The 72,089-nt window shown below is 35.5% G+C and overlaps 3 protein-coding genes across 5 annotated transcripts; 2 read left to right on the top strand and 1 right to left on the bottom strand.

Moving 5' to 3' along the window:
* Positions 1 to 23,288: 23,288 nt before the first annotated feature.
* On the top strand, positions 23,289 to 25,146 carry LOC145791633 (uncharacterized). The gene is made up of 4 exons (XM_082872014.1): positions 23,289 to 23,654; positions 23,728 to 23,920; positions 24,317 to 24,532; positions 24,617 to 25,146. The coding sequence occupies exons 1-4, from the start codon at positions 23,289 to 23,291 to the stop codon at positions 25,144 to 25,146; spliced, it is 1,305 nt and encodes a 434-aa protein (XP_082728140.1).
* Positions 25,147 to 26,623: 1,477 nt separating this feature from the next.
* Positions 26,624 to 27,818, bottom strand: LOC145791632 (uncharacterized). The gene is made up of 2 exons (XM_082872013.1): positions 26,801 to 27,818; positions 26,624 to 26,682 (listed from the first exon to the last, which is right to left on the bottom strand). Exons 1-2 carry the CDS (start codon positions 27,816 to 27,818, stop codon positions 26,624 to 26,626), a joined length of 1,077 nt encoding a protein of 358 aa, XP_082728139.1.
* A 2,830-nt stretch (positions 27,819 to 30,648) lies between these two features.
* Positions 30,649 to 69,566, top strand: LOC114284376 (MADS-box protein SOC1). Of its 3 annotated transcripts, none has more exons than XR_014330048.1 (9): positions 30,826 to 31,191; positions 31,345 to 31,548; positions 66,117 to 66,198; positions 66,999 to 67,060; positions 67,172 to 67,271; positions 67,366 to 67,407; positions 67,781 to 67,822; positions 68,972 to 69,160; positions 69,250 to 69,566. XR_014330048.1 is itself a non-coding variant. In XM_082869639.1 (9 exons), the coding sequence occupies exons 2-9, from the start codon at positions 31,367 to 31,369 to the stop codon at positions 69,326 to 69,328; spliced, it is 750 nt and encodes a 249-aa protein (XP_082725765.1). In that variant the 5' UTR covers positions 30,826 to 31,191; positions 31,345 to 31,366; the 3' UTR covers positions 69,329 to 69,566. The 3 variants fall into 3 exon arrangements, 2 of the variants coding, with proteins under 2 accessions (XP_082725766.1, XP_082725765.1); XM_082869639.1 differs by having other exon boundaries at positions 69,000 to 69,160; XM_082869640.1 differs by lacking the exons at positions 68,972 to 69,160; positions 69,250 to 69,566 and adding an exon at positions 68,258 to 68,703 and having other exon boundaries at positions 30,649 to 31,191.
* Positions 69,567 to 72,089: the final 2,523 nt, after the last annotated feature.

The following is a 72,089-nucleotide window of genomic DNA, read 5'->3' as shown; positions in this document are numbered from 1 at the left end:
TTACCAGCCGACCACTCCTTAGCCGATGTATTTACTTCGGCTGAGGAGTCTACAGAGTTTGTTTAATCCAGCCAACTATTTTTCAGCCCTACCCTTACTTCGGCTGAAGAGTAACAAGAGTTGGTTTATTCCAGCCAACCACTCTTCAGCCATACCCTTGCTTCGGCTGAAGAGTAACAAGAGTTGGTTTATTCCAGCCAACCACTCTTCAGCCCTACCCTTACTTCGGCTGAAGAGTAACAAGAGTTGGTTTATTCCAGCCAACCACTCTTCAGCCATACCCTTGTTTCGGCTGAAGAGTAACAAGAGTTGGTTTATTCCAGCCAACCACTCTTCAGCCATACCCTTGCTTCGGCTGAAGAGTAACAAGAGTTGGTTTGTTCCAGCCAACCACTCTTCAGCCATACCCTAACTTCGGCTGAAGAGTAACAAGAGTTGATTTATTCCAGCCAACCACTCTTCAGCCATGCCCTTACTTCGGCTGAAGAGTAACAAGAGTTGGTTTGTTCCAGCCAACCCTCTAAGTTAGTTTTTCCAGCTAACTTAGAATAATGTTTGGTTATTCCGACCAAACGTCCTGCAGCCTGGATCCTTACCCTGGGCTTAGGAAGGGTGTTGATTTATTCCAGCCAACCTCTAAGTTAGTTTTTCCAGCTAACTTAGAATAAAGTGCTTGCAATGTGCCTAATCTTCACTAAAGCTAACTTTTACAAAAAATAACTTGTGCTGAAAAGAATTGCTTGTTTTATTGAAGAAAGAAAAATTTACATATGTTTGAAAAAGAAAAGCTAAAAATAAAACAACTTGAGATTGGCCGTGTTCCATGGTCTAGGGATTGCTTTGTCGTCCTTGTCTTCTAGGTGGTATGCTCCCTTTGCCTGCTAACCCAACCACTTTGTAAGGACCTTCCCAGTTTGGCCCCAACTTGCCATCTCCTGGTACCAAGGTGTTTCCCATTACTTTGTGCAGTACCCAATCGCCAATCTTGAATTGTCTTGGATGCACCTTTTTGTTGTATTTTCTAATTAACTCTTGTTGGTATGAAGTAATGTGAACCAATGCCCTTTCTCTTCTTTCTTCCGCAAGGTCGAGTTCCAACGCTATGGCTTCTTCATTTAAGTCTGGATCAAAATTTTCGCTTCGGATTGTGGGGAGGCCAACTTCCAGTGGGATTACTGCTTCTATTCCATAGGCTAAGGAGAATGGTGTCTCTCCTGTTGATCGTCGAGGTGTGGTGTGGTAAGCCCATAAAACATGAGGAAGTTCGTCTGCCCACTTGCCTTTTGCCTTCTCTAGTCTTTTCTTAAGTCCATCCAAGACGACTTTATTTGATGCTTCTGGTTGGCCATTTGCTTGAGGATATGCCGGTGTAAAATTGTAGAACTCTATCTTGTATTTTTCACAAAAGCTTCTGAAGATTCTGCCGTCGAACTGAGTGCCATTGTCTGAGATTAGGGCTTTTGGTATGCCAAACCGAGTGATGATATTCTGCCAAACGAACTTCTTCACATCTTTTTCTTTGATGGATGCCAATGCCTCTGCTTCCACCCACTTTGTGAAGTAGTCTGTTGCTGCGATAAAGAACTTCCTATTGCCGAGCGCAGTTGGAAGCGGTCCTACTATGTCCAAGCCCCACATTGCGAAAGGCCATGGGCTGGTCAATGGTAGGAGTTCTCTCGCTGGTTGATGAATTTGGTGTGTGAATTTTTGGCATTTCTCACACTTCTTTACATATTTCTCTGAGTCTGCCTGCATGTATGGCCACCAATAACCTTGTGAAATGGCCCTGTAGGCTAGCGATCTTCCACCTTGATGGCTTCCGCACACCCCTTCATGTATCTCGTACAAGAAAGCTTCTACTTTGCTGGGATGTACGCACTTTAGGTAGGGTCCTGAGAATGACTTCTTGTATAATGCTAAGGATGGGGAGAGCCAAAATCGCTGTGATTTCGCTCTTATTCTGTTGGCTTCTTTTTTCTCTTCTGGTAGGATGTCGTCTTTTAAGAACAGGATGATGGGATCCATCCAAGAGGGGCCGAATTCTGCGCAACATACCTCTTCTGTTTCGGGGTCTTCTATGCTTGGTCTTGGTAAGTAGTCGATGAGCAATGGATGAGGGGTGAATGCATCTGCCATTGAGGCAAAGCCTGCTAGTTCGTCTTCTCTGCTGTTTTCCTCCCTGCCAATTTGTTCTATCCTTACTACATCAAACTTCTTGATCTCTGTTCTGACCAGCTCTTGGTATTTGGCCATTCTGTCATCCTTTGCTTCGTAGTCGCCAGAAATTTGATTTACCACCAGCTGTGAGTCGCTGTAGACCATTAGTTCGGTGGCCTTCATGTAATGTGCTGACTTGAGTCCTGCGAGAAGCGCCTCATACTCCGCTTCATTGTTGGATGCTGGGAAGCCAAGGTTGATTGCTTGCTCTACAACCAGGCCGTCTGGAGAGGTGAGGACTATGCCAAGTCCTGCACCATGCCGGTTGGATGCTCCATCCACAAAGAGCTTCCACATCTCTCCAATGAATAACTTCCAGCAAGTGGAGGGGTCAGATGATGTCGTGGGGTCAAGAATGGTGTTTTCTTCAAGGTCCATGCCTGTTGTCTGCCCCTCGCCATCTGGTTGTACTGTTGGTGAGCCTTTGTTTGTTTCTTCCTTGTTGTCCTTAGTCTGGTCTGCCTTGGAGTTTGACTGAGTACCTTCTACTAGGGGTTGCGCTATTCCGGCGTCAACTTTCGTCCCTAGTTCGGTTGTGTCAGTTAGGTCGACTGGGCAGATATGATGACTTCCAGGAGTAAACTCTACGACGAAGTCTGCCAAAGATTGGGCTTTTATTGCGGTCCTGGGTTGGAACTTGATGTCGAATTGTCCCAACTCTACTGCCCACTTCAAAATTCGCCCAGAAAAGTTCACCCTCTCAAACAAAGCTTTTAGTGGGAAAGCTGTGAGGACGACTATGGTGTGGGCGTGAAAGTAGTGTGTCAATTTTCTGGAGGCCATCATCAAGGCTAGTGCCAGTTTTTCCAGTGGCAAATACCTTGTTTCGGCTCCCAGCAATGTCTTGCTGACATAATAGATGGGCAAGTGTTGAATTCCTTCTGCACGAACCAATACTACGCTAACTGCGTGCTGAGAGACTGCCAGGTACAAGAAGAGTTCTTCACCAGGTACTGGGGTAACAAGCAGTGGTGGGGAAGACATATACTCCTTCAAGCTTTCCAGAGCTTGGTCGCATTCTTCGTCCCACTCAAACTTGGCCTTTAAGGCATGGAAAAATGGTCGTAGTCTATCTGACGACCTGCTTATGAACCGGTTGAGTGCAGCTGCCATGCCGGTGAGATGCTGCACTTCTTTTACTGAGTTCGGTCTCTCTAGATCTTGGATTGCCTTGATCTGGGAGGGGTCTGCTTCTATACCTCGGTTGGTCACGAGGAAGCCCAGGAATTTGCCAGATCCTATTCCGAATGCACACTTGGACGCATTGAGGCGCAACTTGTGCTTCTTCAGGATCTGGAACATCTCGCCTGGGTCCTTAAGATGGTCATTCTCATCCTTGCTTTTGACCACCATGTTGTCGATGTAAGCTTCCATTGTTCTGCCTAACAATGGTTCAAACATTTTTGTGACCATCCGTTGGAATGTTGCTCCTGCGTTCTTTAGGCCAAAGGGCATGACCTTGTAACAGTATAATCCTCTTGGAGTTGTAAAAGATGTGACCTCCTGGTCTGGTTCATGCATGGCGATTTGGTGATAGCCTCTGTATGCATCCAGAAAGCTAAGTCGGTTGTGCCCCGCCGTTAGGTCCACTAGTTGATCTATCCGCGGTAGAGGAAAGCTGTCTTTTGGGCACGCCTTGTTGACTGTTTTGTAGTCGACGCAGACTCGCCATTTGCCATTTTTCTTTGGCACTACGACTGTGTTGGAGATCCATCTTGGGTAGTGCACTTCTCTAATTGCTCCTGCCTCCAGCAGGTTGCCTACTTCTTCTGCCACTATTTCGGCGTGGTGGAGTGCCGATCTGCGTGTGCGTTGAATGACTGGTCTGGCGGATGGGTGGACATTGAGTTGGTGACTGATGAAGTTTGGATCAATGCCTGGCATGTCGTAGGGCGTCCAGGCAAACACTTCGATGTTAGAGGTCAAGAATTCCAAGACCTCTAATCTCTCAGGGCTGGACAACGATGAGCCAAGCAAGAAGAACTTATCCGGGTTCTTCTCATCTATTTTTACCTCCACCAAGTCCTCCACCGCTTTCTAATCAGCTTCTTTACCGACGTCCGCGAATAGTTCATTACTTTCAGGTTCCTCCACCGAATGAACGTATCCTTTGGCAGCGCGGCTGCCATTTACCGTGGCGAAACATTGTTTTGACATGATTTGATCTCCATATACTTCTTCAATTATACCGGTGTCGTTGGGGAACCGCATTACCTGATGGTAGGATGACGCTACCGAACGCATGGCGTGCAGCCATGTTCTGCCCAAGATGATGTTGTAAGTGGAGGGGACCTTTAATACCCAGAACTCCACTTGTTTTGTTACGCTTCCTGCTCTGACTGGAAGAATTATTTTGCCGACGGGCCACTCTGGCATGGAGTTGAATCCAATTAGGGGAGAGACTGCAGGCGCCAAGTCTTTGTCTTGTAGCTTCAGTTGTTTAAATGTGTCGTAGTACATGATTTCACATGAACTACCCTGGTCAATCAGAATCCGCTTGACGTCAAAATCCTTGACTCGGAGAGTGACGACTAGGGCATCATTGTGAGGACAGTATATTCGATCCAAGTCTTTATCCGAAAAAGACATAACATTTGTTGCCTCTGTCTTCCCCTTCTTGGTGGCAGGTTGTGCACTTAACACTTCTCTAAAGTGCTCAGCCTTCTTGATTGATCCCCTGAGCTCGCATACACGCTCAGGTTCAAAGACTCCATGTATTACATTGATAATGCCTTGAGGTGGGGCGTCGATAGGCATTCCGTTGGGGTTATTGTGATCTTGGGGGGCTGGTTGCGTCCCTCCTTCAATATATTTGTCCAAGTGGCCTGCTGCTACCAACTCTTCCAAGTGTTGTCTCAATGGTGTGCAATTCTCCGTGTGGTGTCCCTTTTCTTTGTGGAAAGTGCACCGCGATCTCTCGTCATAGTCCTTCTAAGTTTCTCCTAGCTTGGCTGGCCACTTGACGAAAGGCTCATCTCTTATCTCGCTTAGAATCCGATATATCGGTTTCTTGAACACCGTGGTTATGGCAGTGCGGATTCTCAACCATCTCTTATCGGGGTCTTCTCCGTTATCTCGTCTGCCACGTCCGTTTCTGTTTTGACGATCTACTGTATTGACCTTCGCTGAGGTCTTCTTTTCCGGTACTACGGTCGCATTAGATTTTGCTTTGGCACGTGCGCCATCCTCTTCTACCCTGATGTGCTGATGCACTCTTTCCATCAGGGCTTCCATAGTGAGGGGTGGCGTCATAGTAATCGAGTCCCTCAGTCTATTCCCAACTAGAAGGCCTCTTTTATATTGTGCAATGGCGAAATTGGTAGGGCAGTCCCCTATCTGATTGAATGTCTCCCAGTAGCGACTGTTGTAAGATCTGAGGGTCTCTTTTTCACCCATGTCGATAGAGAGAAGCTGGTCGATCTCCACCGAGGTTTTAGTGTTCGTTCGGAATCTTGTTACGAAAGCTTCGGCCAACTGTGCCCAAGTGGCTATGCAGCCCTCAGGAAGTTTCTCAAACCAAGTCAAGCCTAGGTCGCCAAGGCTAGACGGGAAGAGTATGCACATTAAGGCCTCGTTTCGTCTGTAAACGGCCATGACTTGACGAAAGTGGCTCAAGTGTGATTAGGGATCCGTCTTCCCTTCATATGTAGTGAATTTCGGCTGAAGGAAGCCTGATGGTAGGGGCGCGTTTTCGATTGCTGGAACAAACGGTGAAGTCTGCAGCCTTGCTAATGCCTTGTCCGTCGGTTCATAGGCAGGGCGCGGTATTGGCATTCCAACCTCGACGCTTCCATGCGTCCGAGGAGCCAACCGCTACAAGGCTGAAACTCTATGTGGATCCCTTGCCCTGGCATCCTCCTTGCATCGTGCTTTCTCTTCGAGCACGGTTCGTAAGTCTGATGATCTGGGTAATTCTGTCTGTCTAGATCTGGTTTGGTGCGAATGTGAAGGCCAATATGTGCTTCCTTCAGTGTATGACCTTTCAGATCTCGTCCTCTCAGACCTGGAGTGACGAGTTCTGGAAGACCAGGATTGAGTGTCGCCTGTCCTGAGGCTTCTGCTCTCTCCTTGCGAGGGTGTAGTATTCCTACTACGATTTTCTGAGTGGCGAGGGGGCGTCTTGTTTTTGCGCCCCTCTCCTGTCGCCACTTCTTTTTTCTTCATCTCGCGCTTCAAGGCCTCCATGTCCGCCGCCATCTTCTTTATCAATTCATCTTGCTCTTTCACGTGATCTTCTAGAGCTTGAGGGTCAATCCTCCGTCTTTGCCTGTCGGGACTTTGAGAATGGGATTGACGGGGGCTGTGAGTCCGTCTCCCCCTAGCATCCCTCCTGGAGGTATGTCTTTGGGGCTCCAAGTCCGCCATAGGAGGGACAGAAGGTAATCCTTCACGTCTTGCGCCCCCTTCTGGAGTTAGTCCGTCGACGGCGGACTGCGGCAAGTCTTCAATGTGTGCCATTGATTGTAAAGGGGAGAAGCTTTAATCAAGAGGTTTTGTTCTGTCTGGCTTTCCCACAGACGGCGCCAATTGTACGGGGAAGAAATAATTCTCCTCGTATAATCCTGTTGACTAAGTCCACGCTCCTCCGTACGACGTCGCTTTGTCACCTGAAAACACAAACGTGAGCTAGCCGGCGGGTGTGTGCCGGAAACCTCTCCGATGCCTAAGTCAGAAAACTTGACAAATAGACAAAGCTCAATGTGTTCAGGAAGAAAAATTGTATGTTGTGTTATGTTACCTCCTCCAAGGTGATGCTTGTGAGCTTTTATAGGTTTCGAGTGGCACAGTCCTAGTAGGACTTTTATTTCTCCATGCAGAATCCTCCTAGGATTCATACTCCTAAAGGATAATGCTTATCCTTTTACACCCCCCCCACTGCTTGAACCAAGTGGGATGGTTTTCACCACGGCCGAACTGCCATACGACCGAGATAAACCTGGCTATACTGAGCCACAGAGTAGGCCGTACTAACAGTAGTTCGGTTCTTCCTCTTGCTGCGCCATATCTCGGTTCTCTTATACACGAACCATGGTGTGTTTGGACCGATCTACTGAATAGCAACATTCCAACCGACCTACCCAGAATACATCATAACCGGACTATTTCTGAGACCGGCCTAACTCCAAGTTGCACGAACTGAAGTAACTCAACATCTCTTCTGGGCCGGAGTAACTTTATCACTCTTGAACCGGAGTAACTTTATCTCTCCTGGGCCGGAGTAACTTTTCGGCCTTTTTTACACAATCCTTCGTACTTTGGGCCACAAAGTACTTTGGTGGATTCCGTTGCATATGCTTATCGCAAGAGGTGCTGATAAGGCTTATGCTTGGAATCTAGAATTGCGCAAACTGTGGTCGTGTTTTTAAAAAATCGATCACTTATTTGTTATGAGATGATGAGATGTTGACACTATTATGGTTTGTGTCATAATGATTAGGAGATGATGATGTCAGCAGGCAAGATTGGCTCACTCACACGAGCAATCGCCCTTGGCGCTTGGGAGCGAGCAACGATGAGACTAGTGGTTTATTTTTTATTTAGAGCCAAGAGAGGCTTAAATTATCCACTATGTATGTCGCCTTGGTTACAACCAAGATGAGGTCGTGTTAAGAACCAAACATGGATGTTAGTACCTACTTTCCATGTTGTGCCTGTTATGATTAGCCAGATGCGAGATCTCATTTGGCGCCTAGAAGGCGAGCAAATAGAGAATTCAGGTTAGGCGCTAGAAAGCGACTAGACTAATATCTGTACGGTGTATCGAGGATGAAGTCACTCTTTTGGAAGAGTTACTCCACCGTAACATGTATTCATACTATATGTGCTTGGCGACTGAGTAATGAGGTGAGAGAATGGATCCTTGTTTCCTCACCGTGTGAGTCTTACGTGTCATTATTGATATGGCTTTCATTTATGTACCCTTTTGTGACTTTTGACTATGTCATAAGGTAAGAGGTTGACGTTTTGCTACTTTGGTATGTTGCCTGCGGTCATATATGATTCGGCCTTAAGGGGCATCACTAGGAAAGCGGTCAATCCTAAACTAAATGGCATGAGAGCAAAGGGAAGATCATTTAGTATTACACCACTGTTGTATATTCATTGTCGGCAACTCACATCGCTCTACATGAGAGGCGAATTGAGTGTGAATATATTGCAAGAATTGAGAGGGTCAAACATGCTCTTTTTGAGGGATTAGAGATGTTTTTTAGACCGGCGTAATTAAATGGGTCTGGGGTATATGAGATACTATTTCTATTTTTTGGTTTGATGTCTCTATGCTGGCTTATTTTAAGTTTCTAATATAGAGCTCCCACATGCAGGTGTTTCTCAGCGGTCGCACGGTTCATTGGCTAGTATGTGATTGTTTAATTTTTGGGGAGATTAAGATAGAGATGTGGCAGTGTCATGCCAACTCATGTGCGAGTGAGAAATGTTAGAAATTGGGCGCCCATGTGGCATGACCCTTTGAACCTGAACTTTTTGAACCTTATCCATGTTAGTTTGAATTTGAATTCAAAATTTATTTGGATAACCATTCAGGATATCTATATCTATCATATCAATAGATATGGATAGATGGATAGATAGATTATATGGTTATATATCTGATTATATATTTTAGATAATATATTGATATATCAAATACGTATATCAGATACCTTATGTGGTTTTTACCCATAACCTTTTTTCCCAGACTCTCTCTCTAACTCTCTCTCATATGAGAACGATCCAGCCTCTGCACTGTGACTTGTGTGGGTGATACTCATATTGTTATATCACTCCACTGCTGGGAGTTCGTTGTTCGCATTCTTGAAACACGTGATTTACCCACTAGATTTTTCGCTTCAGGTTCTGTCATAAAGGTATGATCTGATATTTTTTACCCGCTGCGTTATACTTTAATTTATATTTACTTTGATCACTTATCCTCTAATAATAACAATTAAATTCTCAAACATCAAAATACATTTTAATGTAATCATCCGGTCATTCCACCATCAAAAATTTGAGTGACTAATATGAAATTTAAATAAAAATTAAGAGGTAAAAAACGCATTTTTTTCTCTAATACCCTTGAAATATACTCAATTGAGCACTTTTTAATTTTTTACCAATAAATGATAGAAGAATCACATTAAAATACAAATTAAAGTATGATGAAACATAGAGAAATTCTAGTGAAAGTTTGAAGTAAAGGTATAGTTTATAAGTACTACTTTTTTATTTGTATAACCTTACTCCAATCTAAGTAAAATCTACAACTGAAACAAAAAAAAAAAAAAAAAGAAGGTAGATAAATTTAGAAACATAAAAATCAATTACAATTTAGGTTTCATTTAGGAACATGCTTTTGTAGTAATCTTTTAACTTTTTTCCTAAATATGATGTAAAAATAAATTAGTATGTGTAAAAAATAGAAAGAAAATGAAATATTTAATTTTTTTATATAAATTTTTAGTTTTTTAATTTTTTTTAATAGCTTATTAACTTTTAAATTAAAAGATAATGTTGTCCAACGAAACTTAAAACATATATGTGAAGGGATACGATTTTTAAAAAATTAAGTCCGCTAACCAACTCTATAAAGTTATGCGGAATTGGGGTGGCTGCTGTGCGGGGGTGCACAGCAGCCACTGCTGTGCAGCCATTTGGGCCCTTTTCGAGGCCCATTTTAATAATCCGAACCGTTCACATTTTAGAATATATCAAGTAGAATATACCTGTAAAAAATCAAGTTAATCGGATATCGTTTACCCATTCATTCACTCACATTTGTATCTACAAAAATAAATAACAATTGTAATTTAAAGTATTAAAATGAATACAAATGTGAGTGGATGAATGGGTAAACACTATCCGATTAACTTGATTTTTTACAGATATGTTCTACTTGATGTATTCTAAAATGTGAACGGTTCGGATTATCAAAACGTGTCCCGAAAAGGGCCTGCTGTGCACCCCCGCACAGCAGCCACACCAGTTCCAAGTTATGCACATTGTATTTCTTCTTATATTCGTTGCAAAATTGATTAATATATTGAGGGAGCATCGCACGCCAAGTGGTCCCCTACACACCAAAACAAACCTTCCCCAGTCGGGTTCGGCCTCGGAGTGAACAAATCTAATTCCCAAATCTCTCAAAAAAAACCCCAAATGGTCGGAAAATAAAAACTAAGCCCAATGCACATAAAAGGCACCACCACGTGCTGACAAGTGTCGGCACCACAACTGTAAAATTTTATACTCTTATTTATTGTATGCCAAATAAAAAAAATGGATAAATTACTTACAAATAGTTTTTGTTTGCTTAAAATATGAAATCTCTTTTATAACTTTAAAAATTACAGTCCATTCTTTTGAATTTTTAATTGCATTACAAATAATTCATTTTATTAATAAATTATTAAGTTAATTAATAATTTTTAATAATATAAAAAATATATTACAATTAATAATTATGATAATTTATTGTTGAATAGGAGAGTAGTTAGAAATTTTATTTTTTCTATTCATTATATTAAGTAAAAAAAAATTGATAATGAAATATTTATAATTTTTAAAATTATAAGAGACAATTCGTATTTTAAGAAAATTTCAAAGATATAGCTATACTTACTCATAAAAAAAAATAATTAAAAAGACATATATAAAGGGTAAATTGTACAAAAAGTCCCTAAATAAAAGCAACTAGCTCATTTTGATAGGTTTCAATTGAGATGGGGGGTTGCGGCTGTGAGGTCCCGTAGAGGCATTTTTTGATTATATTTTGATAATCTGAACCGTCATATTATAAAGTTTGTCGAATATATTATTCATATGAAAAATCAAATTAATCGGGCATCTGTAACCCCATGATCAAGTCCCAATTGTTTTAAAAAAATTATTAAAATTATGTTAACCGTTTATTTTTTGAAAAACAAATGTACTCTTATTATGAGGTTACAAATGTCCAATTTACTTGATTTTTTGCATAAATGATCTATTCGACGAACCTTACAATATGAACAGTTCGGGTCATCGAAAAAGACTCAGGACACGCCCCCATTGAGCCTCACTACAACCTGTTGTGCCTTAAGGCACGGCAGAAACCCCAATTCCTCTTAATTGCCTTGGTTGTTCACGCTATTTAACCTAGGCACAAGTCCCGTTTCCATTTATTTTGTATGATCTTTCATATATATCATTCATAAATAAAAACTAAAACAATCTAATAATTATAATATGTTAAATTTATCATGCTTGTTATAAAAAATATAGTTGGTCTATTTAAAGAAATATACATGTTATTTATTTTTTTTAAAGATAAATATACTAAATTAAATATATTACGCTTATCAAATCGATTTAATTTTATGTATAAATAATATATGTAATAAGTCATACATAATAAATAATTTAAATCATTAAAATGAGAATTATAGTCTTCTCTTCCTAGTTGTCTCATGGAAGAATTCTACGCGCTATTCACTTGCCTGCAAGCCCTATGAAGGTACGTGCTTTTTCTTTCCTTAGTTGTTTTCTTTGCTTTCTAAATTATCATTTTGTCTTTCAAAGGTGATGCTTGGGAAGTTAAATTTGGATTCTTTTGACTAAAATTTATAAAAAGGTAAAATAAATTAAAATAATTAATAAAAAAAATATCATATCAAATTCATAATTATTTTATTTTTTCTCTCACAAATATCACGTTTAATTACAAAAAATCTAACGTTCTTTTCAAACATAAAAATTTTGGACTATTAAAATAATTTATTAAAATAGACAACTTCTCAAACGAGGCCAAAATAATACTAAAGAGTTAATCCAACCCTTAATTCTTTTAATAATATTAATTTTATATCTAAATTATTTAATTTTGCATCAATTTTATGTGAGATTTCAATAGAAATCTAAACACTAAGATCTTAAGTCAAATCAATAGAATAAAATATAACAATTACTTACCTGACACCATTGATGGTGATAATTCAAATAGTAAATTTCTTGGTGATTATTGTCTTCCACTCTAGAACTCTATTCTCGTTATCTCTCACACACCGATGGAAAAAATACGAGATGGAGGTTAGGGTTGAAGTGAAAACCTCAACCACATATTTATAAAGTTCCAATTCCATATTAGCCCATGATAAATAATGAAATTACAAGTGAGCCTAAACTGATTCAACCCATACTCTTTTAGTGCACATAGCATGACTAAAGTATGTGATATCAGAGATGTGTCGATGACCCAACCATATTTCTATATGTATCATAATTTAATGGGTCTAACTAACATCATTCATACTTTATTTAACAATATACAATATATAAGTATTTTATCTATGTAGGCCCACTTACAAAAAATTCCTTATCAATTGTGGTCTATGATTAAACAGAAGTTGCCGATTTGGCAACCAAATTTCATTTGACCTTCCCAAACTATTCCCAAAATATCAATTAGATCCTAAACTCTAAACTCTAAATAAAGATTGAGGATTTAATTGATATTTTAGATATAATTTGTGGAATAAAATGAAATTTTAGTGCCACGTCAGAAACTTCCTTTTAATTATAAATGGCAGGTAATGAAGAGATAAAATTGATCAAAAATCAATTAAAATTGATATTCTTAAAAGAGTAGAAGTTGAATTAATTTTTAAATGATAATTTATGAGGGAAATGATATTTTCTCCACCTGATTTGAGACTGACGTTAACATTTTTTTGTGTGTATATTTTTTACAAGACAATAAGGGTAAGGGGCTACATTGAAGTAATGTGCAAAATTTAGGGATATAATTGATACAAATTAAAAATTAAGAACCAAAATAAAATAAGTTTGATACTTAAGGATGATTTGTATAATTATATATACAAATCCAGAACTTCAAAGTGATATTTTGAATGATTGAAATTTAATTCTACAAAAGTTGAAATTACAATAGTACTAAATTGAGGATAAAATAATATTAATAATCACTTTCAAAAAAATTTATTCTAAGATAATTCTCCCAAAATAGGATTTGGAGACATGTAAGAATAGAATATCTTCCCTAGCACCACAAATATGGCCTTGTTTGGCATGAGTTATTTTAGTTAAATTAGACAATAAAGAAAAATATATTAATTTAGTAAATAAGATAAAATATCAAATTCAAATTATAATTATAATTATTTTATTTTTTCTCTTACAATCATTAAATCAAATATAAAAAAATTAAACTTCATCTTAAATATAATTTTTTTTGTCAAATTAAAATATTTAAAATGTTAAAAGTCAAGTTAAATTAACTAATTCAATCGAGAACTAAACACACCCTATTTTTTTTCTCAGTAGCGATACATCTCTTAAAAATAGAACTCTAAACACATCTCTATACACTTGGCAACGGAAAAAAAAAGAAGACACAAATATCATTATCACTGTAGAGCCCACGAGCTTTACTATTAATATATATATGTATATATATATATTTTTTACCAAAGTTACCCGCCTCGTAGATTCTCTATATATGTATATAGAGAGAAAGAGAAGGGAAAAAAAAATCTTTTATAAATTTATTTAGCTAAAAAGTTGTGAAAAGTATAAGAAAATTAATTTTCTTGTGAAAAGTATAAAAAAAATCTTTTAATTTCTTTCTTTTCTTTCACTTTCACTTTCACTTTCAGTCAAATTTTCTTTCTAATCAATTGGAGTCTAAATAATTAGTAAGAAAGGGAGGAAAGTGCAGGAAAAAAGACATTGGCTATGAGATTTGGTCCAACACCAATCTCAATCAGAGATGACTCAAGCTTATTTAAAGTCAAAAGCAAAAATAATAATAATAATGATAATAATTAAGGACTTTATAAATTTTTTACACTTTTATTATTTATTTAAAAAAAATCAAAATTCATAACTTTCTTGATCAAAATAATTTGTATTTCTTCTAATTTTTACTTCTTTGCTTGACCCAAATCAACTAATATCCCTCTGATTCACACTTTTAACAAAAATAAAAATACAATCTACTAAAAAAATAGAATAAATGTCCATTACTAATATGTTTTGATAATTAATTGAAGAATGATAATGATTTTTTGTAACCATAATGAGTATTTTCATTGTGAAGGAAGATGAGGGAGAGGGGCACATAATTATTTGATTTTGATCCTCTAAGAGAGAGGGTAAAGTTCAACTTTTAAAATGTATATTGATAGAGAGAAGTACATGTTATTTTTGTTTTATTTGATGAGAGTGAAAAAAATAATTACAATAAATTTTTTTGGACATATAGTCAGAAAATTATTTTGTGATTTTGGATTAAACGGTTATTGTTAATTTTTTTTATCCAAAGTAATAAAAACGGTATTATACATGTCACTTTTTAAAGTGGCCATGGATTTTTTAAAAAATAAAGTGAAATTTACAAAATATAAAGATAATTTTACCCTTGTCTTCTCCAAACTTAAGATTAGATTAAGATGTTAATTAAAATATAATTAAGGATTGATCTAAAATATAATTAAATTAAAATAATAATTAAATAATAATTAAGGATTAATCTAAAATATAATTATATTAAAATTATATTAAGATGTTAGAAATTATAATAAATAATTAAATGTTTAGAATTATTTTTTAGTAAATTATAATTAAATTAAAAAGTTATGAATTACAATAAATAATTAAGAATTTAGAATTAATTGAGATTTTAAATATAATTAAATTAAAATTAGATTAAAAAGTTAGGAATCATAATAAATAATAAATAATTTATGATTAATTATAATTTAATTGAATTAATGTTAGAAATTATAAATATTATGTATGTGAGAGAAAAGAGAAAGAAAATAAAAATATATATACAAGATTTGAAAGTATTATAGTCATTTCACATTTGTAGTTAACGGGCAATATTTGAACCATAGGAAAATAAAGTAGTTTGGTCTCAAACTATGACGGAATAAAATAAAATTTTCACTTTGTAATATTTTGGATTAATTACAGCAAGACCCCCCTCAACTATTTGTGAGTGTCACTTTACTTCCTTCATCTATGAATCCATACATTTTAATATCCTCAATTATGAAAATGTATCACTTTTACCCTAAACTATCTTCAAAATGAGAGTATTTTTATTAATTTCATAATTGAGGGGATTAATATGTACACTAATAATTGAGGAGTCTTGGTATAATTAATCTAATTTTTTTTCTTATCTTAGTGTAATTAATCCAATTTTCAACGTATACAAAAAAACAGTCAAAAAGATTCTTTTCAATTCACTCTACTTTTTATACATATTTTCATAAAAAAATTAATACTTCATTTCTAAAATTAATAATTAAATTTATAAGCTTCTTCATTGATCTGTAAATATTATGTAAAACTTTCACTGACGTGTAATTTTTCCATATTTTAGTTAAAAAATAAAAAAATTATTAAAAAATTCACATCCTGAACTACGCCTAAACTGAGTTTTTGAATGTTTGCTTGGCGGTCTATATTTTATTTTAGGATAAATTATAAATACACATTTTGAGATTTTCTTAAAATACAAATTACCTCATATGATTTTAAAAATTACATCACGCCCTTCAAGTTTCTAATCACATAACAAATTACCTTTTTATTAATAAATTATTAAGTTAATTAACAATTTTTAATGATATCATAAATATATTTTAATTAATAATTCAAGTAATTTTATAATTATATAGAAGAACAAATAGAAATTTTATTCTTTTTGCTAATTCTGCTAAATAAAAATTTTGATAACAAAAAATTTATAATTTTCAAAATCACACGGAATAATTCATATTTTAAAAAAATTTCAACAGGTGCATTTGTAATTTATTCTTTATTTTATTAATATTTATTTTATGATTGGATTAAGGATAAATTGCAATACGACTTATTCCTGTAATTTTAAAAATTACATCCCTCCTTTTAAGTTTTTAATCACATAACAAATTATCTTTTTTTATTAATAAATTATCAAGTCAATTAACAGTTTTTAATAATATTAGAAATATAGTTTAATTAATAATTCAAGTAATTTTATTATTGTATAGAAGAGTAATTATAAATTTTATTTTCTCTGTTAATTATGTTAAATAAAATTTTTTAATAAAAAAATATTTATAATTTTTAAAATTATAAATAACAATTTATATTTTAAATAAATGTGTATATTTGTAATTTATCCTTTGGAGAAATTGGTGAGGAGAATTTTTGTGAACAAAGTCAACCTCCACGCGCCATAGAAAGAGAGTGGGACTGCAGGAGAGAGAGAGAGAGCATGAGCATGTGAAGTGGGGTCTGCAATGCAAGCCCCGTTCGGAGAAAAGCAGAAAATTATTTTATTTGTGGTGGAATGAATGATAGATCAGCAGAGCCTCATGTATGCCTCTGTTCGGTTTCTCATTGGTCCATCGCGTACGACTGATGGGACGTCTTTCAATATCGTACGGACCACTCCCTCCATTTTTAACAACTCATTTATGTTATTTTTATTTGGCTTAGGTAAATGAGTGTTTGGAAAGTGAGTCTTTTTTATAATTTTTTTAATTATAGAATATTATTGGAGAATTTTTTTTTATATTTGAAAAGATAATTGAATTTTTTTGTGGTTAGATGTAACATTTGTGAAAGAAAAAGTAAAATAATTATGAGGTTTGATGTGATATTTTGTTTAGATTTGTTTTTTTTTGATTTTATAACTAATTTGTCTTTTAGTAAAAAAAAAAAAAACTTAAAAATTAACTTCCCAAACATCCCCCTATAATTATTTATAAAAAGATAGTTAGTGAAAATATTATTAATGTGAGAATTATTAATGAAGAAATTAAATAGAAGTATGTTTAATTTGATGATAATAGGAAATGATTAATGATAAAATTATTAAATTATTTTTATGTAAAATAAATAAATAAATTATTTTTATATTAAAAAATTAAAATAAATATTAAAATAAACAGGTGCACTTAATATTTTTTTTTAATACATAAAATAGACTCAATCTTCTTCTTATTTTTCTAATCTTACTTAAAATCCAATCAAATTAATCTCCCCACTAAAGAAGATTGCTAAGTCCATTAAACTATTAATCTCTCCTCTCATTTCACCACCAAATCTATGGTAAATGAGACCCACAACCATGATAATCCATTTCAACCACTCAAATAGTGAATCAGAGCATCTCCAACGGTAGTAGGCATTTTACCTATCTGAATATTACTATAAAGTATATATTTTATTTTGCCTATCAACTGTTTTCTGTTTTTACTCCAACCATGCTCTTTATTTTAGCTATTTATCTAAATATTATTAATTTTATAGAATACCACGTCAACAACAAAGATGGAGGGAAATGATCCTAATGATTGAATACATTTTGCCTAGCGTTGAAGGCTAGCTACATGTAGCTAGTGAATATGAGTTGAGCCAAAATGCCTAATCATATGCCTAGTGCATTGGAATTGAAAAAAGTGAATCACACTAGGCATTTTAACTAACAAGTATTATATGCCTAGTGCATTGGAGATGCTCTCAAACAAGTACTCGCTTTTCATTTAATAACAACAACAAACATCTCCTCTTAGATTTAATTAAAAAAATAACAAATCAATGATGTTTTTGAAAAATAATTATAAATTTATAAATTTTAATTATTAAAATTATTTATTTTTCATAAATTTGTAATTTTTTTGACAAAGTACCATTATCTTATAATTTCCCTTTAATAAAAGGGGAAATTATCTTTAAGTGGTAATCTATAACAATTATTACACATTAGTTAAAAATTTATAATTTTAATTATTAATATTTACTATTTTTTTGTAATTATTGTCTTTTAAAATTTCACTGACAAGTTATTTCCCCTTAATAAAATTATAGAAATTATTATGTGATTTTAGAAATTTGTACAATTTTATTAAACGTAAGAAAAATTCAGTGTAATTAGAAATTAATTTAAAATTTTATTAAACCGAGGAAGGTCAATGTATTTTATCTTTTTTTTTAAAGTAGTTTTTTTTTGGGGGGGGATAAATTACACTAATCATTCTTAATGTAAAAGAAAAAATTACAATAAGTTCTATAAATTAATATTATTGTACTAATCTTTTTTTAGTTTAGTTAAAGGTTATTTTGGGTATGATTTATAAGTTATTTTTATTACTTATTACAAAAAGACGTATAAAAAGTAAAGAGATGATATATGATAGAAATAAACTAATAAGTCAATAAGAAACTTATTTTTATTGTCCCCAAAATGCAAATAGTGTATTGTTTTGGGAATTAGCTATTTTTGTTAGTTTTTTTAATTTTTTATGAAAAGACATACAAAAAAAGTAAAAAAGAATAATTGACGTTTTGATAGTGATTTTTTATCTATATAAGGCCTCGTTTGGGAGTAAGTTACTTTAGTAACTTTTTGATTTTCTAACTAGAATATAAGGTAAAAAAAAATTAGTATATCTGGATTGAATTTTCAACCTTTTATGAAAAAATGTGCAAAAAGTAGAGATAAATTTTTATTTTTTTATTTTTTTAAATATATAATTGATTTGTTTTTTTGACTTTTTTAGTAATTTTTTTACTTTTAAACTAAAATTAAAAGTTTCCAAACGAGGCCTAAGTGATTGCCAAACCAATCTTTAAAGTATACATTTCAGTGTGATAAAGATGTTCGCATCATTTTTTCCCCCCCAATATATATGACTGATCAATTACTCAATAAAATGAATTAAAATTATGTGGATTAAAACTTTGAAAGTACTCATTATAATTGTGCTAATTTAAAGGGACTCGATATGTATATATATATATACATATTTGAATTGGAAAAAAAATGGATAGAAGAGGAAGAGGTCAAGGAAGTCATGGTGGATGGATTCTGGTGCTCAAGCAGAGAGGAAGATATGGAAGTCAAGGTGGATGGAGGAGGGAATCGAAAGCAAGGATAGTCACAGTATTTGTGGATGATTTACCAGACTCAATGAACCCAAAGAAGTTATTTGATATGTTCAGGAAATTTGGTGTGGTCAAAGATGTCTTCATATCGCAAAAGAGGAGAAAATTGAGAAATACCAGATTTGCTTTTGTTAGGTACGATTGTACAGTGACAGTTGAAGTAGCAGTGCCGAAGGCAAATGGAGTATGGGTGAATGATAAGAAAATAGAAGTGAAGCATGTAGATTATGGTAAGGAGAAGAGTGAAGCAAAAGGTTATCGTAAACCCATGACAAAAAGCCCATTTACTAATAGAAAAGGAGTTAACAGTGTTTGGAAACCAATAACAGGTCAGAGATCTTATGTAGAGGTAGCAAAGACCATTACAACCAGGGGAGGAGGAACTGTTACAGTGAAGGCAGGAGAACTAGGAAATGGGTGGGTTTATGATAGTGTAGTGGTTCGTCTCAAGCCATCGTATGCCAATATTAGCTTAAAAATAAAACTGTAGATAAGAGGTCTAAAGGATGTATCGGTGAGAAGTGGAGGGGGAAGAGATGTGGTGTTATCATTTAACTCCAAAGAAGAAAGAAGTGCTAAGCTAGAGACTATAAAGGAGTGGATAAATGATTAGTGTGAAGAGATAATTGAGTGGGAACCTTGTTTATGGGTTCAGCAAGAACATAGGGTATGGTTAAGCTGCTATGGGATACCATTGAATTTATGGAATAGGACTACCCTAAATAGAATTGGTAATATCTGGGGGGAAATTATTTGTCTTGAGGGAGATATGTGTAATCCGGAGTCATTTGTTAGTGGAAAAGTTCAAATAGTGACCACATGTATGGAGCCAATCAATAAGGTTATTAATCTGGAATGCAAAGGAATATCCTATCCAGTTAGAGTATGTGAGCACCAGATTGTCATAACAAAAACCATTGTGAGCAAATACAGTTGCAAAAAGAAGCATGAAGGGTTTAAGGAAGGTAGTTCGAATACCAATGAACAGCAGGGAGAATGGGAGAAAGACAGAGAGGAGGAAGATGATGATGACAGGGATGAAGAGTCAGCAGTTAAGCTAGAACAGATAGTGGAGGTGTCAAGAAAGGATTTGCCAGGTGGGAAAAGACTTAGAAATGAGGAGGATATGGAGATGTCTTGGAGAAGTGAAACGTTTGTTGCAGAGTCGGCTGAGTCTATGGGGAATGAGTCTGAGGCTGGGGCAGAAAGATTAATGGCGGTTATTGGGAGGCCAATTAACCGTTATAATAGGGAATGTCAAAAGAGTGATAATTATGCTCCCACGCATGGGTTTGTAAAAAGTATAAATGGCTAAAGTGTTCAGAAACCTGGGGTGGAATTGGAGGTGGTGTTGGGCCCTAGCCCAAAATGGGAGCAAAGAGGTGGGCTTGAAAGTAAGAAGAGTGGACTGGAGGTAGTGAGTGCTGAGGTACTTTGTGGGCCTGAAAGGTTAGTTGGGCCTGTTCTGATTAATTCAAATTTATCCCAGACCCAGGAGGTTGAAGTGTGTTCAAAGTTAGAATTACAGAGAAAAAAAGAAAAGGTGAAAGTGAGAAAACAAGTAATAGGAAAGAAGCATGAATTTCTAAGCAAGGGGTATTTGGAACTTGCAAGGATGTATGGACAAAAAGGAGCTTCATCAAGTAAACCAGGTCCAAAAGGGGCAATTTGGAGAGCAATAGCTGCAGCAATCTCTCTCTCAGCATCAGCTGAGAATGAAAAAGATAGAGTGAGGTATGTACTCAATGAAGCTCAAGCAACGTTACAAATTAGGAAAAGCTTGGGGATAAATTGTAAGGGCAAAGAAGAAGAAGCTGTGTCCAAAATTCTGAAGCTTGAAGAAAATGACAGAGAAAGCATAAGAGGGGAAAGCAATGCTGCTGTATAAGGTGCAGTATTTAAGGGGTGGTGTAAAGTGTATTGAGTTTTTCAATGAAGCTATTATCATGGATTGTTAGAGGGTTGGTTAGGAAAGAGAAAAGAAGCAAAATTAGACGTATTTTGAAAGATAAAGGAGTAAATATTGCATTGTTTCAGGAAACAAAGAAAGCATTCATTTCATAAGAGGGGGTGAGGGTGTTGTGGAGTAAAGAAATGATGGATTTTATGTCAGTAGATTCTGAAGGAGCAGCTGGTGGTCTACTATGCATATGGGATACAGGAGTCATTCAGATTTCAGGTTATTGTAGCTGTAGAACATATATCCTTCTGTCAAGTACTTTATTTTACTCATTTGAATGTGTTAATTCTAAATATATATGCACCAAATGAAGTGGGAAATAGGGGAAAGTTTTGGGATAATTTGGTGAAGCTTAAAGAGGAGTTCCCTGAACCCTGGTGCATAGGGGGGAATTTTAATGAAGTTAGGACCATTGAAGAGAGAAGGGGATGCTCTAGAAGGGATAAGGGTATGAAAGAGCTAAATGACTTTATTGATAAAAGTGAGGTTAATGATTTACTGTTACTAGGAAGAAGGTATACCTGGTGTAATTCAAGGGAATGGGAAAAATAGAGCAGAATTGACAGGGTGTTAGTTGATCCCAAATGGTTAGAAATGTTCAACCTCAAGTTATGGGAGCTACCTAGATTAATTTCTGACCATTGCCCTTTACTCATGATGGAAGATAGTAGAGATTGGGGCCTTAGGCCTTTTCGGTTCTTAAATGCATGGTCATTACATCCTTATTTTCTATCTTTTGTGGAGATGTGGTGGAAGGAGCACAAAGAAGAGGGTTGGGCTGGTTTTAAACTCTTTAGTAAAATGAAGTGATTGGAGCTTGCACTAAGACATTGGAACAGTGAAGTGTTTGGGAATGTAAACACTAAACTGAAGAAAGCTGAGGAAGAGTTACATGAGATTGATCTTGTTGTTGAGGTAAGGGATCTTGAAAAAGTCAAAAAAGTAAAAAGAAGAGAGGTTATAGAGGAGGTGTGGAGGCTCAATAGAATGATGGAGTGGATGTGGTTACAAAAATCAAGACTTAATTGGGATTTAAAGGGGGATAGTAATCCCAGATATTTCCATGTCATGGTGAAATGTAGACAAGGGAGGAATGAGATCAACTCAATAACTATTGGTGATGGAATTATTGAAGAACCAGTCAGAGTTAAGCAGGAGGAACAAGCCTTTTTTCAAAGACATTACTCAGAGGACTGGAAATCAAGACTTGCACTAGGAGGGACTTTCAAGTTAGTAAGCAGTAGTCTATTCTTTAATGGGCTTGAGGCTGAGCTTTCAAAGGCAGAGATAAAAGTTGCTGTATATGATTGGGTATGTAGTGGCAGCATTCTTCATGACTGAATAGCTACTGTGATCTGTGTGTTGCACTGGTCTGAATGGTGACTTCTCCAACTTCTCCAGGTTTTGCTGTCAAATAGGATCAGTAGATGGGTACCTTGTTTTGGCTGGTGTTGTATGAATTGGTTGGTGGTCTGAATTTCTTGGTCAGAATTGGCTGCCGCTGTTCTGTGACCTGATTCTGGTGCTGGTCTGTAGGTGGTGATTGAGAGGAACACATTAGAATGGACTCTTCTTTTTGGTTTGCTAATGCACTAATACTTGGTGTGATGCTGCTAAGCTATTGGTGGTTGTTCTGCTGCTATTGCGGCTGCAGAGTGGCAGTTGTTGCTGCTGATTTGTTTCTACTACGAAGGCCTGTTTCATGAATCTGTCGCTTAGAATCATATGTTGCAATATTGGATAGATGATGCCAACCCCAATCATCTGCTGGTCTGCTGCTGATAGCTAGGTGGTAATTATAGATGAATTGGTCTGCTCTGCCCTGCTGGAATTCTTTTGGGGGTTGCATGGTGAATTGGGGGTTGAGTTTTTGGGGTCTTTATTTTATTTCTGGGCATGGTCTCTCACCATCCCTTTGTGGTTGAGCTCGCAGATAATTGGGCTTTCTTCTCGGTGCCAACCTAGTTGGGATTGGGTTGTTAGCTTTGATGCGCTTCTGCTCTTCCACCTCTTTATTGATGTTCAACTCATATGTATGTGTATGTTTTTGTCATCAATAAAGTTCTCCTTTGTTGATCAAAAAAAAAAAAAAAAAAAAGCTGCTGTATATGATTGTGATGGGAACAAGGCTCCAGGCCCAGATGGCTTCAATTTGGCATGCATTCAAAAGATGTGGAAAGTAATGAAGAAGGAGGTGATCAATTTCATGAGAGAGTTTCATAGAAATAGAAGGCTTGTAAGAGGGATTAATAGCTCTTTTATCACTTTAGTGCCTAAAAAAGAAAATCCAGTAGGCTTATTAGATTATAGGCCTATTAGCTTGGTGGGTTCATTATATAAGATCTTATCCAAAGTGTTCTCCTCCAGGATGAAGGCAGTGCTGTCCCACATTATCAGTGAAAACCAATCAACATTCTTAGGAGGTAGGAATATTCTAGATGGTGTGCTGGTAGAAAATGAGGTGGTGGATGGGTGGAAGAAAGCTAGAAAAAAGGGATTGATCATAAAGTTAGATTTTGAGAAGACCTATGACTCAGTGAATTGGGAGTTCTTGTTTTCCATGTTGTCAAATTTTTGGTTTTGGTGATAAGTGGGTTGAATGGATCAAGGAATGTATTACTTCAGCTAGAATTTTTGTGCTTATCAATGGTTCTCCAACTGGAGAATTTAGTCCACAAAGAGGTCTTAGACAAGGGGACCCGTTGTCTCATTTTCTGTTCAATATAGCAGCAAAGGGTTTAAGTTTATTGTTGTCTAGAGCTCTTGAATTGGAAATAATAAAAGGGGTGAAGATTGGTTCAGGTAGTGTGGGTCTAACTCACTTACAATTTGCAGATGACTTAATATTATTTTGTAAACTTGATTTAGTTGAAGTAAGAAACTTGAAAAGGATATTGAGGTGTTTTGAAGTTCTTTTAGGATTGAAGATCAATTATCATAAAAGTATAGTATATGGAGTGGGTGTGCAAGATGAGTTAATGAATGAATATGCCTCGGTGCTTAATTGTAAGGTGAAAAGCTTGCCATTTCACCTCTAGGGGCTAATCTGAGTAGGAAATCAACATGGAGACCTGTTTTGGGTAAAGTTAGAAGCAAATTAGTAGGCTAGAAGAGGAGATTGGTCTCATTTGCTGGAAGGCTTACCTTAATAAAATCTGTAATGTCTTCCATACCTTTGTATTATTTGTCTTTGTATAGCAAGAGAGTTTGAAAAAATTCAGGTAGCATTCCTCTGGGGTGGGTCTGAGTTGAGAAAGAAATTACATCTAGTTCATTGGAAGGAAGTATCAAAACCAATGGAGCAAGGGGGTCTGGGGGATAGGAGAGTGTTGGAGATTAACAATTGTCTCCTATTAAAATGGTGGTGGACGTTTGGTACTGAGTCTGATGCATTGTGGAGAAGAGTAATCTGCTGTAAGTATAAGGTTGATGAGGGTAATTGGATGCCTAAAATCAATTCCAGTAGTAGTAGTTTAAAAATTTGAAAGGACATTGTAGATGGCTGTAATCAAAACAGCAGTTTGGTGAGGTTTTTCTTGGCTAACTGTAAGATAAAAGTTGGTAATGGTCATAGAGTGAAGTTCTGGTGTGACAAATGGTGTGCAAATTTGTGTCTTAAGGAGGAATTCCCACTCCTTCATAGATTGGCTATTAATAAGGGAGAATCTTTAAATTCAATGATGGTAAGGAAGGTGAATGCAGGTCAGTGGGTGTTCCAGTTTAGAAGGGAGCTTTATGACTGGGAAATGGTGGAGGTTTCTAGATTGCTAACTCTATTAGAGACAGCCCCTTCAACAAGGTCAGATGTAAAGGATGCACTAGTATGGGTTGCCTCAAAATCTAGTAGTTTTTCAGTCTCCTCTCTGTACAAAAATCTAGCAGCTGGTTATGGTAATAAATGTCCAACAAGTAAGTTGGTGTGGGTGAAGTATATTCCCCCTAGAGTTCAATTCTTTGGTTGGTTGGCTTGCTTGGAAGGGCAGATTGAAGACTACAGATTTCCTTCTACGTATTGGTGTTCTTGCTGATAACACTTCGGCTCTATGCATTTTTTGCAAATTAGAGGAAGAGTCACTTAACCATGTGTCATTGCATTGCCCAGTGGCATGGAGAGTTTGGACATAAATTTTAAAGTGATGGGAGGTGCAAGGTGTACTACCAGGCTCGATGGAGTCACTTCTAAATTGGTGGGATAGGGTAAGACTCAACAAAAAGCAAATGTTGATATGGAAACCTTTACCTATTATTGTGTTGTGGGCATTGTGGAAACATAGAAATGATTATACTTTTAAGGATGTTGCTCAAAGTAAAGAAGGAGTCTGTGAACTAATAAAAGTCAAGACTGCTCTTTGGTTCAAAGATGTGTTCAAGGATCATCAGTTCTCTGCCAATGATTTCATTTTCAACCTGAGGCATATTATATTTTGTCTATGTAATGGCAGTAGGCAAGTATGTTAAGGCTAAAGTTGCAAAGATGACCCTGTTTCCTTTATTCTTGGAATCATTTGCTGAATATAACAAAGTGGGGAAAAGTTTTAGTGATTGATCTGAAGACTAAGTTGAAGAAGTTTTGAAGAGGTGGAAAAGTATTAACAGAAAACTTAGGAGAAGAGGGAACATAGAAACTGCTATCAGAAGTTGTTGATTTCATTAGCATGATTGTATGGATGGTTTCTTGAAGGTTGGTGACTTGCTGCTATATTGTGCAGAGGTGTATTTGCGGCTGTGGGTATCTCACTGGTTTGGTTTGGTGTTGGTGATGAGGGGTTGTTGCTACTGTAGGGTTCATGTTGTTGGTTTGTTGGAGGGATATGTTGATTGGAAGAGTTTGTGCTACTGGTCAATCATTGATTGCGGTGAACAATGAGTTACTGGTTTTTCTGGTGATTCTGCTTTGTTGCTGGTTTGTCTGGTAATTCTGCTCTGTCAGGTGGATGCATGCTGCTACTAATGGTTGCTGCTACAGTGTTGTTTTCGGTGCTATGTTGTTGTGATGTTTTTGGTGGTGTTTTGTCATACTTTATTATTGTTTGTGTCTTGGTTTTGTAATAAGAGGTTAGTTTAGTGGTGTGGTGTTTTTGCCAACTGTTTGTTTGTTTTGCGCTTTGGTTGGCATCTCACCAACTCTTTTTTTTTTTTTTGATCGGCAAAGAAAAATCTTTATTGATGAAAGTATACAAGAAGGATACAAGACATCAATAAAGAGGAGCTATAAGCTTACTGAATCTCGAAGCTCCAAAAGGAAAGAGCAGAACAACAAAACAAAAGGGAAAAAAAAGACTCAACAGACTACAAAACAAATGCAGGACACAGATGAAGCCAACCCATTGGACTAGTACATCTGGACAGCAAGGAAGTAAGATGTGGACACCCAAAACTGAGCCATAGCAGATTCTATGCCAGGAAAGAAATAGATGAAACCCTGTACTGCTACCATTAGAACAACCATACCGCATGGCATATAAACTTCAATGTTGCACAGAGGCAAACCAGAAAATACAGAGACTACTCCTCTGGCCTTATTTCAGAATTTCCACCCAACCGAGCATCATGCATACCCAAACCTGCTGAAGTTCATTCAACAGACCAGACAGCCTAACAAAAGGTCACAGAAGCATACCTGGCAGACAGCCTATCCACAAACCAGGAGCCTAAACCCACACTGACATACCCTTCACATACCACCCACAGACCCACCCAAGCACCTTCTAATTTGACTTAAATTGTAGATGAAGTCCTGCACTGTAAAGCAGAAATCTGGAAAGTAAGGTTTTACCCAAAAGGCAATCCGATGCTTGATTACCTCACAAAGATCTTCCAGATTCGGGGTGGTTGCTCTGAACACACACTCATTTCTGCACTTCCAAGTGGACCACATTACAACCATCGGAATTACTCCCCAAATCTTCCTTTCTAACTTCCTCAACTTCCCTCCTGCCCACCACCAGAGAAGGGTCTCCACCGAGCCAGGAATAACAGCTTGGATATCCCACCATCTCAGCATTTCTGCCCAGATCTTCCACACAAAGGGGCACCAAATTAGTACATGGTTCACTGATTCACTTCCACTGCCACAGAACACACACGTTGTAGAGGCACCCTGATCAAGCACACCCAGACGCTGTAAATACTCCTTGGTCTTCACTCTCCTCTTCCATGCAAACCAACAGAAAACCTGCACCTTGGGAGGGATAATCTTTAGCCATATCAGTTTTGTTATGCTCAAGGTATCACCTGCAGAAGCCAGAAAGGACTTGTACAGATCTGCCACAGTTAGGATTCCAGAAGAAGAAGCTAGCCAGACAGACTGGTCAGGACAACCAGGACGCAGGTTAGGAGCTTCAAGCAGTATATTTAGGAACCTAGCCAGATCCAGCTTCTCCCAATCATACAACTCCCTCCTAAAAGCCAGAGCCCATCCCCCTGCTCTGATTTTCTTATCAACCAAAATGCTCAAGGTCTCCTTCTTTTCCAAAGACAGCCTAAAGAGAGTAGGGAATTCATCCTTCAAACAACCAGAACGACGCCAATTATCAGCCCAAAAGCTTATCCTCTGCCCATCCCCTACCTTCAACTCAAAATTGTTCAAATAATGCTCCTTAAGGCTAGTGCACTGATCAGCAGCGGAGATGATCCCCCTCCAAATTGGTGAGAATTTATTTGATGGAGTGAGTGATGGAATCCAACCACCCACCCCCATCTTATATTTACTGCATATAACTCGATAGAAGATTTATTTTATTATCAGGTACCCTTTTCAACCATTTTAATTGTGCTATTCTTAACATCTATGCACCAAATGATGTGGGTCCAAGAGGGGTGTTGTGGAACTGTCTATTGAAATTGAAGGAGGAATTCCCTAATCCCTGGTGTTTAGGAGGTGACTTCAATGAGATTAGGCAGATTGGAGATAGGAGAGGGTGCTCTAGGAGGGATAGAGGCATGAAAGACTTTAACGAGTTCATTGATAAATGTGAGATCTCCGATTTACCATTACTTGGAAGGAGATTCACCTGGTGCAATTCATATACTGGGGAGAAGTGGAGTCGGATAGATCGAATTTTTGTAGACCCAAAGTGGCTAGAAATGTTTAACATCAAACTCTGGGGAGCTTGGTGGGTTCGATTTATAAAATCCTAGCAAAACTGCTGGCTAAGAGATTGAAATCTGTCATGCCATTTATCATTAGTGAACCCCAGTCTGCGTTCTTAAGTGGGCGGAATATTCTAGATGGTGTGCTTATTGCGAATGAGGTTGTTGAGGGTTGGAAGAAAGCCAAGAAGAAGGGAGTACTTATCCAGTTGGATTTTGAAAAAGCATATGATTCCATAAATTGGGGCTTCCTTTTCTCTATGTTGAAAAAGCTTGGGCTTGGAGCTACGTGGGTCAATTGGATGAAGGAGTGTATAACAAGTACAAGAGTCTCAGTTCTTGTCAACGGATCCCCAACTGAAGAGTTTAGCCCTCAAAGGGGTCTAAGGCCTCCTTCAATTTCAATAGACAGTTCCACAACACCCCTCTTGGACCCACATCATTTGGTGCATAGATGTTAAGAATAGCACAATTAAAATGGTTGAAAAGGGTACCTGATAATAAAATAAATCTTCTATTGCTGCAGCATTCTTCAACACAGGTCTTGCTGCCCAACTCTCTCACCAACTCTTGATGATGTGCTAGCAAGGGATTGGGCAAGCATATTGGTGCCAACCTAATTGGGATTGGTATGTCTCGCTATGATACTTTTTGCACCCATCTTTATTTCTTTCTTAATGTAATGAGATATTTTTTCATCTATAAAGATTTTTTTTCGCTAATAAAAAAAAAAATATATATTTTTGAATTGGAAGGAAAGTTGAATTCGTGTAATTTATTTATTTTTATTGGACTCTTTGTCAACTTGAAGGGTTGAGTTAAGTTTTGGTGCTTCCAAAAGTCCGTACATAATACCACTCAAACTTTTATTATTATTATTTTATTTTAAAAATTAGGCTGTACCTTTTTTTAATTAAAATTGGCTAAATATACTCTTGAAAGACTCATTTTGATCAAAGTACCTTTAACAATTTAATTTCTCAAGAGTATCTCTAATTTTGAATAGTTAAAATGACAGACTATAAAGTCATTTTTTTTATTTATTACAATATCTAGAATATCAAAATTTAGCCAGTATTTTTTCCCACTAAATCAAATACAAATGAAATTTGAACTGCATCAAAGAGAGAAATAGAAAGAAGATTCTTATCAAAAAAATGATAATATGCGTAATTCTTACCGCCATATATAAAGGCACATGTCCCATATTAAGACCTATTTTGTAAAGGGAGTTAAAAGCCATTTTTTAACTTTTAATTCACTTTTTTTTTTCTCACAAAAATAGTCAAAAAAAAATTAAAAAACAACTTTTAACCATATTTCTAAAACACCCCTAAATACATGTTGGACAGCTATATTTGTACCTAATTATCACTATAAAAAATTAAGGTTTTAGAAACTAAAATTTAGGAACAAAATTATTTTTTAGGGATGAAATTTTTTTGTTGTGAAAAGTGTTGTTATTATATTTTTAGTAACAAAAATTAGACATTAGTCATGAATTATTATTCTTTTGGAACTAAATTTTTTGTCTAAAAAATAAACCCTTTTGAGACCAATTATTTTGTCTCTAAAAGTCTATTTATTAGTGACATTTTAAAAATTTTATCGTTAAAAGTCTTATTTTTGACTTTTTAGGACGACCTTTTAACGACTATCCTCATGACGATAAAAATTGACCCTAAATATTCTTTGTAACAAAATTTTCACTTTTAAACACCAAAATATTTAGTTTTTAAAACTTTTATATGTTATAGTGTACATAAGAAAATCAAATAATAAATTTAATTAGTCTCCGTTTGAGAAGTGGGTTGGCTTTTTAGCTTTTTAGTTTTTTTGGTTATTTTAGCCTAAGCTAAAAAGTTAGTTTGGAAAGGACTTTTTGGCTTTTTGACTTTTTTGACTTTTTTTGTGAGAGAAGAGTGTAATGATTATGGATTAGATGTGATGTTTTGTTTATTGTGACTAAAATAGCCTATTTTATCTTTTGTGACTATTTTAGCCACCAACCAACTTGACAAACAATAATTATGAGTTAGATGAGATATAATGATTATAAGCATTTTTTTGTGTATAACATTTCTGTTTTACTTTTTTCACAAAATATTAAATTACGTACCAAAAACAGGTACATGACTGCAAATATTATTACAACGGAAAATTATACCTCAATAGTATCAGGAATTTTGTTTTTAAGAAAATAATAAATATTGTAAATACAAATAATGAAAATTATTATTTTTTTATTTATCAATATGTGTAATAATTTTTCAAAATCTACCCTTAATGGTAAATTTCCCTTGTTACAACAACAACAACAACAACAACAAAACCGGGGAACATCTATTTACACACACACCTCTCTCTATACACATCTTACACACACAACTCTCCAAAATATTTCTTCATTAAGTGTGTGTGAAAAGTGAATGTGGTGTGTGCAAATAGAACCTCCCCAAAACCGTGACCCAACTTTGGAAACATTTTTACCCCCTCCAATTGGACAGTAGCCAGACTCTCTCTCTCTCCTCAAATTTTCCTTTTGCATTAATATTTCTCTTTTGGCTTTGTTCGTTGCGTTTACCAAAACAAGCAATGGATGAGGTTTTCCTAGTGGGATTTTTATTTTTTTTTGAAGACGTTAAGAAAAGTTAGTGAGAGAGAGAGAGAGAGAAAGAGAGAACAAGATAGAGAGAGATTGCATATGAAAAAGGAAAGTTGGGTGTGTCATGTGTTTGTGAAGTCTTTACCCTTCCACTGATTGTAAGCCAAAAAAGACTGAAGAATCATTCTATCCCCACTTCACCTACTGTCCAACACCCTTTCTGTATAGACCCTTTTTTTTGGTATTCTTGGTACAGTCCTGTTCTCATCAGATTAGACCTAAAATCAGTTTTTTCCTATAATTTGCCCTATTGTCCTCACCTCAACTCACCCCTAATATCCCTAAAACCTTTTCTGGGTTTTTTTTTGCCTATTTTGTAAGATCTCTTTCTTTCATTACATACAAACACACACACACACACACACATATATATACAGTATTGTTTTTCTTGATGTTCTTCACTGTTTATGTTGTGGGTGTTGAAGATTTTTGATGGGTTTTTTATGTTTTCTTGATGATTTCTTGAAAGGTTTGTTTGTGTGTGTGGAGATATGGTGAGAGGGAAGACTCAGATGAGGAGGATAGAGAACGCTACAAGCAGGCAAGTCACCTTTTCCAAAAGGAGAAATGGGCTTCTGAAGAAGGCATTTGAGCTCTCGGTTCTCTGCGATGCTGAGGTTGCTCTCATCATCTTCTCTCCTAGGGGAAAGCTCTATGAATTTGCTAGTTCAAGGTATGATTTATATACATACATACATACATACATATATATATCTATGTGTTGAATTGTTTTTTGATGGTATGTATTTCTGTTTGTGTGTTGAGTTTTTGGTGATTCCTAGGTTGTGAGAACATTTTTCATTATTTATTTATTTATTTTTGTAAAAAGATTGAGTTTTTAGCTAAATGTTGTTGGTTTAGCGAACAATTTCATAGATGAACTCACACCTCTAGTTTGCATCAATATAATCTTTATTTTGCCCATAAAAATTTTTACAAAAAATGTTGTGGGTAATTGTTGAGACTACTAAGCCAACTGTCAACTGAACCAATACAGCCACAGTTGTAGAAGCACACCCATTCAGCTCAATTCACACTTCAGCCACAAGCCACGCCACCTTTCAGCCACAGTTATCAAAATAGTTATGCAGTCCACATGTGGCAGTTGTAACTAGCTTGTAATATGCAAATTCTGTTAGGCTGTTAGAGATTCTAGAATATTCTGCATTGATCTCTATATATAGATCAATTGTAAGTATGAAAGGTAGTTTTTCAATAAATGAAATATCTCTGTTTTTTCATAATTTTCTTCATGGTATCAGAGCACCAATCTCTTGCGAGTTGATCCTCATCTGTCTTCGATCTTGATTCATCCTCATTTGTGTTCAATCTTGATTCATCTTCTTGTTTCAGTTAATTCAATGACTTCAAATTCGATTCCTTCTAATCTTACACTTCTCATTTCCAATCTGTCTTCGTTTATCACTGTCAAGCTTGATGCCTCAAATTTTCTGATTTGGAAGAATCAAACTCAGAATATTTTGAAAGCTACTGATTTACTTGGCATTGTTGATGGTACTTCACCTTGTCCATCCGTTACAATCAAAGATGATTCTGGATCCGAGGTTGATAATCCTGCCTATTCTCAATGGAAACTTGTAGATGCACATCTTCTTAGTTGCATCACTGCAACTTTATCACCTGCACTCTATTCTACAGTTCTTCATCTTCACAGTTGTTCTGAGGTTTGGAGTGCTTTACACAAGAGGTTTACTGCACTTTCTCGATCTCATGTGCATCAACTCAAGAACAAACTTAACAGTGTTACCAAGAAAACTGAGTCTATGGAGGCATATCTCACAAAAATCAAAGAGTTAGTAAGTCAGTTAGCTCTTGCCTCTGCATTCATTGATGATGAAGATCTCGTGCTTCTGATTTTGAATGGACTTCCTGACGAATATGATGCATTTAAGACGACAATTAGAGCTCGTTCCGAATCCATTTCAGTTGATGAACTGAGTTCTCTGCTTATCTCTGAAGCCATACATGTTGAGTCTAAACATCACAAAGATCCTACTGAACCTACTGTGGCCTTCTCTTCTGTTCGAGGTTCTTTGAATTATACCTATCGAGGTTCTAGATCTCGAGGAAGATACTCTAGAGTAGGACGAGGAGGTCGTTCATATGACTCAACTGGATCTCCAAATAGTCATTCACAGAATCAACATTCTGGTTCTTTCTATTCTTCTAGTCATCCTAAGAATTATGTTAGCCGTGGTTCATTTTGAGGACGAGGTCGATCTGCGTCTTCTCTGATCTGTCAAATTTGTGGAGGACATGGTCATGCTGCTTTAGATTGCTGGTATAGACTGGATCCACAATTTCAGTCTACCACACAGAACAAATTTCAGTCTCCCACTTCTCCACAGAACAATTCACAGGTTTTTGTTGCTTCTTCTCATCCAGCTTCTTCTACTTCAGCCCATTGGTATCTCGACTCTGCAGCTACTGAGCATATCACACCTGATTTGAATAATCTCACTTCTTCTCATCCTTATCACGGATCTGATCAAATAACAGTCGGTGATGGTAATACTCTTCCTATTCATCACACTGGTAATGGCTTACTTCCTACACCTCATTTCTCCTTCCGATTGAAAAATGTTTTACATACTCCTTCTATTTCCTCTAATCTTGTTTCTGTTCACAAATTAGCCAAAGATAATAACTGTTCTATTACCTTTGATGATTCTACATTTGTGATTCAGGACAAGGTTTCGAAGCAAGTTCTTCATCAAGGTTCTAATATCAATGGCCTATACCATTTTAATCCATCTCTTTCTGCTGCTGCCATCTCACCACCTATGTTGCATGCTCATCTCAGTTCTTCTCATGTTACTGTACCAGTTTCTACTTCTGTTTGGCATAATAGATTAGGCCATCCATCTGTAATAAAGTTGAATCATCTCTTGCCTTACTTGTCTTGTTCTAAGTCTGATCATCAGTCTACTACTTTTGATTGTACTGACTGTTGTCTAGCTAAGAGTCATAAGCTACCTTTTCATCTGTCCAATTCTACTGTAAATGCACCACTTTCCCTCATCCATAGTGATGTTTGGGGCCCATTTGCTTCTAGTTCTGGTTACAAGTATTATGTTTTGTTTGTTGATGATTTTAGTCGATTTACTTGGCTTTATCCTTTGGCTTATAAGAGTGAAGTTTGTGCTAAATTCATGGAGTTTAAGGCTTATGTTGAAAATCAGTTTGCCACTCCTTTACATATTTTACGAACTGATGGAGGCTCGGAATATTTTACATCCAAAATGACCGCTTATTTAACTACTCATGGAATTATTCATCAGCATTCTTGTCCCTATACTCCTTCTCAGAATGGTATTGCTGAGAGAAAGCACCGCCATATCACTGAGACTGCTACAGCTCTTCTCCATCATTCTTCTGTTCCTTTGCACTACTGGTTTGATGCCATAGCTATTGCTACTTTTCTTATTAACCGACTTCCATCCTCCAAACTTGCTCACAAGTCTCCTTTTGAAGTTCTTTTTAAATCCATACCAGATTTTTCCTATTTTAAAACTTTTGGCTGCCAATGCTTTCCTTGGCTCAAACCTTATCAGTCTACTAAACTTCAACCCAAATCTATGGCATGTGTCTTTCTTGGCTATCATCCTTTTGCTAAGGGCTACCGGTGTCTTGATCCTAAATCCGGCAAAGTTTATCTTTCTCGACATGTTGTTTTTCATGAGAATATTTTTCCCTTCGCTTCCTCATCTTCACCTGCTCCTTCTCTTCCTCATTTACATTCTTTTTTCTGGCCTTCCTTCTCACCATCCTATTCTTCTTCTTCCTTTTCTTCAGTGCAGCCTCAGGTCCATGTTCCACAGTCTACTTCTCAGCTCCAACAGTCATCCTCTGCTTCACCAAATCAGCAGATTCAGCAGATTCCAAATCTGCCAGCTCCGAATCAGTCATCTGTCCACACTCAACCACCTGCACAGACTCCGAATTTCTCTCCACATATCCATACTCAGTCTCAACATCAGTTTCAGCAGCCACAGACACAGCCACATGCCCAGACCCAGTATCAGTCTTCATCTCAGTCACAGCACCAGCATGTCCATACTCAGGCACCATATCTTGCACAGACCCAGAATCAGCCTCAGGCACAAAATCAGCCTTCCATTCCTATTCACTCCATTGCCATCCAACTACCTTCTTTACCTTTGACTTCCTCTAATATCCATCCTATGACCACTCGCTCCAAATCTGGTGCATCACCTCATTGTTTAGCCACAACTACAACTCTGTTCTTAGATTCCGAACCACCTTCCTACAAAGAAGCCTTACTTTCACCCATCTGGCATAAGGCTATGCTTGACGAGTTTCAAGCCTTGCAAAAACAAAACACTTGGTCCTTAGTGTCTCTTCCACCTACTAAACATGCTATTGGGTGTAAATGGGTTTTCAAGGTGAAACGAAACTCCGATGGCTCGATTGCCCGATATAAAGCTCGTTTAGTAGCCAAAGGGTACTTACAACAAGAAGGGCTAGATTTTCATGAAACCTTTAGCCCCGTTGCTAAGCAACCTACTATTCGAATTTTGCTTTGCCTTGCTCTTTCTCATAACTGGCCTCTTAAACAGTTGGATATTTCCAATGCCTTCCTTCATGGCATTCTTGATGAAGAAGTTTTTATGCTTCAACCTCCCGGGTTTATAGATGCTTCATACCCTTCTCATGTTTGCAAACTTCACAAAGCACTATATGGTCTCAAACAAGCTCCCCGGGCCTGGTATTCCACCTTTTCTACCTTCTTACTTTCCCAAGGGTTTGTAAATAGTAAATGTGATTCCTCCCTCTTCATTCACAGAACTTCTGACTCAGTTACTTACTTACTCATCTATGTTGATGACATCTTACTTACTGGCAATAATTCTGTCCATATTCAGCAACTGATCACTCATATGCATAATGTCTTTTCTATGAAGGAATTAGGGAACATTTCCTATTTTCTTGGCATCTCTGTTCAGTCTACCAATACCGGATATTTTCTGTCTCAGCAAAAATATGCCAAGGACATTCTCTTGAAAGCCGGTCTTTCTGCTTGTAAACCTTGTTCGTCTCCTATATCTGTCAAGCCCAATACTCCTCCAAATGCCTCTCTTCCTTTTGATAATCCTGCTCTTTATCGGAGTCTTGTTGGAGCCTTACAATATCTTACCATCACTCGACCTGATCTCTCTTTGGCTGTTAATCAAGCATGTCAGCACATGCATGCTCCTACAGTGGGTCACTTTGCTGCAGTTAAAAGGATTCTGAGATTTGTGCAGGGTACTCTCCCTCATGGGTTGCACTACACTCCTAGTTCTTTTGATCTTCATGGCTTTTCCGATGCCAATTGGGCTGGTGATATTCATGATAGAAAATCTATCTCAGGTTATTGTGTGTTCTTGGGAGATAATCTAGTGTCTTGGTCTGCCAAGAAACAGGCCACTGTATCCCGCTCATCAACTGAGGCAGAGTATCGTGCTTTAGCACATACGGCGGCTGAGCTTAGTTGGATTATAATGTTGCTCACTGAAATGGGTATCTCTTCTCCAACCATACCTGTGCTTTGGTGTGATAATCTGTCTGCCATGGCTTTGGCTTCCAATCCTGTATTTCATTCTCGCTCGAAGCATATCGAAATCGATTGTCATTTTGTGCGAGATAAAATTTTGGCTAAGCAGTTTGTTGTCCAATACATTCCTACTGTTGATCAACTAGCTGATTTGTTTACCAAGCCCTTGTCTGTTTCAAGATTTCAGTATCTCAAGGACAAGCTAATGGTCTTTGAGCAGCCCATCAGCTTGCAGAGGACTGTTGAGACTACTAAGCCAACTGTCAACTGAACCAATACAGCCACAGTTGCAGAAGCACACCCATTCAGCTCAATTCACACTTCAGCCACAAGCCACGCCACAAGCCACGCCACCTTTCAGCCACAGTTATCAAAATAGTTATGCAGTCCACATGTGGCAGTTGTAACTAGCTTGTAATATGCAAATTCTGTTAGGCTGTTAGAGATTCTAGAATATTCTGCATTGATCTCTATATATAGATCAATTGTAAGTATGAAAGGTAGTTTTTCAATAAATGAAATATCTCTGTTTTTTCATAATTTTCTTCAGTAATATCATGCATTTGAACTGAAGTTATGCATATTTAAGCCCAACGGTTACATGATCTTTGACAATCTCTCTCTCTCTCTCTCTCTCTCTCTCTCTCTCTCTCTCTCTCTCTCGTGTTGAATCAGATCTACTTTTGTTTCTGAGAAGTATATCTTTGTTCACTAGGGAACTGACAATCTTACAACTATTTTTCGCATTTCTAAGACAACCTCATCAATATGTTTTGCTGTTCTTCTTTCTTTCTCTCTTTCTTGCCTTTTCTTTCTCATTCACTTTGATGTGAAAGAAAATTAGTGATATCTGTTAGAAACTACTTACTACCTTAATCGACAATAAGCTTTGATTGATTTTGATGAAATGGATCCAATGTCATTCATGGGTTTTGTGTCTTTTTTTGTGCTCATTTCGTAACACGTTGCGATCTTTGTAACAATGCGATGTAGTCAAAATTATAATAACAATCACATTGAATTGTTAGGATCATGATTTTAAATATCGACTGTTATGTAACAGGGTTTTAAGATCATGATTTTAAATATCTGACTGTTATGTAACAGGGTTTTGAACTTTCGATGTTATTCACTGATATATATTGTTCGATATTAATTGATATATGACTGTATCTTGATATCAATATTTAAGATGATGATTACAAATTTACAGCTCAATATGATTCTATTATACTTTTGAACACATTGCGTCATAATTTGAAGTACATCACATCATAATTGAGGAATGTACACTAAAAAATTTTGCTTTACATTTGTTCAAGGGTATACTGTGGATTCATACATTGAGTTTAAAACTTTGGCTTTTATGTTTGTGGGGGTTCAAAATATTGTACATGTGAGAAGAGACTTGAACTTGATACATAGGTTTGTGAGTGAAAAAAGTAGGCAAAAGAAAATTGTACTCCAATTTGAGTATATGGTGGAGCTAAGTGTATATAAAGTGGGACACTGACATATGGGTCAGTTGGCAATGGTAACTGAGCCATTAATTACATTTTAATTGTACTAATCTTCTGTTCAGTTTTATGCTTTTCAAAGTCCATGCTGTTCAACTTCTCAATTTTCAGATTCTCTCTATTTTTAGGTGAAATAGAGATCTGCATTTCATGATCAATAGTAGTAAAAAAAAAATATCAAATAGTTAAATCTTTATTTTAAGTAAAAAAGGGGGAGATTTTGAACTTACAATGATGTGATAGACGATGTTGATTTTAAATTTTGATAATCTATTGTGTCATCATAAAATGAAATGAAATCTCTATTTAATCTATAAAATTGAGAAGGTCAAAATCCCATACCCATGGAAACATTTGGTGGAATTAGATATACAACCATTGCAGTCCCAAATCACAGTTCCTTGTGACATTTTCAGTGAGTTAAGACCCATGTCCTTTCACTTGAATAATTGTCTTTCCAAACAGTTCCTAGAGAGAGAGAGAGAGAGAGAGAAGTCATGGAACTCTAGGTTAAAACTCCATCCTTATTGGTGTAACTAGATTAACTATTTCTTCCCTTGGTTAACTGTTGTAGTCCAACTCAAAAATCATGAAGATTTGGTTAAATCCTTTGAGCTTGATTTCCTAATTCTTCTCTCCCCTTTTTGGAGAGATTGCTTATATTCGAAGGCTAAGGTTTTCCGGTTAGCATTTTGGTGGTGTGGGTTTGAGTAACGAAAACAATCTTTTAAAAAATAGAGTAAGACTTCGTATATATTGTACTCCATTAATAAAAAAAATTCCTTTGCTGATAATTTTTTTTTTGTTGTACTCCACAATTCTCATATTATCGGAAATCTCGTACATTAACTTGTCTTTGTTATGTCATTACTTGACCCCTCTTGTTCATGCAATGCATTCAAATTAAATCAACTAGCTCTTCCTTTATTACTAGGGTTGTGTTTGGCAGTCCCCATTATTGCTACATTCCTATTAAGGAGGGGTTATTTGGTGGTATTAGAGTATTGTTCTACACTATTCTTTGTTGAAAATATGTCCATTTGTCTCCCAAGAAGAAACATAAAAGTGTTAGGACACATTGTTTCAACCAATACCCAATCAAATTGGGGCACCAAATGTACTTTCTCCAGGAGCACAATATAATTTTCCCACACTATGGAGAATACCAAGACACAACCGATGAATAGAATTTACTAGAGCATCATACAAGCTTTCCTTTTATTTATTTATTTATTAATTGTAAGGTTTCCCTTTTGTTTATTTGAATTGTACCTTGATTGTTTTCTGTGTCAAAATGCAACTTGTGTTTTACATATTTTCAATTGAAACTATGTTTTAGGATGAGTTATGAGGAATACATATTCTCATGTTGTAGGCATACATAATTTTCATATATAGAATACCTAAACAAACTTTTAATTAATGGGTTCCAACATTAGGTTTTTGAATTGGAACTTTTGAATATCTGAAGTTACAACGTGTTTCCAACTTAATGTGGATCAAAATGATGCATGACCACATTTTTAAGACCTAAATATATGTTAATTTTATGTTATAGGTATTTTTTTTTTTAGAAAATCTATTTTAGAAGATTTCTCGCAATATTCTAAACAACAAACTATGAAATCCAGTATGGATGAATGAGATAAGTGAAGGTAGTAAAACATTATAACAAATCTAGTGCATGAGGTATCGTTATATTCGCAAGTGGTGTTTGGAACATAGTTGGCCACCATGACTTGGCTAAGGATTTAGTCCTAAGGGAGAGGTCGTGAGTTCAACTCTCCCCAAGGATGAATTAGGAGACAAGCACTTAGTACTTTGCAAGGATGGAGAGGCCAACACCCATAGGTGTTAATTTAACAACGAATAGCTGACTTTTGCCGATCAAAACGAAAATGTTGGTAGTTAGAGAAATGCTATATGTCGCCAATTTTGTATCACCCATTTTGCACTGTTGCCTACATGGATACTTATGATTAGTTCCCCTTGTTTGAATATAATATTAAGTAATTAATGCAAACAAATGATATCTTTTCATGTAGGACGATAATCTAAAGTGGTGAAAAATAGGTGATATATTGCAGTCTTGTGGCAGTTATTATTGGAACTAACTAAATTCAACTTTGCATTGTCTAAACTACTTAGGACCAGTTAGATGAATCTTGTTTCGCCAAGATTTCATAAGCTAACACTTCTTTCTTTATTATCTAACCCATTTAATTTCAGTGTTTCTCGTCTCTTATCATTACCCTCTGTTAGGTCCCTACTTGTTGCCAATTCCATGAACAAACTTAGTTTTATAGTTGTAATTTTTCCTTAGTTTGGGTCTTCCAGCTTGAGCGGGAACATTTGCGCTCGAGCGGAGGATGCACCTTCTCAATAGTTTGGCTTGTCTGCACAAATACTGGAAGGCGTGTTTTTGCGGTCGAGTGTGAGTTCGAGCGCTTGAGCGGAGACCTGTTTTATTCGCACGCATTTTAGTGACTCTGCTCGAGCGACAAGTTCTGCGCTCAAGCGGAGTACGCGGCCCCTGTTTTTTATATATATGTGTTTAAGTCATTTTTTAGGGTTAATGCTTTTAGATTTGCTTTGGGGGCTCTAGGGTTTTCTTTTGAGACTAGTTTGCTAGTTTTCCTTTGATGCTTGCTTGAGTATTAAACTCACATGGTTGGATAATACACATCAAAGGGTTGTTTGAGTGATTATCTTCAAGAGTGTGCTTCTTCAGTGGAATCTGGAGATTCAAGCATGAAGCATTCGAAGGAGTTCGAAGCTGTGCACGGTCGTTGAGTCGACGTGGATGTTATGGAATCAACATCAATCAAATTAATCCTGAGATGAAGGTTGCGGTGGAAGATAAACAAAGCGTTGAAGACAAATTGACAGAATTTGAGTAATTTGTTTGAGTATTTTGTATTCTTTGTTTCCTTCATAGTGGATTGTTTTGTGGCGTTTCGCCCGTGGTTTTTTAATCACAATTAGAGGTGCTCCAATAGTGATTTTTTCCACATAAAAATCGTTTGTGTCTATTTATTGTTTCTGAAACAACAATCTAAATCTTTTTCGTACGTGCCTTGATGATTTAGATTGTTAGTTTTAATTGTTTGGGAATTGGTACAATTAATTCTTGATCTAATCACGAATCACTTAGGTTTTTCACCCTCAATGTGGACTATGTAACTCATGCTATTTGGTTCACATCTTCGTTGTACATGGTCATACTATCTTAATTAGTTTATTCTCATTTTATCTTCAATAGTTGATATCTCTACCATCTCACCAATTTTTTTTATATCCAATCTTATCTTGCCTAGTTTTTCACATTTCCATCTTAGTATCTTCATCTTGGCTACACTCATTTTGTAAACATATTATTATTTTTATTGCACAGCATACTGTACTATAAAACATGTCAAGGCATCATAACTTTGTTTTGTTAATGATATTTTCTAATAAATAAGCAAAGAGTGAGCTTAATGAGGATTTTTTTTTAATTGTCAATGAGGAGTATAAAGGTTTTTACATAAGTATACTCTAGGTGGGAAATGCAGATTACTATGAATAAGGAAATAAATATGGTGAATATTCTTTCTTTCACTTTGATAGTGTAAATGGTCATTTATATGTAATGCATCTTTCTTTAATTGTCTTTCCCATACCATTTGCATTTCACCATTGTATTAACATTATAATTTCCTTTGTCTACTAACATTGAGAAGATGACTTGGTTAATTATTTGTTTTGTGTAAATAAGTTAGTTCTCAACATTTCTAGTGCATGCAAATGTGTCCATTCATTGTAGATTGTCATAGTACTGATCAATGTGGTGGTTCTATAGGTTGCAAACAACAATAATTAGGTTCTTCTCATTTTTGCATCGCAGTAATCTTTGTTGTCCACGGTTATTGGCCCTTAATGCAACATATTGGATTTATTATTGATTGTGATCTTACTTTATCTGGTACTAAAACATCTTCTAGACCACTCCCAAGTTGCATATGCACCTAAATAGATGGATTGTAATACATGAAATGTCATAATTGGAGAACATAGTGATATAAATTTATTCGAATTTTTGGACAAGTATATTGCAGATGATCGGGAGTCTTCTGCAGTGAATTGAAAATTATCTTGGGCATATTTTGAAAAGATTGTGAATTAAGGAGGGTATTAGAAAAAGGTCATCTACAATTTTCTACAATATAATTAATTTAGGTGAATGCATGTAAGTATTTAATATAGATGCATAGGAATATGAAATGCTCATCTAGGAGTGTGAGATACAATTAGTTGAATATTTTACGTAGTCCTATATAATGACATTCTATGATGATTGTTGCAAGTGAAAGAAAGAGGCTTAGGAGTCATGCTAAGAAAAAGGCACAATTCAAAATAAAATAAAATAAAAAGTTTCTCCCACACCTCTAGCCATGAGATTTAGTCTATTCATACAAAGCTTGCTTTACAAATAAGGATTAGGAGTCATGCTAAGGATCTACATTATTACGTATATTGGGGATATACATTAGCAAGTGTAACAAGATGTTGTTAGTGAAAAACACGAGTTGACATATGCTTCAATAAGCCCCCTTAAGCTAAAGGAAACCAGAGCATTAACTTAAGCTTGCTATGGAGAAAAATGAAGCGTGTGGAGGTGAGACCCCTTGTCATGATATCAATAATTTTATCATTAGATGACATGTAGTTGACTATTAAATCCGTATGCACAATCTTATCGTAGACAAAAAGAAAGTCAATTTTGGCATGTTTAGTGCATGCATGAAATATTGGATTTGCTAAGAGGTTAGAGCCCCAACATTGTCACACTACATAACAGGAGCTTTAGGAAGAAAGATGCTAGGCTCAAATAAAAAAAGATTGAATCCAAGACAACGCGGTTGCAATGTTGGCAAAAGCTTTATACTCTGACTCAGTAGACAAGCGGGGAACAGTTCGTTGCTTAAGAGAAGACAAGGATATGAGATACATTGTCTTTCTTACACAAGCATCCAATCTCTAGTTATAAAAACAAGAGGGAGAGAATAGCACTATCTTTTTGTGCCAACCTAATTAAGATGAGGGGGGTAACACTTTGATGCTTATAGCACGTCGTAGGCTTTTGTCTTTATTGATGTAAGGATTTTCCTTAATTCTTATTTGATAAAGTTCTTTTTTCGTCGATCAAAAGAAAAGAGCACTGACCAGCTTCCCATTATTGTAAAAAGCTTTCATGAACTGCATTAGGCCACCTTTAATTATGTTCCAATACTTAAGGGAAAAAAAGTTGAATCCATCTGGTCCCAAAGATTCATTCCCATCACAATTCTTAATTGCTTCGCATATTTTTGCTTCAAAGAATTCCATCTCCAATGACATTGAGCCATGTGGGCTAAGCACTGCTTCCAATGAACCTCGGATTTTTGGCCTATCCATCCAAGATTTGTTGAAACCAAATTTCTATATATATATATATATATATATTTTTTTGGGGGGGGGGGGGGGGGGAGGGGTGTTTCCCTTATGCCATGAGTCGAGATCACTATGATGCAGTTTCTTTCCTTTCCTTCCCTATATTGATGTTATTTTTATATCTTTAATAAAGGGCCTCTTCTTTTGCTGATCAAAAAAAGGTTCCTAGAATCCCGCAAATTTTGTACTACACTGGTCGAATGGACACAGGGAGAGCTAGTGAGAAGTACTCTTTGAAAGAAGAATCAGTGTTTTCATTCGCATTAAATATGATTTCAGACAACTCTACTTAGAGCACTATTACCCGTACATGGACTATTATGATTTCATTTGTTTTAGATTTCATAAATAAATAGCACCGTTACTCCTCATTTTTGAAAGCTTTGTTCCCTTTTTCATCACAACTTCGAATAAAATAGAAAAATTGAAACACGCAAATGAATGAAAATTTGAAATTGAATCCAAATTGATCAAATGTAAGAGAAAGTAGAGAGATCATGTCATGTTTATCATCAAATGGGTTGAATGAGGAAGATCAATGAGGCAATAAACTCTTACAAGAAATGAGGCAATTAGTAAGGATTGACAATTCATTGTGAGAAGTACATTTCCTAGAGTGAGGTCGATTGGGACTGTTCATCGTCCAACTCACTTACGACAACCAATCTATGATTGTTCATGAGATGGGTTGCAATGACAAATCAGTCCCAAAAAATTATAATTGTGGAATGCGGACTTTACACATCAAAATTTAGAAAGTGAAGGACTTTATTCATTAAAAATTATTGAAGTATCATTCTTTAATGATAAAACTAACATAGATTTAAAAGACTTGATGTTTATAAGATGTTAGACTACATATAACAACACTAGCTTAACTGCAACTTGTTGTTTTCTCTAAAAAAGCTCATAATAATACCATAATGTAATTGGCCCAAATTATAACCATAGATCACTAATACAACCCATTCCTACAAATCTTAAGATTTCTCAAATAAAAAGTTTAAAGTGAAAATTTCATTTTTATCCCTATGCTTTGCCTTGATTTTCAATTACACCCCCAGATTTCGAATAATTTCAATTTTACCCCCCAAAGGTTTTGAAATCGTATCAATTTTGCCCCTGCCGTCACATTTGAAATGGAAAAAATTAAAAAAATTACATTTGGCCCCCAAATTTCAAAAGAAAGATGCAAATCCACTGCGCCTACCCAAACTCTCTCTCTCTCTCTATCTCTCTTTATAACTCTCTGAAAATGTGAAGCTGAACCAGTAAAGATGCAAACCCACCCACGAAGCTGAACCAGTAGAGAGAGAAAGACGAACTCACATCACACACATTCTCTCTCTAGAACTCTCTGAAAATGTGACGACCTTCAACGCCATTAACGTAGCTTCCATTCCTTTTCCTTCGCTCCTTCTCTTCATCATCTTCAATACAACAATGTCATTGTCTTCTTCATCCTCACCTCTCTCTCCAAAACCTCATTTCTCTCTTCTTCACAACCACCCCACCATTACCACCATCACCCACTTCGCCACCTGCTTTCTCTTTCTACCCTTCTTTCCCTCCTTTTCCAGATCTTTATCATCCACCTTTGACACCGATCCAAAAAACCCAGAAATAGAGATCGCTCAATCTTTCTTCTTCGATTTTCTGTCTCGTTCTTAGAGTGTGTCTGCTATGGAAGTCTCCAAAGCTATCTCTCCTACTCAAATGTTATCCAAGACCTTCAGTGGCAGACTTCAAGACTGTGGCAACGGTGGTGGTGAAGCCAACCCTAAGGACATCGTTGGAGAAGTGGAGAAGGCGGCCACTGTCTCCGGCAATCCTTTCTTGTTTGCTTCTTCTGAGACTACTCAGTACATAATGGAACCCATAATGTCACAGTTCGTGAGTATATTAACAGAATCATTAAAGCCATGTATATATATAGACAAATTGTGAGTGTTTTGTTTGTTGGGTTTGTGCCAAACTGTCTCTCTTTCTAAAATGGTTCCTATATTATGGGCAATCAGATGTTAATTTGGTGATTTCATTGCATATTTCATTGTATTTGCTTGTGGGTTCTTCAAATCTTCTCAAAATTTTGAAGTTTAAAAATAGGTTGTTGCACTATCCTATTTTTTTGATTTTGTGTTTTTGGGGTTGAAGTTCATGGAAAAGCCAAGTGTTTCGTAAACACACTGGTAATCTTGGCAATTTCTCTCTCTTCAAAACCCAATTGCTACTCTATTTTCTTAATAATTTATTCACTTTTAAGTAATCCACAAGTCTCAATGAAGTCTATTTGTATTTACAGTGCATATATATAATAGCATGAAATGATAGGTGGTGTACAGCAGGATGTAGAATCGAGTGAGTGAATTTGGGTTTGAAAGAAGTTGGGTTGGAAAATTAGAGGAAGAGGAAAGAGGGTGAATTTGGGTAGGAGATGGTGTGTTTGCATCTTTCTTTTGAAATTTGGGGCCAAAATGTAATTCTCTTAACTTTTTCTGTTTCAAATGTGACGGTAGGGGCAAAATTGATACGATTTCAAAAACATTAGGGATAAAATTGAAATTATTCAAAGTCTGGAGGTATAATTGAATATCGAGGCACAGTATAGGAGTAAAAATAAAATTCTCTTAAGTTTAAATGTATAGAAAGATTTCACTGAATGGGACACAAAAGAGAGATAAATGGTATGTGAGTCTCACCATTTCTCTCATATGTGAAATCTTTCTATACCCTTTGTGTCTTCTTTGTGTCCCATTATGTGAAATCTTTGTGTGCCTAATACAAATGTTTTTAAAACTGACCAGCAGGATACTAATATCCTTTTTTCCCAAAATAAAAAGTTGAAAGCTAAACATCGCTAATATGCAAATGTCTTGTTCTGAAATTATTTTTCATTTTTCCCCATCATTATTAATGAGATGTTAGTAATGCACTGCATTGATAATGCACCCATTTTATGACTATTTACTTTGATATTAAGCTATAATTCATCTCCATGGCACTCAATAACATAATTCATCTCCATGCTTTTTGCTCTTTTTTCCCCTTTATTGATGTATCCGCATACTTTGTATGCTTCATTTCATCAATAAAGTTTTTATTTTGTTGATCAAAAAAAAAAAAAAAACACAATTTTCATCTTCGTTATTATGATTATGAATTTGGCTTCTCTCCAGTCTTTTGTCGAACTGAAGAGGTACTGTTGGGCCTAGTGGGCCCACCTTTAGGTCTCATTTTGATAATCAGAACCGTTACATCTTAAGATTCATTGAGTACATCGTCCTTACAAAAAATCAAGTTGATCGGATAATGACAACCTTGTGTTCAGATCAGTTTTGTATGAAAAAATGGACGGTGAGAAAATAAACGATTCATACAAAATTGATTCGAATACGTAATTTCTGTTATTCAATTCACTTGATTTTACGTAGGGATGATATACTCAATGAATCCTAAAATGTGAACAGTTTGAATCATTGAAATGGACCCAAAAATGGGCACACTAGGCCCAACAATACCTCTCTAGTCTAATAAAGGACTGGAGAAAAGCCAATTCTATAATTATCCATGGCTTTTGTTAACATGTGCCTTAAGGGCATATGTTATGAAAACATTAAATGAGTACATTTATATCAACTTGTGTAGAAAAATAACACAACTTTAAAAGTTGTCTTAATTATTATTTTTTATAATATTTATAATGAGACCAAAATACCCTTTTTGCTTTGCACCCTTCTCTTCCTTTATTTTTTATTGAGTATTTTTTTAATGTTTTTCTAAAAAAAAATTAAAATTTAGTTTGGTGATTTTTTTTTTATAAAGTCAAACACTTATTTTCATATGATTTTTTCTTAACAAAAATAATATTTAAAAATTCAAATATATATTTATATTTAGTTTTGTCAAACTAATTTATAATTTTTTAAAATAAATTCTAAATGCAAATTCTAAAAATTCAATCGAATAAAAATATTTTCCAACTAAAGTTTTCCAATAGTACCTTCACAAATGTTGGTTGGGTTCTCACCATATTGAAATTCATTTATTGCTTAACAAGACCCATTATTCACTTTAAGGGTTTTGTTATGCATTAAATCCCCTTAACAACCTCTACTACCATAGAAAATAGAAAACATTATAAATACATTTTACTTGTAGATTACACTACCCTTCTTTTCAATTTCATATATTTTAACATTCTATACTTTTCAAAATAGAGTTTTTTTTTTTAAAATATTTTTTAAATATTTTTCCTTTTGGTGACTACCATGTTTGGTTGTATAATGTGACAAATGGCGACCAAACTTTTTGGTCATGGAATGCGATAATTGGTGACCAAACTTGTTGTTCGTGGAATGTGATAATTGGCGACCAAAGTTTTTGGTCGTGGAATGTGACAATTGGCGACTAATATGTTTGGTCATGGAATGTGACAATTGACAACTAACATGTTTGGTCAGGAAAATATTACTTTTTGCGACCAAAGTGTTTTAGTTACTAAATGGATTAGTCGCAGTAATGATATATTTAGGCCTTGTTTGTCATCCTCTAAAAAAGCCAAAAAGTCAAAAAGTCACTATCTTATTTAAGTCATATCATCTTATTCAAATCACATTACCTCTCTATCACATCACTTTATAAAAAGTCAAAAAATGCACTTATTTAGAACATCCCAAACAACCCCTAACAAAAAATTTAGTCAGCAAATCCAACCTTTTCCCGACTAACAAAAGTTTTAGTCACTAATTACTTTTACCGACCCTCAAATGGCGACCAAAGTGGTGACCAAAAAAATTAGTCGCGTATAACTTTTGCTGACTAAAAATGTACTTTTGCCCACTAAATATTTAGTTGGCAAAAGTGCGATTTTCTGTAGTGGATGCCCTTTATTTTTTAGTAACATTTCATAGTTTTTTTTTATATAAATATTATTTATTTTCAATCATAAATAAATTATATGGTAAAAAAATGAATTTAAAAATTATAACAAATATAAAAAGAAATTTATAAGATCAATCAACAAATGAATATGAATTTATTTAAAAATAAAGTTACAACATTGTAATTCAATATCACCATTGTATATTAAGGTTCTAAGGATTCAAAATAAAGAATATTTATTAAAAAAACAAATCTACAAAAGCGTCATTTAAAAATAAAAGAAATTTACCTTTATGATAAAAAAATATTCAAAAAAAAAAACTCTATTTTGAATAGAATATAATGTTAAAATATATGAAATTGAAAAAAATAGTAGTTTAGTCTACAAGCAAAATGTATTTATAGTATTTTATATTTTCTATGATAATGGAAGTTGTTGAGGAGATTTAATGCATCTTAACAAGTGCTTGTTAACAAAATCATTCATTTAAAAGTTATGCTAGGACCCAAATAATCTATCAAATTTTTTACTAAATCTCTGACACGGGTATGGGACCTACACACACATGAGTTTGTGTGGATCCACACCCGTGTGAGAGATTTGATAGATTATTTGGGGTTCATAACATTTTCCTTCATTTAAAAACTTAGTAGGCATAAAGTTACTAGCATTAATTTGTTAAAGACTTAATTAATCATAACATATGAAAAGAATTAGTTGGCTACTAATCAAATAGGTAGAGGCTATGAATATATAATATATTCATGATACAATTTAGGAAACATTATACACAAGGTAAGATTCCTATAATCAAAATAATTCTTATTCTAATTCCTATTCTAATTTCCATATTCAAACATAATATTTTGATTTCTATATTCAACACTCGCTCTCAAGCTAGCATGAAAATATTCAACAAACGTAGCTTGTCAATGGAAGAATGGAGCAAAGTTGGTTCCATAGATTTTGTGAACATATCCGCCAATTGTTGAGAAGAAGAGACAAATGGTGGAGGCACAATACAGTCCAAATATTTTCTCGAATGAAATGTATGTCAACCTTGATATACTTGGTACGCTTATGAAGTACAGGATCAGAGGATAACATAATGGCATATTTGCTATCACAAAATAAAGAGAAAGGAACAGTCTCCTTAAAACCCAACTCTGCCAGAATAGAGCAAATTCAAATAATCTGGCATGTCCTATATGCCATAGCCCGATACTCAAACCTCTACAGAAGAACTAGAAACCACCGCTTGTTTCTTACTTTTCCATGAGATAAGATGATCACCATAGAAAGTACAGAAACCAGAAGTGGAATGCTGATCAGTCCTAGATCCTACATAGTCTGCATCGGTGAAACAGGAGAGCCCAAATTGGAGACTAGCAGTAAAGAACAATCCCAAGCCAGGAGAAGTTTTTAAACACCTCAAAATATGATGAACCGTGTCAAGGTGCTTTTTAAGAGGTGCATGCATGAATTGCCTCACAACACTAACTGCAAATGTCAAATTAGGTCTAGGGTTGGTTAAATAAATGCGGCATCCAACAAGACGCTGATACATGTCTGGGTCATCCAATAACTCACCAGACTCTGATGTGAGTTTGACAATAGGATCCATAAGAGTAGAAGTAGGTTTATACCCTAACATATCAGTATTTTGAAGCAAGTTAAGGGTGTACTTTCTTTGAGATAAAGAGATACCCTCCCTTGAGCGAGCCACTTCAATTCTTAAAAAATATTTGAGACATCCTAGATCCTTAATATCAAAAGTTTGGCCCAAGTCCTCCTTTACTTGACCAATGTTGACAGAGTTAACACCTGTGAGAATAATATCATCCACATAAATTAACAAGACTATATACTGACCTGCAGAATTTCGGCGAATGAAACAAGTGTGATCAGAGTGGCACTGAACAAAACCCATAGATATAATAACGGAACTAAAGTGACGAAACCATGCTCGTGGAGATTGTTTCAGACCATATAAGGATTTGCATAAGCGGCACACTTTCCCTGAATACTCTCCCTTAGCCCAAAAACTGGGTGGAGGAGCCATATAAATCTTCTCAATAAGATCTCTATGGAGAAATGCATTCTTGACATCAAGTTGATGAAGAAGCCAAGAATGAGATGTTGCAAGGGAGATAAGAAAACGTACAGAAGTAAGCTTGGCGACAGGGGCAAAAGTGGCACCAAAATCCTTGCTAGGAATCTGTGTGAAACCTTTAGCCATCATGCTAGCTTTGTAATGGTCAACTGAACTATCAGCAAGGTGCTTTATAGTGGACACCTATTTGCAACCAACTGTGCTTTCCCAAGGAGGTAAAGTTACAAGATCCCAAGTCTGATTCTGTTCTAAGGCCACCATCTTAGTTTGCATAGCCGCTACCCATTTGGGATTCTGAAAAACCTCAAATACAAAATGAGGAATGGACTCTGACTTAAGCTTGCCAAGAAAAGAATGATAAGAAGGGAAAATCATGTCGTAGGAAAGATACTAGGAAATAAGATGATAACTACTACTCAAATAACTCAAACATTTTGGAAGATGTCGATCCCGATGTAGGTTACGATGATGAGGTAGAGGAGAAGCTAAATGATAAGAGTTTCTTGACCAGATACCAAAGAGGCGGCATGAGGGGCTGAGTGCGTAGGTGACGAGAGTATACTTGCAATAGAGGAGGTGAAGGTTGAAAAAAAAGAAGGGGGACAACCTCATTCTCAACCTCGTCCAAAATGGTCGCCGAGAGAACAGTGGAAATAACAGGAGGAGAAGCCTGCAAAGAAGGAGGATTAGTACCCAAGAAAGGAAGATCCTTACAAAAAGTAACATCCAAAGTGTGGTGAAAGTGACGAGACACAAGGTCATAACACCTATACCCTTCGGACATGGAAGAGTACCCTAAGAAAATACAACGAATAGATTTGTCATCTAACTTTGTGCGAGCGAGACTCTAATTTTGAACAAAACAGGTACACCCAAAGACACAAGGTAAGAGTTGAAACAGAATGGTGGTGGGCATAAGGGTATGAAACGGAGTGAGTCCATGCAACACACGACTAGGGGTCTTATTAATGAGGTAAACAACAATTACCCTCTTGGACCACAACGTATAGTAGCCGGACAAACGACACACCAATCATAGGTCTAACCAAGCTCTGATACCAAAAAGAATAAAAATAATTATTTGGCTTAGCAATCAATGAGGTAGAGGCCATGTATATATATATATATATATATATTCATGATACAATTTAGGAAACAATATACATAAGGTAAGATTCCTATAATTAAAATAATTCATATTTTAATTCATATTCTAATTTTCATATTCAAACATAATTTTTTGATTTCTATATTCAGAGTTATAGGTTAAGCTCTTGGTGTTCTTTGCCTTACCAGCTGGCGGCAACCTTGCCTTGATTGTCTGCGGGACCTCAACCTATTTCGCTGCTATATTTTCCTTTTAGTATTGCATTATGGTGATCTCTCCCTTTGTCTACTGGTTTATTCATATCCCAAATATCTCAATTATATATTTTTTTACTCGCAATCCATTTTTTTTTGTGTTTCTGCTCCCCTCTATCTTTCCCTCTGCTTCAATCTCAAATAGGTTTTTATCTTCGAACCCATTTGAGTTTGAGGGGGGTAGTATACCTATATCATGGTGAGCATGGTTATACACCATGTGAACCACCCAAGCCGATCCATTGGCACACTATCTCAGCCACCCCCTATCGCACTTTCTCATAAGCAACCCCCTGGCGCACCAAAGTTATACACCATGTGAACCACCCAAGCCAATCCTTTGGCACACTATCTAAGCTGCCCCCTAGCGCACTTTCTCATAAGCCACCCATCACCATCGACTGCCTTTTTCTTCTTTCCAGCCTTCGATAGCCCTTTCTAACTCATTTTCTCCTTCCAACAACCTCAGCCCAGCCTTCGCAGCTTCTCTACTTCCTTGTCTTCATCTCGGTAGGCCTTCTTTATCCCAATCGAGGCTTTGGTTGCTGCCAACCAGACTTGGTTCTGGTCTTATGTGCTTCGGTTGCCTCTTTAGATGGTCCGTGGCTATTTTTTTCCCCTTCTTGGGGTGATCAGACTGATGTATTAAGCCCCTTTGTCTGTCCTTTTATTCTTTTAGGTTACCGGGTTTATTCGGTAGCATCAATTTAGATAAGCCGTTGAGTTTTTTCTGGCTTTTTAATTCACGCTCCTGAACCACAACATACAGTAGCTAGACAAACGACACACCAATCACAGGCCTAACAAAGCTCTGATACCAAATTGAAAAGCCCAACCCATATGGAGTCCCATTGAACTTGTGGAGTAACACTACATTCAGTAGCATTGGGAAGGTTTGGGGAGTAGTGATTGGTACGGATGATGCAACTAGTAGACTATCTTCTCTCCATTGTGGAAAAGTGAAGATAGCCACAAGATGTATGAAGGCCATTAACCAAGTCATCGAGTTAGAGGGCAAAGGTACAATAATATACCCAGTTAGGGTATGTGAAGATCAAATCATAGTTTCTAATGCTATGAAGGAGCAGTGTGTAGAAGAAGGGGAAGTTTGTGACTACTTGGAAATTGGGGGAATCATCACTAAATTTGAGAAAGGGAGCTGTTTTCAGGTCAGCTGTAGCTGCTATTTCATTATTAATGACTAGTGGAACCAGTAGAGAAATAAGAGTGCTATCGAAGGATGAAGTTTCACTTCAAATTGGCAAAGCTCTTGGTCTCAATTGTGTAGGGAAAGAAGATGAGGTGATTAGCAAATTGAATGAATTTGAAGCCAAGAACAAAAGAAAGTAAGGCAGAGGGAGGGTGATGCTATCTAGACTAGCAATCCCGGGTGAGTAAGAGTGTTTTGGTGTGATAATCAAGATACAATCATGGAATGTGAGGGGGTTAGGAAGACCAGAGAAAAGAAGGGAGTTAAAGAAATGCATTGCTCAGAGAAAAGTGGACATTATTTTCCTTCAAGAAACTAAGATCTCTGCAATCAATTCTGATTTGGTTAAATCTATGTGGCCTGGGGATCAAATTGAATTCATGGCCGTAGATGCGGTCGGTAGAGTTGGAGGATTGCTATGTATTTGGAAACCTAAGGTGTTTCAGTTGCAGGCTTGTTGCTATAATCACAATTTCATCCTACTTTCAGGTACATTGTTCGATAGTTTTGATTGTGTTATTATTAATGTATATGGTCCTAATGAGGTGGTGAAAAGAAAAGAGTTGTGGGATGTTTTAGTAAGACTGAAGTCCAATTTTTTGGGGCCATGGTGCTTGGGGGGTGATTTTAATGAAATTAAGATTATATTAGAAAGAATTGGGTGCTCCAGAAGGGATAGAGGGATGAAAGACTTCAATGATATGATTGAACAACTTGAGCTGATAGACATGCCTATGCTTGGGAGAAAGTTTACTTGGTGTAATTCCCAAGATAGGAAGAAATGGAGTAGACTGGACCGATTTCTTCTTAATCATGAGTGGGTGCAAAATTTTAATTTCAAATTACGGGGCCTTCCCAGATTATTTTTTGATCATAGTCCTATCATCTTAATGGAGGAAGATAGGGACTGGGGGCCTAGGCCTTTTAAGTTCCTCAATGCTTGGCTACTTTATCCTAATTTCTTACCTTTTGTGAAGCAATGTTGGTTTGGTTTTGTAGTGGAGGGTTGGGCTGGTTATAAGTGTCACGTGAAACTTAAAGCCCTGAAGCAAGCTTTAAAACAGTGGAATGTGAAGGTTTTTGGGAAGGTGGAAAATAAGCTAAAGAGTATTGAAGAAGCTTATGCTCTTGATCTGTTAGTTGAGTTCAGACCTTTGCTTCATACAAAACTGATTAGAAGAAAGGACGTGAGGGGTGAAGTTTGGAGGTTAAGTAAGATGTTGGAGTGGATTTGGCTACAGAAATCCAAAGTGAATTGGGAACTTAAAGGGGATAAAAATACAAGGTATTTTCACATTATGGCTTGTAGTAGGAATATTAGGAACTCTCTGTGCTCCTTGTTGTGAATGGCTCAATGACTGGGGAGCTATGGTAATAAAAGCTGAGGTGAAGGCTTACTTTCTGCAGCATTTCTCTGAGTCTTGGAAAGACGGACCTAAAATATCTGGTCATTTCAAGAACATTGGTGGACCTCATGTTGTGGAACAATTGGAGGCAAAGTTTACCGAGGCTAAGATTAGTAATGTAATCAAGCATTGTGAAGGTAATAAGGCACCTGGGCCTGATGGTTTCAACATGGCTTTTTTCAAGAAATGTTGCAATTTTGTGAAATTTGATGTGCTACAATTTATGAGGGAATTTCATCAGAATGCAAGTTTAGTTAGTGGAATTAATAGCTCCTTCATTGCTTTAATCCCTAAAACTAATAGCCCCTCTTGTTTGGATGAGTATAGGCCAATTAGTCTGGTTGGTTCCTTGTATAAAATTCTAGCAAAGGTGTTATCAAAAAGGATGAAGCAGGTGATGCCCAAAATTATTAGTGAGGTTCAGTCAGCTTTCCTGGGTGGAAGGAATATTCTGAATGGGATTCTAATAGCTAATGAAATTGTTAATGGATGGAAAAGGTCCAATAAGAAAGGTTTGATACTTAAATTGGATTTTGAAAAGGCCTATGACTCAATTAATTGTGAATTTCTTTTCAACATGTTATCAAAATTTGGTTTTGGATCTAGATGGATGCATTGGATGAAAGCTTGTGTATCTTCTGCTAAGATCTCTATTGTAGTAAATGGGTCACTAACATCTGAATTTTGCCCACAAAGGGGCCTTAAACAAGGAGATCCATTGTCACCATTTGTATTCAACATTGTAGCAGAGGGACTCAATATCTTGCTGAGCCCAAGGAGTTAAACTTAATTAATGGGACATAGGTGGGGTCAAATGGCCTTAGAGTAACTCATTTGCAGTTTGTGGATGACACGATTTTGTTCTATGAAGCCAAGGGGGAGGAAGTGTGTAATATTAAATGAATTTTAAGATGTTTTGAGATTGCTTCAGGGCGACTATTGCATAAGTTTGCCTCTATCTTAAATTGCATTCACAAGAAACTGCCTATTATGTATTTGGGACTGCCATTGGGGGTCAACCCAAGTAGGAGAAGTACTTGGTAACCCGTTCTTGTCAAATTCAAGCAAAAACTGGCTACCTAGAAGAGAAGATTGCTTTCGTTTGCTGTGAGATTAACCTTAATCAAGTCTATTATGTCTAACCTGCCTATTTACTATTTGTCATTGTTCAAGATTCCTGTAGGGGTGGCTAAGGAGATTGAGAAAATGCAATCAGCTTTCCTTTGGGGTGGATCAAATCTTAGAAGAAAAGTGCATTTGGTTCGTTGGGATGTGATTGCAAAGAATAAGAATCTAGGTGGTTTGGGTTTGAGGATGATTAGAACATTCAATGAATGCATTTCGCTAAAATGGTGGTGTAGGTTTGGAGCTGAGAATAAAACCTTTTGAAAAGAAGTGATCTGCTCAAAATATAATGTTGAGAATGGGAAATGGTTTCCAAGATTGGAAGGCTGAGGATCTAAGCTCTGGACTAATATAATTAATGTAGTTCTGCTTAATCCTGACTTGCATAATTTCTATGTTCATAATTCTCAGATTGCTTTGGGGGATGGGAGAGCACACTTTTGGCTGGACAAGTGGGCTGGTAATGTCTGCTTTAAGGAGGAATTCCCTAGACTTTTCTCTCTATCTAATGACAAGCATGGGGTGGTAAGGGTGTTTTTTGAGAGAAGGGGTGCAGCTGGTGATTGGAACCTAGAGTTTCAAAAGAAATCTTTTGGCCTGGAAGGAGGAGGAAGTCCATCGTTTAGTCTGTTTCCTTTGGAGTACACCAGCTCTTTGTATTGATAAATCAGATGAATTGAAATGGGTTGCAGATTCATCTGGACTGTTTAGTGTAGCATCAATTTATAAATAGAGTGAATCACTTCTTGGTCCTGCTCTGGAAATGGCAGGCTCTATTTGGAATAATTTTGCTCCTCCCAAAGTGCATTTTTTGGGTAGTTGGCATGGCTTGGTAAGGTTAAAACTTCTTGTTTCCTCCACAGAATTGGTGTACTTGATGGGAGTGTTAATCTTGACTGTGTTTTCTGTCATAATGAAGTGGAAACTGCAGAACATATTCTTCTTTTCTGTCCTTTTGTTTGGAGGCTGTGGTCAAACAATGTAAGATGGTGGGGTTCTCAGTGGGTCTTGCCAAGTTTTGTAGATGGGCTGTTGCAGTGGTGGTATGGATGCAGAATGAAAAAATTGGAGAAGAAAATCTGGATGGTCTTCCCTTTGGCAACTCTTTGGTCTACATAAAGGCATAGAAATAAGTGTGTTTTCAATGGATGTTAACTAGACTTTGAAGCTTTATATGAAATTGTGAAAGTTAGAGTAGCTTTGTGGGTCAAGGCCTCCCCAATACCTGTGGAGGTTTTTGTGAATGAGTTTACAATCTGCAACAGGTCAAGTTTTGTCTCAGGAATGGTAGTTGAGTGTGTATCTGTTTTGGCTGTTTTGTCTCAGGAATGACTCTATTTTGACTGTTTTGCATCAGGAATGGTGTGTATGATCTGTTATCTGTCTCTAGGAATGATTTGGTTTACCAAACAGATTGAGTTATGGTTGATCTTTTGCATCAGGAAGAGTGGCACATTGTGTTCTGTTGATCTTTCTTGGCTAGTGTGTCCTCCCTTTGTGTTCAACTGTTCTTCTCGGTGTGGTCTTTCTTGGTTGTTGCTCCCTTTTGGAGGTGCTTAGCATATGATAGGATGGGTTTTTTGGTGCCAACCTAGTTAGGATGATCTAGCTCATTGTGATGCTTTGTACACTCTCTTCTATTTATTTATTTATTTTTGTGTGTACAACTTAATATTTGTGTGTACAACTTATACCTTTCATCGTCATCAATAAAGTTTCCTTTTTGGCAGATCAAAAAAAAAAAAAGAAAAGTCCAACCCATATTTCTCCTTAATACTTTTTAAGGAGGGAGAAATTGGAGCTTTATAACCAGCACAGATGGGGCAACTCCAGGCGATGTGGGACACATTCCAACAATATGCATCTTTGTAGACTGTAAGCATCAAAATCTCTTCCAGATGGAAAATGGTTTGGGTGTTTCAAGGCACTTATTAAGGTGTAATTAATGACCTAATATATGTCAAAAAGTTAGTGAAACAACATTTTAACTTTTAATGATCATTCAACGAGTTAGATATGATAAGCTAAGAATATATATATATATATATATATATTTTTTTTTGTTGACAAAATAAAATTTATTGATGTGCGAAAATACAAGGGGTACAAAGAAGCACATATACTTAATATGATAAGCTAAGAAGCATATATACCTTTTTTGTTTTATTGGTGAAATAAAATTTATTGATATGCGAAAGTACAAGGGGTACAAAGAAGCGCATATACTTGAGGTGTGTGTTTGTGTTGTGTCTGTGTCCATGTCCGACACTCAGGTCTTGTTTGAGAATATGTTATTTTAGTAACTTTTTGATTATTTGGTTAAAATGTGAGGTAAACAAAATTAGTATGTTTGTGATGACTTTTTGATTTTTTTACAAAAAAATATGCAAAAAGTAGGGAGGAAAGAGAATATTTGACTTTTTTTGTATAGTTTGTTGGATTTTTTATTTTTTTAATGACTTTTTAATTTTAAAGCTAAAATGTGATGTTGTCGAACGAGGCCACAATAAACACCTCCTAACATGTATCAAACACGCATTCAAATGTGTCATTATTTTTTAAACTTTTTTTTTTTACTCAAAAACGTTTCTAACACTTTAAACACTTGGAGATACACACGTCTATTGCTAAGACATGCATAATACACATTTTAAGTTTAAACAAAATAATTTAAAGGTTATAATGATAATAAAAAAATAAAATAAAGATTTATACTTATTAATCCCTATTCCTTTAAACTTTTGGAATTACTGTTGTGATGTAATTTTTATTATCTTTAATGAAATAGTGCATATAATAAATATATAAAATTAGATGTCGTGTTCTACACTTTTTGAAAATTGACGTATCTACTTATCCGTATCCCGTCGTACATCCATATACATGCTTCTTAGATGATAAATTTCCCCAATCACTTGTATTTATTGTAGAAATAATAAATAAATAAAAATTAGTATCAAATTTACCCTTTCTTAGATTTTTTATATATATGAATACTTCAATTATGGATGTAAGTGTTTTGGGTTTTTTAAGAATAAATCGTAAGGGCATGGGTTTTATTTTAACATAGTAGAAGAGTAATATTGAAAACTACAAGAATTTCTAACATTTTAATTAAGAGTTGTTAATTTTGTTTTGAAAAATTGATTGACATTATTAGATACATATATATTGCATTAATTGTTGCTAAATAAGTGTTACTAGAGCATTTGTTAGCATGACCAATTCATCAATAAAGTTCATTTTCTTTGTTGATCAAAAAAAAAAAAATGAAAAAGAAAAAAAAAATTGGGCAGACAGATGATGGAATGGAGATTCACTTAGGAAATTAGCAATAGCAATCATTCCAAATAGGTTGTACTTTATTGGGATTTTCCAATAGTCTATCAAATGAGATCAAAATGATTAAGTTACTTGGCTTTCAATGTATAATAAACTTGTTAATTAAGTTAATTGAAAATCAAGGGTGATTAGAAGGAGCGCTACATGTCTTTTAGTGTTGCTAAAAATGAAAATTGGCAATGTTTTTGACATAGGAAAGCCTTAGAAAACTTGGATTAAATTTAAGACTGCCTACTATCAAAATTGCAATAATGGGTAATGGTTATGGAAAAGTTTCCTAGGTTATATAAAAGATAGAAGAAAATTTCTAAGATTTGAAGATGAATAAATGTGAGATTTGGCTTGAATTGCAAAAGGGCAAGTTTCAGAATTTTCAAAATAGTAGTTGATGAAAAGTTTAGACAAAATCCAATTAGTGTTAAATGGTTCAATTGAAACCTAGTAGAAGGATAAGGTTAGGTATGATTTATGTTTGAAAAGTTGACTTCTTTATGTTGGGTGGTAAATTTATCTTTTACAAAAATGTGTCATATTAAGTATATTTGCATAGGAATATGAAATGGTTATCATGGGGTGTGACCTAGAATCTTCTATGCAGTCCTATATAATGGACATGGTAATGTGATTATTATAAGCTAAGAGAGGAAAGATTAGTAACATAGAAAATATTTTGATTGTGCTCCAAGCCTACATTGAAAGAGTCTTCTACTGCTCCTATAGTTGTACATCTCCATACATATTTGCATCATTTACCATACATTTTTGTTTTTTATCATCTGCCACCCCTAACAAATTTGGTATCAAAGCCAATATACAAGTCAAGATTACTTTCTGAACACCCCTAAAAAAAGTCAAGATTACTTTCTGAACACCCTCAATTTTTTCGAAACCTCCCAAATGTCTTGCCGAAACCATTTTTTAAAACAAGTCAAAAAATGTATCCATGATCCAAAATGAAATTCTTGGAGGCTAGTAAGTGTTATCCATTGATCGAAGAAGCAAAGCTAGGAGGCAAGAAACAAATCAGGAAACAAATCGGCTATCTCAGTGTCTTGTTTGGAACTTTTCATATCATAGTCAAACCATAGTGACCGTGTACGTAACCTTAGTTTTTTGTGAATCACATAAATTTTGTGTTCTTGTAGATGTGATTTACAATTCTTGTTTGTTGTTATTCTATGTTCATGTCTCACCAATCCTGATTAAGTGTTTTGTAATTTTTAACAATAAATTCCTCATCATCTTTCCTACTAGTTACCCCAATAGGATTGCAAAATATCACTCAAACCGACAAAAAGTCTACACAAATTTTCTATAATTCGATTTTAAGGCTACATGATTCTCTTAATTCTGCTAAGGTTATGACTAAGGAACTATGTACTATTTTACTAACTAGAACGTTCAAAACATAACGAAGACTATGTAAGACTAAAGGCAACATTTGACATGTAGTACAACTTATGAGCAACTACTATAGTTATGTAGTAAAGTTTAAAATTATCATAGTACTGTTAGCTTTTGATAGGAATTTTCTCAAGGTTCAAATATTATTTTTTATTGTCTTGATTTGCTTTGGCAATAGGCTTACAAAAATTTATACAGGTGTTGTTTGGCAAGTTGGTTTGTGGCTAAAATAGCCACAAAAGACAAAATAGGCTATTTTAGCCACGACAAACAAAATATCACATCCAACCCATAATCATTACTCTTCTCTCACAAAAAAAGCCAAAAAAGTAAAAAGCCAAAAAGTCCTTCCCAAACCAAGCTTTTTAGCCCAAGCTAAAATAGCCAAAAAAGCCAAAAAGCCAACCCACTTTCCAAACGGAGGCACAGAGCGTCATAAATAAGATACATGAACTAGAATCACAAACCTAAACAACCTTCAAAGAACTAGGTACATGAATAGAATCTAGATAATGTATCTAATATTATGTATCTAACATTAGAGACATGAATACAAAGAATGCAATGTATCCCAAGTATCCAATGCATGGCATTAATTTTACAATCCCCTTTAATGCCATATTGTTGACACTCAAAACTTCTTCCTTGGTACATCTTTGGTGAAGATGTCTGTAACTTAATCTTCGGTCTTGCTTTGTTCTTTTGAATAGAGCCATATCCGAGATGAACTTTGTTTTGAAAATCCACTTCACACCAATTATTTCTTTTTCTTCCCGTTTCTCCACTAACTCCCAAGTCTTGTTCTTCTCAATTACATAAATTTCATCTTCCATCGCTTTCTTGCATGCTTCATCTTTAATTACCTCTTCAAAGTTCTCAATTTCAATAATGCATAAATTGCATCTTGCATACACATCATTTACATTCCTCATTCTTCTTGGAGTTGAGCTTTAAGATGAAGAACTTGAACTCAAAGTTGGAGAAGATTGTGAACTAGCAATGGGTGACAATCTTTGTGGAGATCCAAATGCTTCAACATCTTCAATTTGTTGACTTTTTGAATTTTCATTGGAAATAATGCCTTGATTTTGACCTTTCTTTTATTTCCAAGCAAAAGATGCATTCTCACCAAAGAGAACATCTCTAGAAATAATCACTTTCTTCTTGTACAAACTATATAGTCTATAGCCTTTAGATTTTGAGCTATAACTCATAAAGATGCATTTTTTTACTAGTTTCATCCAACTTATGCCTCGCTTCTTTTGGGACATGAGCATAACAAATGCAACCAAACACCTTCAAGTGATTCACCGATGGCTTCATTCTACTCCAAGCCCCAAATGGAGTTTAGTTTTCAAGAGCTTTTGTAGGACATCCATTTATCAAGTAAACCGCCGTATACACAGCCTCAGCCCCAAAAAGTTTTGGGTATCTCCTTTTCATGTAGCATAGATTTGGACATCTCCACTATGGTTTTATTCTTCCTTTCTGCCACTCTATTTTGTTGTGGAGTGTACCCAATGGGAAGTTGCCTTTTTCATGTCAATATCCTCACAAAATTTCATAAATTCATTTGAGTTGTATTCTTTGCGTCTATCACTTTTCAAAACTTTCATTAAGTAACTACTTTGCCTTTCCACAAGACTTTGAATTTTTTTAAGATAGAGAAAACTTCGCTCTTATCTCATAAAATACACCCAAGTTGTTCTAGTAAATGATAAAGTTCTTGTTACCTCCATAAGTTGGTGTATTCATGGGCCAGAACAACATCTGTATGAACAAGTCTAGGAAGCATGGATACAGATACAGATACGGATACAGGATACAAGTACGATACGATATGGATATGACGATACGGCAAACCTTAAAAAAGTATGATGCGGGTATGGTGATGATATGTTTGTAAAAAAAAATATAAAATAATTTTTAGTAATGTAGTATTTATAAAATAAAACATAATGCAAGAGTACATTCATAAAATATTTAGTACTAAATTCCTCAATATCAAAAAGAGAATTTTATTTTCATCAAAGAGCAATCAGTTAATAACTAGGCATACTGACAAAGAATTAACAACAAAGAATTAACAACAAACAATAACAGAGGATTCGATCAAATATTCAAGGAAATTTAAAGAACAACAATAAGCTAACAAAATTAAGTAATAATAACAATAGCACTTAGTCATAATATCTAAAATTTAAAAATTAAATAAAACAACAATAAAAAGAAATTAAAAAATAGAAACAATGTGATTTTTTTGACACATGAGTGAGTAGCCCTTATAGCAAAGCTAACAAGGTAGAAATTGGTTTATCACAAGGGAATAAATAATGACAATATAAGCCCCATAGAATATGAAGAGACATAGAAAGAGAGGAAGAAACAAGGAGAGAGCATTGACCTTTGAAAAAATATAAATATAAAATAAGAAAAAAATTGAAAAAAAAAATTAGATACTCATTTGGCGTGTTAAAATATAAAATATAAAAAATTAGAAAAAACTTAATTTGGGTCCTTATTTGGCATATCCCTTGTGTATCCCTCACGTATCCTGTCGTATCTCTCAAGTATCCTTCATGTATCTCTCCTATATCCAAAATTTTAAAACATAAATCGGATACTTATTTGCCATATCCAATACGTATCTTGCCATATCGAACTCGTATCTACATCTGATAGTATCTGATACTCATACAATACCTTTTTTGAAGTATATGTGCTTCATAGGAACAAGTCCTATTGGTTCTTTTGCTCTCTATGCTTTCTTCTTTGGAAATGACTCCCAGTGATGCTTCCCAAGAGCACAACATTCACAAACTTGTTGCACTTCTAAAATAGTCGGCAACGCAAAAACGATATTCTTTTGTTGTAGGTTCTTTAAACTTTGAAAATTCAAGTGCCCAAATCTTCTATGCCAAAACCATGAATTATCAACCACATCCATCTTCAAGGCCACATTTTTGTTATATCGAAAATAAGAGGAAAACTTTTATTCTTCTCCATCTTGATTTTTGTAACAACTTGACTTCTTCTCCATTTTTCATAAATCTTGCAAGAGTCTTCTTTAAAATGAACAAAGTACCCATGCTCCATGAGTTATTTAATACTCATCAAATTTGCTCCAAATTTGGAACTAGGAAAACATCGGAGATGTATTTGGTACCCATCTTGGTCTCTACGGCAATAGTACCATTTCTTTTTGTTTGGACTAAGGAGTCATTCCCCATTTTTACTTGAGAACTGAAGGAAGCATCCATCTTCACAAAAATGCTCTCATCTATGGTCATGTGATTACTACATCCACTATCAAGAAACCATGCATCATTCTTTTGTTCCAATGCCGAAAGACAAGCATAGAACATGTGCCCTTCACTTTCTTGCTCCTCAGAGAAATTGGCCTGTTGATTGGTCTTGACTTGACAATCCTTTTTTGACATGCCCAAATTTGTTGCAATTGAAACATTGTAGCTTTCCTCGAAACCAACAATCTTTATCAACATGATTGCTTCAGTTACAAATTTCACACTTTTGTGAGTGGACTCTTCATTTTTCCTTCTTTGAGAATTATACCTTCCTCTTGTATTTCTTCCTCTTCCTCTTCCTTGGAAATTAGAAGTACCAACATTGAGCTTGGATTGAAAAGTACTTTCAATTGACTTTTCAAATTGGTTACTCAACCTTTGCTCAAATGTTTTAATTGAACCCATCAATTCTTCAATACTCAAATTAGTAAGATCTTTAGTTTCCTCAATGACAACAATAATAGGATTATATTTTTTCAACAAATTTATCAAAATTTCTCAAGAACTCTTTGATTAGAAATATCATCCCTATAAATTTTCATTTGATTCACAAATATCATAACTCTAGAAAAGAAATCTTTTAACAATTCCATATCTCTTATCTTTAAATTTTTAAAATCTCTTTGTAATTATTGAAGTTTAATGGTTCTTACTTTCAAGTTGCCTCTATACTCTTTTTGAAGAATATCTCATGCCTCTTTTGCTTTTGTAGAATTGATAATCCTTGAAAAGATTGCTTTTTAAACTCCTTGTTGAATCAATAAGAGAGCCTTTGAATCCTTCTTCCTTTTTTCTTTTTTTTTTTTTTGATCAACAAATGTTAGTTGTTAATTGTTAAATTAGCACCTATGGGAGAAAATCTCCCCACCCTCAGCAAAGCACCTAAGTACTTGTACTCCCTTAATTCAACCCCCTTAAGGGGAATTGAACCCATGACCTCCTTGGGACTAAGCCCTAAGGAAAGCATGGTGGCGAACTAGACTAGGCCTAGTTGGTTTGAATCCTTCTTCCTTTGTTCTTTCAGTTGTCCCTTTTGAGCATTTATCAAAACTCCTCATATTCGGGTTCATCGAATCCATTTTCAACTAGATCCAAAGATCCATATAAATAAAAAATACTTCTCATTTTCAAAGACCAAAAATCAAAGTTTTCACCATCAAAAGCAGGAATAGGCACATTTTGGTTGTTGGAATTCGCCATGGTAGTTGTCCTTTCTGGGGATTGTTTTCCCGTATCCGATCTCTACGCCTAGCTTGTTCTTGACCCAACCAAGCTCTGATACCACTTTTGTTAGCTTTTGATAGGAATTTTCTCAAGGAGGAATTATTATTTTTTATTGTATTGATCTTGTATTGAGAGGGCCATAAATAAGATACATGAACAAGAACCATGAACCTAAACAACCTTAAAAAACTAGATACATAAATATAATCTAGGCAATGTATCCAATATTATATATCTAACATTAGATACATGAATACAAATAATGCAATGTGTCCAAAGTATCCAATGTATGGCATTAATTTTAACAAGTACAACTAAGTAATAAAAACTACTTAATATGCCCAACACCATTATACCTTATGAAATACAAAAAAATAAGATATTAAAGTCAAATTAACCATAAACATGATTATATAAAGCTATTGGCATACTCCGTATCAACTTTTATTATCTGTCATTATTTCTAGTTACTAACTTTAGTGTCACCTTATTTTGTAACGTGCTTCAGAAACTTTGATAATTTCTTTTAATGATCCATGAAAGTCCAGTTTATAACTCTTCCTTGGTTAAAAGGCGAGCATGTAAAATCAGTTGTCAAATTCTTCACTGTATTATCTTTCCATTTCTGTTTTTGCAGATTGTCTTCAAATTTTTATTTAGAAAATATGACAGAGACTTTGTGTTGTGAGGTACCTTGAATTTTTACTATACACTTAAATTTACTGTTAAGGGGTTTTTTAAGGAGGTGGGATTCCAAGTGCAACAGGCTTGGCCTGAAGTTTTTGCAATATTTATTGTTATTGTATTTTTCAGCTAGGGTTTAGTGTGAGATTGTGACAGCACTGTAGAGTGATAGAAGTGAGATTCAAATTTCTGAATCTTTATTATGCATAGTGGATTTGATCTCCTCCCCTTTGTAGACTTAGACACATTGCCAAACCACATATATCTTGTATTTAGTGTAATTATTTGTTTCTGTTTATTGTTTTTTAATTGGAACCGTGTATTTTTTGCATAACACTTTGAATAGCATGACAAATTTGATTGAAGAAACATTCTCAAATTCATAAAAACTGAGTAATTCAATGACTTGGTTATTGGCATTATGCTGCATTGGCCATTTCTTTAACGTCATATTCATCAAAATATATATATATATATATATATTATTTTCATCTTTATTATCATCCTTATGGTTTTGACTCTTTTGAGTTAATTCTTTTTGTTATTTGATAATTGAGGGTAAAAAGGGACAATGGAGTGACTTCATTTGTGTTGTGTTCAATTTTGATATTACTCAGCATGCAGGAGACGATACAGCGCTATCAGAGGCATACAAAAGATGTTCAAACTGACAACTCATCAGTGGAAGAAAACATGCAGGTTATACCCCTCTCTCTCTGTGTGTGATTATACTAACTTCCTCTTCACAATTGTCGACAATTTTAGATAATTAACTGGAATAATTTTATGTATTTATTCATCTATTTTTACTTCATGTAACTTCAGTACTTATATTAAGACACATATATGTAACTTCATCTATTTTTATTCATCTCTCGATGCATGTCATCTTCCTGTACCTTTAATTTTATGTTGTTAAATGAAATTTTTCTTTGCTGATAAAAAAAAAAATATATATATATATATATATATATATATTAAGACACATAAATATAGCTTAATTTTGTCGCTCCATATTCATCAAATCACATGGCTGATGTCATTCTATTAAGGCATTTTTGCTGCCTTCCCTGGGGAAACCTGATTTTATGTTGGAAAAAATAATCGACAATCTTCTAAAAGTTTTATGGTACATTTAGATGTTAGTAAAAGCATGAAAGTAGTTAATAAAATTGCATACGAATATGAAAAGTTCTTTTAAGAGTGTGATTCTGAAATATGTATCTAGAATGTTATATGAAGCAAGAGTTATTCTGATTTCTCAAAGGAGCTCTGCTCGGTTTCTATAGCCATATATCTCCATAGATTCTTATGTGCGCTAACATTTTTTTTTATGTTACGCTTCCACTGTCCAACAATTTGTTTTGTAGCTAACAAATGTTTTCATGTTGTGTTTGTTCGTTTGTTCTTTCCTCCCTTTGGTAGAGCATTATTAATGAGGCAACTCTCTCTCTCCTTTTTGTCCATCCTCTTGTGGGAACCAATTAATCTTCTGGCAGCATTTGAAGCATGAGGCAGCAGACATGGCAAAGCAGATAGAGCTTCTTGAAGTTGCGAAAAGGTTGGATGGAAGTTCGAATTTGTTTGGCACACTAAACATATAAACTTTTTTTTTTTTTTTATTTTAAATTTGAAGCACTTCTAAACTCTGAAATTGGAAAATATGTATTAGGAAACTCTTGGGAGAGGATCTGGGGTCATGCACCATGGAAGAACTGCAGCAAATTGAACAACAGTTGGAGCGGAGTGTAAGCAGAGTCCGGGCTAAAAAGGTTGTTATTATTATGTAGTACAAAATGTAATTATTTCCTAAAATTTTGTAATTACTTGGAAGTCTAATTTCTTTGATTATTGTCTGTGCTTCAGATGGAGGTTTTCATGGAACAGATTGATCAACTTAAGGAAAAGGTAAACTATTAAAATTTGTGATATTAGGTTGAGTGTAGCACGTTGTTCCACTATAGTCATTTTTTACAACTGCTTCAACATTTTGAAATACCTATGTCAGACACTTGATACCTTTGTATGAGCTGATTATGTGTCCGATGGCATTTCTAGTCGGATATTCACCCAACAAATATGCATAAATACTCAAGTTACTAAATTCCATAAGACTTCCATTTTATGGATAACATGCTGTATATTAGTTTGTAAATACCATTTATCCTAAAAATATAAAATAATTATTTAAAAATTTAACTTTAGTTTGTAAATACCATTTTACTTCAATTATCTCACTAACTGCTGATGGTGTATGTCTTTTGGCTTCAATTTAATTTAGGAGAAAGTCCTAACAGCTGAAAATGCAAAGCTTTGTGAGAAGGTGATTCTCTCTTTCCCCCTATTTGGGATTTATTTCTATTGTTACCTTTATTATTATTTTTTAAAATATTTCTTGATTTTTTTTTTTATTTTTAGTTTAATGCTAAATATGATCTTTATTATTTTGTGATTACCCAAATCTTGATTGTTTGTTGTTTGTACTTTACATGCAACGCGATGTGATTTAATTATACGATATGTTTATTTTGATATTGTAATATATCTTCTAGGATTATTATGCGAATTGGTTTGCTTTATAATTTGGGGTTTTACTATATTCCAAGGTTGTGATCATATGGTATGGCAAAACCACTAACACATTTTTTAGAGTCGCATTTAAATATAAGAAAATGTTTTTTGAAGTTTTTGACAAAACAAATTAAGTGTAAATTTCGCAACCACATCAGTCTTATAGACGTGTATTTATTTTTTCTAGTATGGCTTATTACCGCGACAAGAATCAAACGAAGAGAGAGAAGTTGTGCCATACACAGAAAGCAGTGAGATTTCAGACGTAGAGACTGATCTGTTTATCGGACCCCCAGAAGGGAGAATCAAGCGTGCTTCGCCTCAGAAGTAAACAGCAACTTGCAATTGTGCAGCATATATATATCTACATATTTATGATCGTAGTCATTTCCATATATTTTGTACGTCTAACTGTAAAATTGTTGCTGCCACTGAAGTATTTTGGCCTTGCTCAAGCAATAATGTGCTTTATATTGAGTGCAGCATTTTGCTCATTGCAACTTTAATCTATGTATCTATGTATCTATGTCATTGGATATGGTCCAAGAATAATACTGCAATATCATATCCTGATGTATATTTTGCAGCACTATGCTTCCTCAATAATCTTTTTATTTTATTTATTTTTTAAAATTTTTATTTTATTTTATTTTATTTTTTGTGGGAAGCATGCAAAAATATGTTGTAAATGGAATATATAGGTAAATTGCAACTAAATTTGATGGTTCATAGTTATATATATACAAGACAGCCACTAAATCATGGTTGATGACATGGAAGAGACTTGATCAGGGTAGAATGTTTGAATTCTATTGTTTTTGTCTTCGTTTTCAGTGTTTCTATACAATATATAAGCTATTTGATATACAAGCTATTTCAATATATAAGCTATTTGATACAGAAATGTACTTTCAAGGATCTGAATACAGAGAAAGGCTTCTTCCAATAGATTTCTTCGTTTGCTTTTATTTCCCGAGGGAACAACAAATGGAAGATTTCTCATTTCTTTCCAACTTCGTGCATTTATCCCTGGATGTCCTGTCCAGCCAGTGATTGTTCGCTATCCCCATGTACACTTCGACCAATCTTGGTAGGAGTTTTCTTTATTGGAATCCAATTTGGTTTAATCTTTTGAAATATCTTACCAAACTGCTTTGTATGGCCTGCCATTTTGTGTAGGGGAAATGTTACTTTGGCGATGCTCATGTTTAGAATGTTCACGCAGTTTCACAATGTCATGGAGGTATACTGTAGCTGAAGGAGTCCCCCATTGTCTCTTGGGCTGAGTGATTAATTTATTTATTTTTTTGTAGTTGCATATTCTGAAAATGTAGTTTAGTGTGTATTTGTTTTCTTGTTAGATTTCTGTATAATAAGGTCTGAGGTGGCAAATCATTTATAGTAATGCCCCAATTTGCCATATTTTTTTGGAAAATTAGTAAGCATATGAAATTTAGAAAGCAAAAAAAAAAAAAAATTACGAAAAAAAGTGCCCATATGATTCTCTTCGTGTTTTTCCTTTTATTTCTTTGTCATGTTGGTAATTTATATATATATATATATATATATATTGGTAAATGAGGAAATATTATTAATAAAGATTTAGAGAGGCACCAAGGGAGTGCAACCTGTATGCAAAGGAATACCTATCTCATCTATACATATAAAGCCTATTCAAAGGCCTGTACAAAATAAAAAAGTTGGTTCAAGGATGGATTGACCATCACTGAAATTAATTATACAAAAAAAAGACAATACCTATCTCATCTATACGTATAAAGCCTATTCAAAGGCCTATACAAAATAAAAAAGTTGGTTCAAGGATGGATTGATCATTACTGAAATTAACTATACAAAAAAAGACAATATTCTAGTCTTGATGCTCAAAATTTTTTTTTGATCAGTAAAAAAAACCTTATTAATATAATAACACAACATGCATAAATTATATCAATAAAGCGGGGGAGTGCACAAAGCATCATAGCTAACCTTCACGATCCCAACTAGGTTGGCACCGCAAAGGAAACACAATCATTTGTTAGCGCTAGCCCAAGATTGGTGAGAAACCAATCAGAAGCAAACAAACAAGAAAAAGAAAGAAAAACCAACAAACAACCAACAAAGCAACAACACCCAATTCAACTGCAACCAATCAACCAAAACAGCAGCAGCACTCAGCAACAATCTACCAGACGAGCAGCATACTACCCCAATCATGACACTACTAGCCAGCTGTAGACGTCCCCCGAACGCTCCGGGGAGGAACGAGTCCCCCTGTTCCGTTCGATATTGGGCTCACTACAGTTCGGACTCACAAATTGTCACGGTTCTACCTCTGAACCAAAGAGTCCAAATCCGGCAAATCGTTTTGAGAAAACAGATTTTTTTTGAAAGAAGTGTCAAACATGGACTGCTTTGCCAGATACAGAGTCGCCACCTAAATATTTTATTTTGGGGAAATTTAGGAAACCTTGACTCGTTTGCCTAAGGCCACGTGTCCGTCATCCCCAAAGTTGCCTCGGCTCGGGAACTTGGGTACGATTGGGGAAGGTCACTTCGTGAGCACCCCCGCTCGCCCGATCAAAGATCGGCCTCTACTAATCATGATATCTATTTTTGAAAATATTATGTGTTCTTATTCCGGTTATTAGCCTAGATTTACTATGTGATGCGCACAACATACAAGTATAGACTGGATCGCCTGAATTGGAACAAAACATTTCATGTTTGTTTGTTTGAAAATGGTTTGATGGTGCTACCCCCAAGTAGGCTAAGACGTGGATTTGCTACCCTCAGGTGGGCTTAGAAAACATGATTTTGCCACTATCTAGTGGGCTTAAAACACACATTTGATGAATTGTTCCAATCCAAATAACCCAACCTTCACCCACAGGCATTCAGGCAGTTATATCACATAAGCACATAGCCTCATGGTAAGCATGCTATTCATGGCAGTCACTCACACGCATGCAAGGATGCTAAAGCGTAAAACTTACCGTGTACTCCAAGCCAAAATAGAAGCTAGGTTAGAAATCCATACATGATCCTAACTATACAGAAATACCTAATGCAACACATGCAAAAATGCAACTATAGCAGGCTCGGCTATTCTAAACATGGCATATGAAATGCTACAGCTAACATGTATTCAACTTGGAATTGAAAATACAATGCAGTTAGTATGATACACCGAGCCCGGTGCATGCAAAACAGATGAATGAATGCAAACATGCTGTTATACTGTATGCTAACTGAAACATGCCCTAATCTAACCATCATAAGCGGGTAAATAAAAGGGAGAAAGACGTGGGGTTGGAAGACATACATCACACACACGCACACTTATTACAACATTGCCCTCGCGCAGAGGGTCCGAATAAAATAATATACAGTCCCAAATAATTACAGCCCAAATAATTATAAAATCCTAATTAATTTACAAATTTAACTGAGAAAGCTGTAAACTAACATGCAAGCTAGGGACTGTCTCGACTCCGCTCCGGATGATGAATGATGCATGCTCGGGTTGCTTGGCACGGAAATCTACTGCGATGCCCCAATTAGCCTCTGTTTGCGATGATTTCTTGGAAAGCGCGCCAAGCCCCAGAAGACTGCTGATTCTTGATTTGCTGCAACAGAGAGCAGGAAAGGGGCATGGCAATGTATTTTCACACATGTATGCGTGACTACTCTTCAGGGAGTGTAGTCCTCGATCCTCGTGCCACCAATCGCTCATATCGATGCATGATAGCCGAGGAGTCGATTTGCATGACTCAATATGGAATGAATGCACACATAAACACAACAAAACCTAAACTCCATCATGGATAATCCAGAGTGTCGGTGACTGGGAATTGAGACACGTTCCGTCACTCGAAGTACGAAACGTCCCTCGTTTCCCGTGCTCGGGCTAACTCCTATCCCAAGAACAATGCAATATGCATGACATGCGTGAATGCAACTAATATACAACCTAGCATGCACAGTGCTATGAAATGGCATACACGATACACGAGATA

Source organism: Camellia sinensis, chromosome 5, assembly GCF_055761805.1.
Source record: "Camellia sinensis isolate YWXY chromosome 5, ASM5576180v1, whole genome shotgun sequence".
Classification (NCBI taxonomy): domain Eukaryota; kingdom Viridiplantae; phylum Streptophyta; class Magnoliopsida; order Ericales; family Theaceae; genus Camellia; species Camellia sinensis.
Note: the sequence above shows the minus strand (reverse complement) of the source record. Positions and strands in the feature narration are given on the sequence as shown.

Excerpts from the sequence above, each read along its gene's own strand:
- LOC145791633 (XM_082872014.1), top strand. The coding sequence starts at position 23,289 with ATGTGGAAAGTAATGAAGAAGGAGGTGATCAATTTCATGAGAGAGTTT. Across the intron at positions 23,655-23,727 it reads TTGAGAAGACCTATGACTCA|GAATGTATTACTTCAGCTAG; the intron begins GTGAATTGGGAG and ends GAATGGATCAAG. Across the intron at positions 24,533-24,616 it reads GTGGAGAAGAGTAATCTGCT|ATGGCTGTAATCAAAACAGC; the intron begins GTAAGTATAAGG and ends AGGACATTGTAG.
- LOC145791632 (XM_082872013.1), bottom strand. The coding sequence starts at position 27,818 with ATGGGGGTGGGTGGTTGGATTCCATCACTCACTCCATCAAATAAATTC. Across the intron at positions 26,683-26,800 it reads CTTGGGTGGGTCTGTGGGTG|GTTTGGGTATGCATGATGCT; the intron begins GTATGTGAAGGG and ends GAACTTCAGCAG.
- LOC114284376 (XM_082869639.1), top strand. The coding sequence starts at position 31,367 with ATGGTGAGAGGGAAGACTCAGATGAGGAGGATAGAGAACGCTACAAGC. Across the intron at positions 31,549-66,116 it reads TATGAATTTGCTAGTTCAAG|CATGCAGGAGACGATACAGC; the intron begins GTATGATTTATA and ends GATATTACTCAG. Across the intron at positions 67,408-67,780 it reads TTGATCAACTTAAGGAAAAG|GAGAAAGTCCTAACAGCTGA; the intron begins GTAAACTATTAA and ends AATTTAATTTAG.